At 44.6% G+C, this 56384-nt stretch overlaps 1 protein-coding gene across 1 annotated transcript; it reads right to left on the bottom strand.

Annotated features, from left to right (window-relative positions):
• Positions 1–7127: 7127 nt before the first annotated feature.
• LOC123489624 (growth arrest-specific protein 2-like) lies at positions 7128–26980 on the bottom strand (the record flags this gene model as incomplete). Its single annotated transcript, XM_045220053.1, has 2 exons — positions 26822–26980; positions 7128–7267 (listed from the first exon to the last, which is right to left on the bottom strand). Coding segments are annotated over exons 1-2 (285 nt in total), but the record flags the coding sequence as incomplete, so codon positions are not given.
• Between the last annotated feature and the right edge of the window lie 29404 nt (positions 26981–56384).

Here is a 56384-nt window from a genome sequence, read left to right as displayed (position 1 = left end):
TGTTGTTGTCCTGGGGCTTTGTGAGGTCTGTTTGTGTTTGTGAACAGAGCCCCAGAACCAACTTTGCTTAGGGACTCTTCTCCAAGTTCGTCTTTCCGTAGGTGATGGCTTTGTAATGGAAGGTTTGGGAATCGCTTCCTTTTAAGTGGTTATATAATTTAACGGGCTCTTTTCTGGATGTTGATAATTAGCGGGTATCGGCCTAATTCTGCTCTGCATGCATTATTTGGTGTTTGTCGTTTAGTACGCTGAGGATATCTTTGCAGAATTCTGCACGCAGAGTCTCAATTTGGTGTTTGTCCAATTGTTATGACGTGGGTTTTCCGAGCTAATTCCCTCAACAGTTGCCAACCATTGTGAGTGTCACTCATCTCCTAGCCAATAGGATCCACCTACATGGTATCGTGTGGCACCCTAGCCAGGCTATTCCATCACGTACTCTTGCACCCACCAGTGACATAAACAACACATGGCGTGTGTCCTTACCCTCTCTCCCACATACAGCTCATGAGTTTAAAGACATTAACAAATACTGTATAAAAAGACGTTATATCACCCATTTGTGAATTCATGGTTGTTGAGCGGACCCAAACCTCACAACCATAAAAGGGTAATAGGTTCTATAACTGATTCAAGTATTTTTAGCTAGATCCTAATTGGTATGTCGAATTTTATGTTCCTTTTGATGGCATAGAAGGCCCTTCTTGCCTTGTCTCTCAGATCGTTCACAGCTTTGTGGAAGTTACCTGTGGCGCTGATGTTTAGGCTGAGGTATGTATCGTTTTTTTGTGTGCTCTAGGGGAACGGTGTCTAGATGGAATTTTGTATTTGTGGTCCTGGCAATTGGACCTTTTTTGGAACACCATTATTTTTGTCTTACTGAGATTTACTGTCAGGGCCCAGGTCTGACAGAATCTGTGCAGAAGAGATCTAGGTGCTGCTGTAGGCCCTCCTGGTTGGGGACTGATACCAGATCATCAGCAAACAGTAGACATTTGACTTCAGATTCTAGTAGGGTGGGGGCCGGGTGCTGCGAATGTTCTAGTGCCCTTGCCAATTCGAATTTATATATATGTTGAAGAGGGTGGGGCCTGTTTCTACCCCACGGCCCCTGTGGAAAGAAATCTGTGTGTTTTTTGCCAATTTTAACCCACACACTTGTGGTTTGTGTACATGGATTTTATAATGTCGTATGTTTTCCCCCAACACCACTTTCCATCAATTTGTATAGCAGACCCTCATGCCAAATTGAGTCAAAAGCTTTTAGGAAATCAACAAAGCCTGAGAAGACTTTGCATTTGTATTGGTTTGTTTGTTTCTCAATTAGGGGTGTGCAGGATGAATAACGTGGTCTGTCGTCGGTAATTTGGTAAAAGCCAATTTGACATTTGCTCAGTACATTGTTTTCACTGAGGAAATGAACTAGTCTGCTGTTAATGATAATGCAGGGATTTTCCCAAGGTTGCTGTTGACGCATATCCCACAGTAGTTTTGGGGTCAAATTTGTCTCCACTCTTGTGAATTGGGGTGATCAGTCCTTGGTTCCAAATATTCAGGAAAGATGCCAGAACTACAAGGATGATGTTAAAGAGTTTAATAAGTATAGCCAATTGGAATTTGTGGTCTGTATATTTTATCATTTCATTGAGGATACCATCAACACTACAGGCCTTTTTGGGTTGGAGGGTTTGTATTTTGTCCTGTAGTTCATTCAATGTAATTGGAGAATCCAGTGGGTTCTGGTAGCCTTTAATAATTGATTCTAAGATTTGCATTTGATCATGTATATTTTTTTGCTGTTTGTTCTCTGTTATAGGGCCAGAAAGATTGGAGAAGTGGTTTACCCATACATCTCTGTTTTGGATAGATAGCTCTTCGTGTTGTTGTTTGTTTAGTGTTTTCCAATTTTCCCAGAAGTGGTTAGAGTCTATGGATTCTTCAATTACATTGAGCTGATTTCTGACATGCTGTTCCTTCTTTTTCCGTAGTGTATTTCTGTATTGTTTAGTGATTCACCATAGTGAAGGCGTAGGCTCAGGTTTTCTGGGTCTCTATGTATTTGGTTGGATAGGTTTCTCAATTTATTTCTTAGGGTTTTTGCATTCTTCATCAAACCATTTGTCATTGTTGTTACTTTTCTTCGGTTTACTGTTCGAGATTTTTAGATTTGATACGGAAGCTGAGAGGTCAAATATACTGTTTAGGGTTTCTACTGCCAAGTTTACACCACTATTACAGTGGAACGTTTTGTCCAGGAAGTTCTCTAAAAGGGATTGAATTTGTTGTTGCCTAATTGTTTTTGGTAGGTTTTCTGACACTACTTTTCCTTCCAATCTAGCATTTCTTAATATTATTCCAGTTCCTTTGGCTTTGATGCCTCATGATTGAGTTTTGCTCTCTTCAAGTAGATTGTGATTTTGCTGTGGTCTGATTGGGGTGTCAGTGGGCTGACTGTGAACGCTCTGAGAGTCTCTGGGTTGCTTCTTGAGCCACTCCTTTGTTGCCTTGGCCGTGTGTTTTGGGTCATTTTCATGCTGGAATACCCATCCCGACCCATTTTCAATGCCCTGGCTGAGGAAGGAGGTTCTCACCCAAGATTTGACGGTACATGGCCCCGTCCATCGTCCCTTTGATGCGGTGAAGTTGTCCTGTCCCCTTAGCAGAAAAACACCACCAAAGCATAATGTTCCACCTCCATGTTTGCCGGTGGGGATGGTGTTCTTGGGGTCATAGGCAGCATTCCTCCTTCCCTCCAAACACGGCGAAGTTGAGTTGATGGCAAGAGCTCGATTTTGGTCTCATCTGACCACAACCCTTTCACCCAGTTCTCCTCTGAATCATTGCAGATGTTCATTGGCAAACTTCAGGCGGGCCTGTATATGTGCTTTCTGTATATGTGACTGTAAACAGCTCTGAGAGAATCTGGTTTGAGGTCAGTGATAAAGTAGTCTACAGTACTACTGCCAAGAGATGAGTTATAGGTGTACCTACCATAGGGGTCCCCTCGAAGCCTACCATTGACTATGTACATATCCAGTGTGCGACAGAGCTGCAGGAGTTGTGACCCGTTTTTGTTGGTTGTGTTGTCATAGTGGTGCCTAGGGGGGCATATGGGGGGGATGCTGTCACCTCCAGGTAGGTGTTTGTCCTCCTGTGTGCTGAGGGTGTCAGGTTCTTGTCCAGTTCTGGCAGTTCTCTCCACCCCCTTCTCTCTCTCCTCTCCCACCCCTTCTCTTTCCCTCTCTCCACCCCTTCTCTTTCCCTCTCTCACCCCCTTCTCCTCCCTCTCTCCACCCCCTTCTCTTCCCTCTCTTTCCACCCCTTCTCTCTCCCTCTCTCCACCCCCTTCTCTTCCCTCTCTCCCCCCCCTTCTCTTTCCCTCTCTCACACCCCCTCTCTTTCCCTCTCTCCACCCCTTCTCTTTCCCTCTCTCCACCCCCCCTTCTCTTCCCTCTCTCCGCCCCCTTCTCTTTCCCTCTCTCCACCCCCTTCTCCTCCCTCTCTCCACCCCCTTCTCTTTCCCTCTCTCCACCCCTTCTCTTTCCCTCTCTCCACCCCCTTCTCTTCCCTCTCTCCGCCCCCTTCTCTTTCCCTCTCTCCACCCCCTTCTCTCTCCCTCTCTCCACCCCCCTTCTCTTCCCTCTCTCCCTCCCCCTTCTCTCTCCCCTTTTCTCCCACCCCCTTCTCTCTCCCCTCTCTCCACCCCTTCTCTCTCCCTCTCTCCCCCCCCTTCTCTCTCCCTCTCTCCACCCCCTTCTCTCTCCCTCTCTCCCTCTCTCCACCCCCTTCTCTCTCCCTCTCTCCACCCCCCTTTCTCCTCTCCCTCTCTCCACCCCTTCTCTCTCCCTCTCTCCACCCCCTTCTCTCTCCCTCTCTCCACCCCCTTCTCTCTCCCTCTCTCCTCCCTTCTCTTTCCCTCTCTCCACCCCCTTCTCTTTCCCTCTCTCCCCCCCTTCTCTCCCTCTGCCCCCTTCTCTCCCTCTCTCACCCCCCTTCACTCTCCCTCTCCTCTCACCCCCTTCTCTCTCCCTCTCTCCACCCCCCCTTCTCTCTCCCTCTCTCCACCCCCTTCTCTCTCCCTCTCTCCACCCCACTCTCTCTCCCTCTCTCCCTCCCCCAGTGTTATAATGATGTGCAAATAGTTAAAGTACATAAATAAACATAAATATAGGTAGTATTTACAATGGTGTTTGTTCTTCACTGGTTTCCCTTTTCTTGTGGCAACAGGTCACAAATCTTGCTGCTGTGATGGCACACTATGGCATTTCACCCAATAGATATGGGAGTTTATCCAAATTGGATTTGTTTTCAAATTCTTTGTGGATCTGTGTAATCTGAGGGAAATATGTATCTCTAATATGGTCATACATTTGGCAGGAAGTTAGGAGGTGCAGCTCAGTTTCCACCTCAGTTTGTGGGCAGTGTGCACATAGCCTCTCTCTCTCTCCCTCCTCTGTCTCTCCCTCCCTCTCTCTCTCTCTCTCGCTCCTAGATCAATAGACTCCTCTATATTCAGAAGGGGCCTCCCTACAGCCATTGACCTGAAGTATTTCCACACATCTGTGCTGCTAGCTGCTCTTCTCACACCAGCATCAGGATACCCATCATTATCAGCTCTGTAATGCCTCAGACCTCTGTTCAAATACTATTTTAAATCATTCGAATACTTTGCGCGTTTGCTTTAGTCTGCCTGGAGTGCCGGATGGGCAACCTCTATTCTATTGGTTCCATTGCACCAGGCAAGCTCAATCAAGCCCAGATAAATGATTCCAAATGATTTCAAATACTATTTGAACCCAGGTCTGAGCAGCAACTCGCTTGAGAAGATCAAGAAGCAAAACAAAGAGCCCATTGAAGTAAAATGATCACAATGTAATGCTCGGGACCTGTGTTATAACTCAACAGCAATAGCCCTCAGACAGTGAAAGCATTACAAGTCATTACCACACATATATCTCTCAACAAATAGTTTCATATTTAAAATGGTCTTGTCATTGACTTTTAAGCTGTATGCCCTCAAGACTCCACCACATCTACAGCTAGTTAGTGACGCATTAAAACGTTACTTTACAGGGAAACTTTAGAGTTGGGGCTCACGGCCGAAACAAGCTAAACGCTATTTAAAAACGAACAACGTAAACTTCGCGCTTGGTGTATTTCCCGTCAAGGATTCTAACAAAGTTAACCCGTTTCTGTCATAATATAAAAAAGCACGGTCAGAGTTTTACAAGCTATACGGTACCTTCCCATACAGTTTAACAAGCTATACGGTACCTTCCCATACAGTTTAACAAGCTATACGGTACCTTCCCATACAGTTTAACAAGCTATACGGTACCTTCCCATACAGTTTTACAAGCTATACGGTACCTTCCCATACAGTTTAACAAGCTATACGGTACCTTCCCCATACAGTTTAACAAGCTATACGGTACCTTCCCATACAGTTTAACAAGCTATACGGTACCTTCCCATACAGTTTAACAAGCTATACGGTACCTTCCCATACAGTTTAACAAGCTATACGGTACCTTCCCATACAGTTTAACAAGCTATACGGTACCTTCCCATACAGTTTTACAGCTACAATGGTACCTTCCCATGCAGTTTAACAAGCTATACGGTACCTTCCCATACTGTTTAACAAGCTATACGGTACCTTCCCATACTGTTTAACAAGCTATACGGTACCTTCCCATACAGTTTAACAAGCTATACGGTACCTTCCCATGCAGTTTAACAAGCTATACGGTACCTTCCCATACAGTTTAACAAGCTATACGGTACCTTCCCATGCAGTTTAACAAGCTATACGGTACCTTCCCATACAGTTTAACAAGCTATACGGTACCTTCCCATGCAGTTTAACAAGCTATACGGTACCTTCCCATACACTCCAACTTCCCGCATGTGACCTCTACTCAGATATGAGGCCCCAGAATGGGGACAGCTTGTACCAATAGCTATGTAGAGCCATGGCTTGATATACCAAAGATCTAGCAGAGACAGACTTACTCAAAATACCCTTAAAAGAGACATTTTTGCGAAGACTCACTAAACACTAAAACTGTCCTATGGGGTCATGAAGTATCAGTTGCTGGAGGACTACTGGTCTCTTATGTGAAGGTTAGCGAAGTGACTTTCATCTGGCATAAGAACTGATTGCAGTTCAGCTATCAATACTGATACTCCAGTTTGTTTAACATGTGAAATAAAAAAATATTTAAAATGGTCAAATAATCTCTCTAGCCACAGACTAATATTATGTCTAAGTTTCAGATTCCTGTGTGATCATAGATTGGCTAAACGTGAACACTATCCTGGTGTATTCTAGAAACTTCACCTCCAAAGCAATATTCCTGATTGTTAATCTGAAGATCTGCGAGGGGTGTTCAACCACCAAATTACGTGTTCGGGTTGGATTCTTTTGGCATTCTTAATACTCTGAGTCTAAGTATTCTATTTTAAGAATTATATTCTAAGTCAGAATTCCCAAGGTGGCGGTTAGTCCATGAGTTCTTGCAGTGGTATAGAAGCACTGAATTCAAGGTTCAACAAAAACAACAAATTCCCCAAACTATACCAGAAGGTATTTGTTAGCAATTTTTACTGTTTTTTTAAATAATGATTAGCACTGCATGGGGCAACCTAGCCTTCAACAAAATCAGTCTGGTTTCCACCACTATGATTCTTAGCCTGGTCCCAGATCTGTTTGTGCTGTCTTGCCACTTTTTATGGTCATTGGCATGCCAACCAACCAACCAACCAACCAACCAACCACAGGAGTTGGCTATATGGCACAAACAGATCAGGGCTCGTATTCAAAAAAGCGTCTCAGGGTACTGAGTACTGATCTAGGATAAGGTTCCCCTTGTCCATATAATGCTATTCATTATGATTTAAAAGGCAAAAACTGATAATCCTACATCAGCACTTTTACTGTGAGACACTTTTTTGAACACAGAACCTAGATCAGACCAGATCCCTGCCTTTGTATTTGCTCGCTACAGTGTAGGTTTCCCCAAAAGCCTTGCCGTTTCCGGGACCAGGCAAGGACCAGCCACCTCGGCATTGGTTCTGGTTTACTATTCGGGCCAGCATGATAGTGTGAAAAGGTTTCTCGGTACCTTTCCATTGCCAAGAGGAAGTTCTCCACGGTTCTGTGTCTGATTCTGCTTGAACTTCTCCTGTAGCGTCTCAGCCAGCTGGCACAGCAGGAAGCCATTGTCCAAACGCTCCATGAAGCTCTCTGCTGTGATCTCCAGACCTGGGGGGGAGAGGAGATGGAAGAAGAACCGTTAAAACAGTGTGTGTATATATATATATATATATATATATATATATTAAGGTTGGACCATAACTCTAGTCTTATAACAATGTGTATACATACACTACCGTTCAAAAGTTTGGGGTCACTTAGAAATGTCCTTGTTTTCGAAAGAAAAGCAATTTTTTTGTCCATTAAAATAACATCAAATTGATCAGAAATACAGTGTAGACATTGTTAATGTTGTAAATGGCTATTGTAGCTGGAAACGGCTGATTTTTAATGGAATATCTACATAGGCGTACAGAGGCCCATTATCAGCAACCATCAGTCCTGTGTTCCAATGGCACGTTGGGTTTGCTAATCCAAGTTTAGCATTTTATAAGGCTAATTGATCATTAGAAAACCTTTTTGCAATTATGTTAGCACAGCTGAAAACTGTTGTGCTGATTAAAGAAGCAATAAAACTGGCCTTCTTGAGACTAGTTGAGTATCTGGAGCATCAGCAATTGTGGGTTGATTACAGGCTCAAAATGGCCAGAAACAAATCACTTTCTTCTGAAACTCGTCAGTGTCTTCTTGTTCTGAGAAATGAAGGCTATTCCATACGATAAATTGCCAAGAAACTGAAGATCTCGTACAATGCTGTGTACTACTCCCTTCACAGAACAGCGCAAACTGTCTCTAACCAAAATAGAAAGAGGAGTGGGAGGCCCCGGTGCACAACTGAGCAAGAGGACAAATACATTACAGTGTCTAGTTTGAGAAACAGGCGCCTCACAGGTCCTCAACTGGCAGCTTCATTAAATAGTACCCGCAAAACACCAGTCTCAACGTCAACAGTGAAGAGGCGACTCCGGGATGCTGACCTTCTAGGCAGAGTTGCAAAGAAAAAGCCAAATCTCAGACTGCCCATCTTAATCTTTTATTTTTATTGGCCAGTCTGAGATATGGCTTTTTCTTTGCAACTAACAAAGATGTTAGCATTAACAAACATTAAGATCAGGTGTGACCAATTAGTGAGCGTGGCCATCACACCTGAACACACTGAACAAGATAGAGGATATAGAGAGTTTTGTTGACGCTGAGAACGGAACGTATATGTTTTTAAATAACATTCTTAGAACGTTCTCTTATCATTACAAACCTTTTCTTGTGGTTTTTATGGAATGTTTTCTTCGCGTTCTGAGAACGGAATGTATGTCTTTAAATAACATTCTTAGAACATTCTCTGAAAATGTTTATTTTATTTATGTAACCTTTATTTGATCAGGGATTCATACTGAGACCAAGGTCTCTTTTACAGATGAGCCCTGAATTACATAAATAACAGAAAATACACACATCAAAATAAAAATACAAAATGCAAGCAGAAAGAAAAACACAGTCATAAAAAACAAACTCATTCATCAAAAAAAAAGTCCTCAATCAGCTTTCTGAATTGGCCTAGAGGCACCAAAACATTTGTTCCACAAATAAGGTGCAAAAAAAACTAAAAGCTGATTTACTCAGTAGAGACCAAAGGAATTTCCAGAGGTACAGTGGGGGAAAAAAGTATTTAGTCAGCCACCAATTGTGCAAGTTCTCCCACTTAAAAAGATGAGAGAGGCCTGTAATTTTCATCATAGGTACACGTCAACTATGACAGACAAATTTAGATTTTTTTCTCCAGAAAATCACATTGTAGGATTTTATGAATTTATTTGCAAATTATGGTGGAAAATAAGTATTTGTCACCTACAAACAAGCAAGATTTCTGGCTCTCACAGACCTGTAACTTCTTCTTTAAGAGGCTCCTCTGTCCTCCACTCGTTACCTGTATTAATGGCACCTGTTTGAACTTGTTATCAGTATAAAAGACACCTGTCCACAACCTCAAACAGTCACACTCCAAACTCCACTATGGCCACGACCAAAGAGCTGTCAAAGGACACCAGAAACAAAATTGTAGACCTGCACCAGGCTGGGAAGACTGGGAAGACTGAGGTCAGGGTCATAGTGCTGTAGGGTCAGGGTCATAGGTCAGGGTCATAGTGCTGTAGGGTCAGGGTCATAGTGCTGTAGGGTCAGGGTCATAGGTCAGGGTCATAGTGCTGTAGGGTCAGGGTCATAGTGCTGTAGGGTCAGGGTCATAGTGCTGTAGGGTCAGGGTCCGGGTCATAGTGCTGTAGGGTCAGGGTCATAGTGCTGTAGGGTCAGGGTCATAGTGCTGTAGGGTCAGGGTCATAGTGCTGTAGGGTCAGGGTCATAGTGCTGTAGGGTCAGGGTCATAGTGCTGTAGGGTCAGGGTCATAGGTCAGGGTCATAGTGCTGTAGGGTCAGGGTCCGTTTATTAGAGGGCTGAGGAGAAAAATAGAACAGAATCTGAATCACTGTTGATCAGGGGATTGACACAGGAAGCAATACAACCACCCTCAGTAGTTAATACACTCCTGTGATAGTGGAGCCCAACACTTCAGAGAAAGCATGCAGGATGGGCAGCCATTACAGTGGGAAGCCCCTCCCTCTCCATGGAACCTGAAACAGAAAAACTTTAGAGATCAGTATAGAACAAAAACCTTTCCACAAACTAGGCCAGTCTCAAGAGTCAAGTCACTTGTAATATTCTATATAATATTATACAGTGGGGAAAAAAATTATTTAGTCAGCCACCAATTGTGCAAGTTCTCCCACTTAAAAAAGATGAGAGGCCTGTAATTTTCATCATAGGTACACGTCAACTATGACAGACAAAATGAGAAAAAAAAATCCAGAAAATCACATTGTAGGATTTTTAATGAATTTATTTGCAAATTATGGTGGAAAATAAGTATTTGGTCACCTACAAACAAGCAAGATTTCTGGCTCTCACAGACCTGTAACTTCTTCTTTAAGAGGCTCCTCTGTCCTCCACTCGTTACCTGTATTAATGGCACCTGTTTGAACTTGTTATCAGTATAAAAGACACTTGTCCACAACCTCAAACAGTCACACTCCAAACTCCACTATGGCCAAGACCAAAGAGCTGTCAAAGGACACCAGAAACAAAGTTGTAGACCTGCACCAGGCTGGGAAGACTGAATCTGCAATAGGTAAGCAGCTTGGTTTGAAGAAATCAACTGTGGGAGCAATTATTAGGAAATGGAAGACATACAAGACCACTGATAATCTCCCTCGATCTGGGGCTCCACGCAAGATCTCACCCCGTGGGGTCAAAATGATCACAAGAACGGTGAGCAAAAATCCCAGAACCACACGGGGGACCCTAGTGAATGACCTGCAGAGAGCTGGGACCAAAGTCTACCATCAGTAACACACTACGCCGCCAGGGACTCCAAATCCTGCAGTGCCAGACGTGTCCCCCTGCTTAAGCCAGTACATGTGCATTTGGATGATCCAGAAGAGGATTGGGAGAATGTCATATAGTCAGATGAAACCAAAATATAACTTTTTGGTAAAAACTCAACTCGTCGTGTTTGGAGGACAAAGAATGCTGAGTTGCATCCAAAGAACACCATACCTACTGTGAAGCATGGGAGTGGAAACATCATGCTTTGGGGCTGTTTTTCTGCAAAGGGACCAGGACGACTGATCCGTGTAAAGGAAAGAATGAATGGGGCCATGTATCGTGAGATTTTGAGTGAAAACCTCCTTCCATCAGCAAGGGCATTGAAGATGAAACGTGGCTGGGTCTTTCAGCATGGCAATGATCCCAAACACACCGCCCGGCAACGAAGTAGTGGCTTCGTAAGAAGCATTTCAAGGTCCTAGAGTGGCCTAGCCAGTCTCCAGATCTCAACCCCATAGAAAATCTTTGGAGGGAGTTGAAAGTCCGTGTTGCCCAGCGACAGCCCCAAAACATCACTGCTCTAGAGGAGATCTGCATGGAGGAATGGGCCAAAATACCAGCAACAGTGTGTGAAAACCTTGTGAAGACTTACAGAAAACGTTTGACCTGTGTCATTGCCAACAAAGGGTATATAACAAAGTATTGAGAAACTTTTGTTATTGACCATATACTTGTTTTCCACCATAATTTGCAGATAAATTCATTAAAGATCCTACAATGTGATTTTTTGGAGAAAAAAAATCTCATTTTGTCTGTCATAGTTGACGTGTACCTATGATGAAAATTACAGGCCTCTCTCATCTTTTTAAGTGGGGGAACTTGCACAATTGGTGGCTGACTAAATACTTTTTTTCCCCACTGTATGGTAACTCATATGTCTAAAGTTTAGTAATGATGTTACGTACAGCGGGACTTTTTGTAAAATGAAAATATAGCAATTTATCGACCTACGTGACATCAAGGAGGGCCAACCGACTTCCTGGTAGAGAACGCAGCGACGAGTGCTAAAACCGTAATAAAGCGCGGTGCGATATGATAAACTGCATCTAACGGCTTTAATGAAATAACAGATGCGTTCATATAGGTGATGTCGCCATAGTCTCGGACCGATAGGATGTCGACTGAATAATCTGCTTACTACTAGGCAGGATTTATTTCCATAGAAGAAGCCCATTTTTATTCTCAGCTTCTTAACTAACTCGTCAATATGTATTTTTTTAAAAGACAGCTTTTCATCTATCCAGACGTCCAGATATTTGTAAGCAGGGACACGATCAATACGGACACCGTCCAAAGTACACATGCTTAAATCATCAGCCTCGACCGGGAGACCCAGGTGACGGCGCACAATTGGCCCAGCGTCGTCCAGGGTAGGGGAGGGAACGGCCGGCAGAGGGATGTAGCTCAGTTGGTAGAGCACGGCGTTTGCAAAGCCAGGGGTTGTGGGTTCGATTCCCACAGGGGAGCCAGTATGAAAAAAAAATATTTAAAAAAATAATGTATGCACTCACTAACTGTAAGTTGCTCTGGATAAGAGCGTCTGCTAAAATGACGTAAATGTAAATGTTTGTGCTGTAGAGAACAACATATACTTAGTTTTACCTGTATTCAATATTAATTTCAGGTCAAGAAAGTGTTTCTGTAATACAATGACTGTAGTTCAGATAGAGCCTGGTCAACCATGGTGGGCAATAGCATACACAACAAATATATTAAAAAAGGGTTTCTTGTGGTTTTTATGGAAAGTTTTCGTAAAGGCCCAGTGCAGTCAAACGTTTTATATATATTTCCACACTATGAGGTTGGAATAATACTGTGAAAATGATGATAATGCCCTGAAACTTCAGCCTGTTTTGGTGGGATGGAGTTTTGTCCTGCCTGGTGACATGACCTGGCATCCGTTTTCTGCAAACACAGAGCTACTTCTCTTCCCTCCTCACCGGCCTTACGACTGCGCCATTGACCTCCAGCCAGGAGCCCCTCTCCCCCAGCAGTCGCCTGTACAATCTCTCCGCCCGGAGACGGAGGCTATGGAGAACTACATTCGGGACTCCTTGGCGGCAGGTTTATTCGTCCTTCCTCGTCACCTGTAGGAACGGGATTATTTTTTGTTGGGAAGAAGGATAAGACCCTCAGACCCTGTATTGATTTCCGTGGACTTAACAACATCACCATTAAGAACAAATATTCTCTGCCTTTAATTAATTCTGCTTTTCCCCTCCTTCATGGTGCAACTATCTTTACCAAACTGGATCTACGAAATGCGTATCACCTGGTGCGCATTCGTAAAGGTGATGAATGGAAGACTGCCTTCAACACACCCTTGGGACATTTTGAGTATCTGGTTATGCCTTTTGGGTTGTCCAATGCCCCTGCTGTTTTTCAGGCACTAGTCAATGATGTCCTTCGGGACATGTTGAATCGGGTTTGTTTTTGTCTATCTGGATGATATCCTGATTTTCTCAGAGTCCTCCCAGGAACATGAACTGCATGTGCGCCAGGTGTTGCAAAGGTTGTTGGAGAACAAACTGTTTGTGAAGATGGAGAAATGTGAATTTCATGTGTCTGAGACCTCTTTTTTGGGTTACATAATAGCTCAGGGGAGTTGCGGATGGACCCAGCTAAGATCTCTGCTGTCACTGACTGGCCAGCCCCCTCCACCCGCAAACAACTTCAACGATTCCTGGGGTTTGCGAACTTCTACAGGAGGTTCATCAAGGACTACAGCCGCATTGCGGCGCCACTCACCGCTCTCACCTCCATCTCACTACCGTTCGCTTGAAATGAAGGGGCCGAATCAGCGTTCGAAGAACTGAAACATCGCTTTGCCTCGGCTCCCATTCTGATGCAGCCGGACCCCGACCGCCAGTTTGTCGTGGAGGTGGATGCATCCGACACTGGGGTAGGTGCGGTGTTGTCTGCAACGTTCTCCTGAAGATAACAAACTGCATCCCTGTGCTTTTCTTTCACAGAAACTTTCTCAGGCAGAGAGAGGAATTATGATGTTGGCAATCGTGAACTGCTCGCCGTTAAGCTGGCTCTCGAGGAGTGGCGGCATTGGTTGGGAGGGCGGAACAACCCTTCATCATTTGGACGGATCATAAAAATCTGGCATACATCCAGTCAGCGAGCAGCTCAACCCCCGTCAAGCCAGGTGGGCACTATTTGTTGGGAGATTCAATTTTTCTCTGTCTTACCGTCCTGGGTAACGCAACGTCAAGCCTGACGCCCTGTCTCGTGTTCATTCGGCTGTTGATACTGGTAGTAACCCTGACCCACATGTGACATCAAGGGATTGTTAGACAGGCTCAACATCATCAAGCTGACCCTGGGAGGGTCCTCCTAACCGGTTGTTTGTCCCTGAGTCTAGCTCGCTCCCAGGTACTTCAGTGGGCTCACTCGTCTCCCCTTACCTGTCACCCTGGAGTTACGCGGACCCTTGACTTTGTGCGACGGAAGTTCTGGTGGCCCAGGATGGAGCGGACACTCGAGCCTTCATTGCTGCTTGTACGGTATGTGCCACGAAGTAAGAACTCCACCCAGGCCAGCGCTGGTCATCTCGACCTCTGCCAATACCCAGCCGGCCCTGGTCGCACATTGCTATGGATTTTGTCACTGGACTTCCCCCTCGTCTGCAAAGACTGTCATTCTTACTGTGATTGATCGTTTTTCTAAGTTCGCTCATTTTTTGGCCCTACCTAAACTGCCCACTGCCAGAGAGACGGCTGATATTTTCGGTTGAACATGTGTTCCGCTCTCATGGTCTACCCACTGATATTGTCTCTGACAGGGGTCCCCAGTTTGTCTCCCAGGTATGGAAAGCTTTCTGTAAAGCTTTGGGCATCACATCCAGCCTGTCCTCTGGATATCACCCCCAGACCAACGGGCAAGCCGAGAGAGCCGAACCAGGAGATGGAGACCGCTCTCCGGCTGTGTCACAGGGTCTAACCCTGGGTCATGGAGCTCCATGCTCCCCTGGGTGGAATATGCTCATAACACCTTGACTAACGCTTCCTCTGGTTTGTCTCCCTTTCTGTGTGCTCTGGGTTATCAACCTCCCTGTTCCCTTCTCAAGAGAGGGAACTGACGGTACCTCGGTGCAGTCCCACATGCGCCGCTGCTTCAAGGTCTGGAGGAAGGCCAGGGTAGCTCTGTCCCGAGCCGTCGTACATGCAGAGGCAAGCCAACCGTCACCGGTCCCAGGCTCCCGGGGTTTACTCTCCTGGTCAAGAGGGTATGGCTTAAGTCACGTGATCTTCCATTGAAAGTGGAGTCTAAGAAGATGGCGCCGCGTTTTATAGGACCGTTCAAGATACTGTCTATTGTTAACCCCTGCGCGGTTGAAGCTACAGCTTCCCTGCCTCCCTACGGGTTCATTCCACTTTTCATGTTTCCCAGATTAACCTGTCGGTTAGCCCTCTGTGCCCGCCCTCTCGTCCCCCTCCTCCGCCCAGAATCGTGGGTGGGGGTCCTGTCTACACTGTCCGGCGACTTCTGGATGTTCGCCGCCGGGGTCGTGGTTTCCAGTACCTGGTGGATTGGGAGGGTTATGGTCATGAGGAACGTTCCTGGGTGCCCAGGAGCTTCATTGTGGATCCTGCTCTGGTCCGTGAATTTCATAGGTTACATCCCGATAAACCCTGTCGGCCGCCAGGTGGCGTCCGTAGAGGGGTACTGTTAGGCCTACTGCTGCTAGGTAGCTCTCTCTCTGCTCTTCCCCTCCCCCTCTGTCTGTCCTTGATTGCAGGAGTGAAGTCTGGTATGCGGGAGTCAGGGTTCCAGCTGCAGCTCATTCACCATAATCACCTCAGCCTTAAAGACCCGGTCAAACTTGCCACTCATCGTCAGATCATAGTCAAGACGACCATATTATTGGAACCTGACTCCTGCCTCCCTTCACTCCTGCCACCACCATCCTGCTTTCCACTACGGACCTCCCTTTTGGACTCACCACGGACACTAGGACATTACGGTACCACACCTGCTCTGAACCTGGATCTGTTACCCTCCCTGTAAACCTGGACTTGCTCTTCCCCTATTATTGGAAACCTGGACAAATTGAACTTTGTAAATAAACCTGTTAAACCTTCTCTGGCTCGGTGTAGTTGTCTGCATTTGGGTTCAAATCCAGTTAAATCATGACAATCACCCTATCAGTTAATAGACATTTTTAGTCATTTAGCAGACGCTCTTATCCAGAGCGACTTACAGTTAGTGAGTGCATACATTAAAAAATATTTAATTTTTTTTCACACTGGTCCCCCGTGGGAATCGAACCCACAACCCTGGCGTTGCAAACGCCATGCTCTACCAACTGAGCTACACGGGACTAGACCAATAAGAAATAAGAAAGCGAGTTCCAAACCTCTCTGCCAATTAAGAAATTGCTAAGAAGTTATTTTTGTTAATTTTGATTGAAAACAATCACAATAAGGTACTTAATTGTTACCCAGAAATGATTTGATATTGAGATAAAAACAGCTGCATTGGGTCTTTAACGTTCTCGGAACAATTTGAGAACATGTGTAGAACTATGAGGTAACCTGTAGGAAACGTTATGCTGAAGTTATGCTGAAGTACAGAAATTCCCACAGAAGAATGTTGTTTCTAAATGGCCTCTGAACTGTTTGAGAACATTCCCAATATCAAAAATGGTCTGTTAATGTAATGAAATACCAAGAAAATAATGTTTTTTTGTCAAGTATGAAAATGTATTTACTCACTAACAGTAAGTCGCTCTGGATAAGAGCGTCTGCTAAATGACTGAAATGTAAAATGTAAATGTAAGTACCTTAAATGCGCTGAGAATGTTCCAAAGCCAAGCAACTATCCTGCACCATTCCCAGAAAGTTGTGGGAAGGTTGTATACAAAATAAACACAGGACAACCACACTCTCACCGAGCTCTAAGAAACATATGGTTCTGAGAACGTTATGCGCTAGCTGGGATCGTTCACCATGACTTCACATGAAACGAAAAGTCAGTCAGATAAAACAGATAATCATGCTACCACAAAAAGCCACTATGATGAGACTGTGTCTACAAATGACTAAAATCCTTAAGCCAGGGAGATAATTAAGTGTCCAAGTATGCCATGTTGGTGAAGGTTCTGCCTATCAGATAATGGTGAAGAAATGTAGGATGACAGTAGCCTACAGTTCCTAAAGCAAGTGTGACTGAAAACACACTGAAAGCCCACAGAGCTAGCATGCCGCGTAACATGACAAGGTCAGACTGATAGTTAGGCCATATGAACAGCCCACAGAGCTAGCATGCCACGTAACATGACACAGTCAGACTGATAGTTAGGCAATATGAACAGCCCACAGAGCTAGCATGCCACGTAACATGACACAGTCAGACTGATGTTAGGCCAATATGAACAGCCCACAGAGCTAGCATGCTGCGTAACATGACACAGTCAGACTGATAGTTAGGTCATATGAACAGCCCACAGAGCTAGCATGCCACGTAACATGACACAGTCAGACTGATAGTTAGGCCATATGAACAGCCCACAGAGCTAGCATGCTGCGTAACATGACACAGTCAGACTGATAGTTAGGTCATATGAACAGCCCACAGAGCTAGCATGCCGCGTAACATGACACAGTCAGACTGATAGTTAGGCCATATGAACAGCCCACAGAGCTAGCATGCTGCGTAACATGACACAGTCAGACTGATAGTTAGGTCATATGAACAGCCCACAGAGCTAGCATGCTGCGTAACATGACACAGTCAGACTGATAGTTAGGCCATATGAACAGCCCACAGAGCCAGCATGCTCGTAACATACAGTCAGATGATAGTTAGGCCATATGAACAGCCCACAGAGCTAGCATGCTGCATAACATGACACAGTCAGACTGATTCAGGCCAAGGGCCCTCTGATTCTGCACAGTGATGCTTCAGCTCCCACACACACTCTCCAGAGGTCACACACGCACGCACGCTCGCACGCACGCACACACACACACACACACACACACACAGTGATCAACATGTGGTATTTCTAGTTGACTGGCATCCAGACGACCATTCTTTCTCAGTTAGATCATTCCGACAGCAATAGGAGGTGGCAGGGGGGTGTCTAACTGTGGAAAAGAAACCAGGGGGATTTCTGTCTTCATCTCTTTTCTTTTGGTAGAGGGAGGCGGAGGGGGCTGGAGGAGAAGGAGGGGGTTTAGGGTTAAGGTTTGGTAGAGGGAGGAGGAGGGGGCTGGAGGAGAAGGAGAGGGGTTCAGGGGTTTTAATGAGTTCCAAATGTTGTAATTGATCCCAGAGGATGGATGGGGAGAGAGAGAGAGAGAGAGAGAGAGAGAGAGAGAGAGAGAGAGAGAGAGAGAGAGAGAGAGAGAACTTGGGAAATACCCTTTATTCCTGCCTTATTCTCATGCAGACCAGAGAAGGGAGGGGACGATAACACTTTATAATAACTATTCTTTATAAACCATAAAAATCATTATGAAATAAATACACTTTTAACAAATTATTTATAAATGTTTCTAAAAGATTAGTACATTATTAGTAACTACTATTAGTTAAACGTTCACAAATCAATATATTTACTAATAATGTACTAATCATTTACTAACATTTATAAATCATTTTGTTAATATTTAGTTAATTACTTACTAATGACATATACCTGGCTTATAAAGCATGCTTATTATAAAGTGTTATAATCCTCCCTCTCTCTCATCAGAGAACTGCTAAGTCCAAAGCAAATCTGACATGTTCATATATTACATGCCCTTTTCAAACATATCTACAGTTATATAGACAAAGGACTGAAACAAGAAGGAACAAGAAGAAAGGAAATGCACATGAAAAAGAAAGGAAATTCACATGAAAAATAAAGGAAATTCACATGAAAAAGAAAGGAAATTCACATGAAAAAGAAAGGAAATTCACATGAAAAATAAAGGAAATTCACATGAAAAATAAAGGAAATTCACACGAAAAAGAAAGGAAATTCACACGAGCACAACAATGCCTACTCCACTCATGCTCTACCAAGGTTTTCCAGCACACAGCTTTAGCTTACTTTGACCTATGTTGGCCTATTGTACTTCAATCAACGTGTAGGAGTGCTTAGGATTCAAACCTTCTCAAACAACCTAATTCATACTTTTCAGAGGAGGTGCTTCCACAATAATGTGATTTGCACTACATACAAGTTAAAGTATTGGATTCTTCACCCCACCACACTAAGACATTATCCCAATCCCACTACCTTTTAAAACTTTTCTTTTTCTTCCCTTATTACATGACAGCAAGCTTTGCTTGTTATACTTTCAAGACCATCAGGCTTGATTGAGTGAACTGTGGTCCTCTGTAGCTCAGCTGGTAGAGCACAGCGCTTGTAACGCCAAGGTAGTGGGTTCGATCCCGGGACCACCCCATACACAAAAATGTATGCACGCATGACTGTAAGTCGCTTTGGATAAAAGTGTCTGCTAAATGGCATATTATTATTATTATTATTAACTGTTTTGTCGTGTAGTAATGTGGCGCCTGCCTGTATTTCCTTAAACCTTTATTTTAGCAATACACATATATTTCAGAACATCTTTTTTTTGGTCAGTAGGTGCCCAACATAACAACAGGTGGTGGTGTGTTGGATACAGTCACTCATATGGATATAATATAATGGGGGGGGCCAGCTTATGGTGTCATACAAATACAATGCACCCCCCAACGTTAAAAATATTATACCATGACCCTCCCCTTGTACTGTAAAATATATTCAACACCCCCCTCATAGAATTAACTCAACATAAATAACAACAGCTGTAGCCACCCTGTGTTTATAAATGTGGATATCTACTTTTCTTTTGTGGCCCAGTCGATACCATGCAGGGCTACGAGCCCAGAAGGTTGATGATTCCATCGACCACCACAGAGGAGTTCAGTCTCCTTGCCTGTTTCATTACTTCACAGTCAGAGCCAGTTGCAGGCAGTGGTCAGCTAGGGGGGGGGGAAATCTGATTTTCAACATTTTGATGCCATATTAATAATGATATAAAATATATGCAACACATTTTCCACCAACAGGTTTCTGTGTCAACGCACCACACAACCAATAAACAAAACATACCGACATGGTTTGCGTTTTCAACACCATAGTAAATAGACTATGTCGATCTGGACAAACAGGAAATACAATCCCACCCCACCATGTAGTCTTACCCAGTATCGAAGGTTTGGCTTGACAACCTCTGAATGTCATTAAACTGTTTGGTGTTTTGTAACAGATGTCTCTTTCCATTCATCAAATTGCCTCTGCACAGTTTGGATTGATTGATCTTATTTTTCAGTAATAAAATACATATACACAAATAATAATAAAAAAGTGACCGGGATTGCAAAATAAAGTCAGGGATTTATTTCCATTGTGGTCCCTACATTTGCTGCAGTAATATAAGGACTGAATGCATGTCTAATTTATAAGGACTGAATGCATGTCTAATTTATAAGGACTGAATGCATGTCTAATTTATAAGGACTGAATGCATGTCTAATTTACACATCTCCATCTGGCTTTCAGGGGTCACCTTATATATTTTTTTAAATCATAGCTACATCTATGGGCTGTTATGTTTTTCTGTTTGCTTAATGTTCGGGTATATATCATAGGCTATGTATTGGATACCGCACAATCATTTGGTCTTATTTGGGCTTGGTCTCACAAAATGTATTTAATGTAGGGGCTCATAAAATGTATTTAATGTATGGCTCAGGTAGCATCAGACTTGAATTTTCAAATTTTCAAATTTCTTATCGTTTTTTAGTCTACTTTCCTTGTGTTGGCCTATAGGCTTAGGTGTCCACTGTATGATATTAATATACAAAATTAAATAATATACAGTACCAGTCAAAAGTTTGGACACACCTACTCATTCAAGTTTTTTTTAAACTATTTTCTACATTGTAGAATAATAGTGAAGACATCAAAACCATGAAATAACACATATGGAATCATGTAGTAACCAAAAAAATATATTTTATATTTGAGATTCTTTAAAGTGGCCACCCTTTGCCTTGATGACAGCTTTGCGCACTCTTGGCATTCTCTCAACCAGCTTCACCTGGAATGCTTTTCCAACAGTCTTGAAGGAGTTCCCACATATGCTGAGCACTTGTTGGCTGCATTTCCTTCACTCTGCGGTCCGACTCATCCCAAACCATCTCTCAATTGGGTTGAGGTCCGGTGATTGTGGAGGCCAGGTCATCTGATGCAGCACTCCTTGGTCAAACAGCCCTTACACAGCCTGGAGGTGTGTTTTGGGTCATTGTCCTGTTGAAAAACAAATGATAGTCCCACTAAGCCCAAACCAGATGGGATGGCGTATCGCTGCAGAATGCTGTGGTAGCCATACTGGTTTAAGTGTGCGTTGAATTCTAAATAAATCACAGACAGTGTCACCAGCAAGCACTACAATGTAGAAAATAGTAAAAAATAAAGAAAAGCCATGGAATGAGTAGGTGTGTACAAACTTTTCACTGGTACTGTATATATATATATATATATATATATATATATATATATAATAAATGTATTAAACAAAAACGTATTTACATAAGTATTCAGACCCTTTGCTATGAGACTCGAAGTTGAGCTCAGGTGCGTCCTGTTTCCATTGATCATCCTTGAGATGTTTCTACAACTTGATTGCAGTCCACCTTTGGTAAATTCAATTGATTGGACATGATTTGGAAAGGCACACATATGTCTATATAAGGTCCCACAGTTGACAGTGCATATCAGAGCAAAAACCAAGCCATGAGGTCAAAGGAATTGTCCGTAGAGCTCAGAGACAGGATTGTGTCGAGGCACAGATCTGGGGAACCAAAACATTTCTGCAGCTTTGAAGGTCCCCAAGAACACAGTGGCCTCCATCATTCTTAAATGGAAGAAGTTTGGAACCACCAAGACTCTTCCTGGAGCTGGCCGCCCGGCCAAACTGAGAAATCGGGGGAGAAGGGCCTTGGTCAGGGAGGTGACCAAGAACCCGATGGTCACTCTGACAGAGCTCCAGAGTTCCTCTGTGGAGATGGGAGAACCTTCCAGAAGAAACAACCATCTCTACAGCACTCCACCAATCAGGCCTTTATGGTAGAGTGGCCAGACGGAAGCCACTCCTCAGTAAAAGGCTTATGACAGCCTGTTTGGTGTTTGCCAAAAGGCACCTAAAGGACTCTCAGACCATGAGAAACAAGATTCTCTGGTCTGATGAAACCAAGATTGAACTCTTTGGCCTGAATGCCAAGCGTCACGTCTGGAGGAAACCAGGCACCGCTCATCACCTGGCCAATACCATCCCTACGGTGAAGCATGGTGGTGGTGTAGCGAATGTGCCCACTCTGGTATATACTCATGTGCACTCTAACCAACAGATTACAGATACAGCGCAGGTATAGTCTACTACAGGATGAGAAGATTATGGACAAAAGTGCAAGACTATTTTTATTTGTCAAATGGCATCCAGCCGTCGATCATCATGTCACCAGAATAAGACCCTTGATAGTTATTGAAAGGAGCATCAAGGATATAATAATAATAATAATATGCCATTTAGCAGACGCTTTTATCCAAAGCGACTTACAGTCATGCGTGCATACATTTTTACGTATGGGTGGTCCCGGGGATCGAACCCACTACCTTGGCGTTACAAGCGCCATGCTCTACCAGCTGAGCTACAGAGGACCACACCGTGCACTTTCACCACCCTGTGAAGTTCATCATAATCTATTTAATCTGTTAGCATAATAAACTGCATGGTTTTCCATGATGTGGTGACATGTTTTATCTGACATGACGGCTTCTTTACTCACATAGAAAGGTTGGATGGAAACCTGGTTCAAGTCAAGCCGTTTTGAAGATGCTGGAATTATATTTTGGATGAACGTGCGCAGGCCTATAGGAGACTTTTGAAGTAGCCAAATCAGATTAAAATATTGTGACTGGTTGTGTTTCTGCCACATATAAAAAGGTAATACATTTTTAAAGTTAAATGATACATATTTAGGCTATGTTGGTGATGCAATGCTGTGTATAGCACTCCGTGACATCTGCTGATGTAAAAAGAGCTTAATAAATACATTTGATTGATTGATTGATTGATATTGAAGCGCTAGGTTCTAGGTGCGCGAGGAATAGCCGCTCTGATTGGAGAGGAGGAGGCAGAGCGTGTGTTAAGCTTTCCTGAATAACTGGGCCTGCCGGGAGCAGATATAGCTACATTATTACAGGACGATTTTTGGAGAATGACGACCTGCAACAGACAGCGCATTCAGCATCAGAAGTAAAAACACAGCCAGACTGGCCTGCTGCTGTGCCCTCCTAAACCGTATTAACTGTAGAGAGTAAACCCACTACTGATCCAAATCTAATGAAACATTCAAATCACAGGGCATTTGCAGTGTTATTTGAAATCACATTTTCACTGCAGCCTGGAGTAGGCTAGAATGCTGTACTCACTTGAAAACAATAATGCAAGTATTCATTGCTTTGTGGTGTTGTAAGCCAGTATAGGTAGGATAATTGTATTGTCCCTACACAAGATCAGTAGGGGAGATTTTTGAACTGTGTGTCTCATGTCTTCAAATCAAATCAATTCAAATAAAATTGAAATGCTTACAAGTGAAATGCTTACAAGCCCTTAACCAACAATGCAGTTTTAAGAAAGAATACACCCCCAAATAAAAAATTCACAAAATACAATATAAAATAATACGAAATAAAAGTAACACATTTATTTTACCTTTATTTAACTAGGCAAGTCAGTTAAGAACAAATTCTTATTTACAATGACGGCCTACACCGGCCGCCCTATGGGACTCCCAATCACGGCCGGTTGTGATACAGCCTGGAATCGAACCAGGGGGTCTGTAGTGACACCTCAAGCACTGAGATGCAGTGCCTTAGACCGCTGCGCCACTCGGGAGCCCAAATAATTAAAGAGCAGCAGTAAAAATAACAGTAGGAGGCTATATACAGGGGGTACCGTGCCACGAGTCAATGTGCGGGGGGCACCGGTTAGTCGAGGTAATTGAGGTAATATGTACATGTATGTAGAGTTATTAAAGTGACTATGCATAGATAATAAACAGAGAGTAGCAGCAGCGTAAAATATAACACAGCATAACACAGCAATAGAAGTAAAGTCCTAATACACAATAATGACAAATGGCAACAGAAATAATGTCGTTTATTTAATATTAACAGCTGATTTTCCAGAGGGAAGCGAAAAACCAGAAACCCATTTAACCCAATATGGAGTAAACTGGAGATTAAAATCCTACAATGGGATTTTCTGGATTTTTTTTCCTCAATTTGTCTGTCATAGTTGACGTTTACCTATGATGAAAATTACAGGCCTCTCTCATCTTTTTAAGTGGGAGAACTTGCACAATTGGTGGCTGACTAAATACTTTTTTTCCCCACTGTAGCTAACCAAGTTAACAAGCATGGCGTTTTCTTTTGACTGTGAAAAAGGTTGTGCAAGCAAGCAATGATGTTGGTGTTAACCTGTGCACTCGCACCCCCTGGCTACTTTTTACTTGGATGTCGACTTCAGGTTTTCGGAATACATTGAAAGTACCTTGACACTGTGTTAATCAAATTTGGATTATAATGACAAGAAGAAAAATGTAATTGACAGAGGAGGGAGCGTACTGAATCAATGCATAAGGTAAGAGCTGTAACGTTAGCTAGCTACATTGCTAAGCGAGCCAGATTGACTAGTGTGTGGAGTAATGTTAGCTAACATCAATGATAGATGAGCAATGCCCATTCCATGTATTATACATTGTGGCAGTTTCCCAAAGTTTGGTGTTGACTATGAATTTTACTTAGCTAGCTAGCTGTGCTTTGTGGAAGAATGTTGGATAGCTATATTGTCAACATTGAGTTGAGCCGGTGCATGATTCATCCATACAGCTAACATTTTTATTTCATTTAATTTATTTCACCTTTATTTAACCAGGTAAGCCAGTTGAGAACTAGTTCTCATTTACAACTGCGACCTGGCCAAGATAAAGCAAAGCAGTGTGATAAAAACAACAACACAGAGTTACATATGGGGTAAAACAAAACATAAAGTCAAAAATACAAACAGAACATATATATACAGTGTGTGCGAATGTAGTAAGTTATGGAGGAAAGGCAATAAATAGGCCATAGTGCAAAATAGTTACAATTTTGTATTAACACTGGAATGATAGATGTGCAAAAGATGATGTGCAATTAGGGATACTGGGGTGCAAATTAGCAAAATAAATAACAATATAGGGATGAGGTAGTTGGGCGGGCTAATTTCAGATGGGCTGTGTACAGGTGCAGTGATCGGTAAGGTGCTCTGACAACTGATGCTTAAAGTTAGTGAGGGAGATAAGAGTCTCCAGCTTCAGAGATTTTTGCAGTTCGTTCCAGTCATTGGCAGCAGAGAACTGGAAGGAATGGCGGCCAAAAGAGGTGTTGGCTTTGGGGATGACTAGTGAGATATACCTGCTGGAGCGCAGACTACGGGTGAGTGTTGCTATGGTGACCAATGAGCTAAGATAATTCCAGCCTCATTTACGATTGATTGGTAATGACCTTCAGATCAACAGGAAAATGCAAGTCCCTTGAGAATCCATACAAATGAAAGGAAATAGTGAATAATGGCTGAAGGTGAATAGGCTATAAAAGTATCTGCACACTAACTAACTAAAAGCAAACAACAGGCCTCCGGAGTTCATCACCTGGGTTTAAGGTGTACACAATGGGAAGTAACACAGTTAGATGATTGTTTGTTCAATGTGCCCATGGATGAACAGGATATGCTTTGGACGGCTTTGCAAATCAGACAGCAAACATCAAATTGCTTCCTGAACTAGGCTCAGTCACAGTCACAACCCCATGACTGAAACAGCCCGCAGACCAACTAACTGGTTTGGCTTGTGTTTTTTTCAATTTTTCCCAAAAACATGTTTACAAACATGTTTACATTTACTTACTTAGCACAACACACATCATTATTAGAGACCATGCCTCATTAACCCAGCCTGGACCACAAAGAGACCATGCCTCATTAACCCAGCCTGGACCACAAAGAGACCATGCCTCGGTAACCCAGCCTGGACCCCAAAGAGACCATGCCTCGGTAACCCAGCCTGGACCCCAAAGAGTCCATGCCTCGGTAACCCAGCCTGGACCCCAAAGAGACCATGCCTCGGTAACCCAGCCTGGACCCCAAAGAGACCATGCCTCGGTAACCCAGCCTGGACCCCAAAGAGACCATCCATGCCTCGGTAACCCAGCCTGGACCCCAAAGAGACCATCCATGCCTCGGTAACCCAGCCTGGACCCCAAAGAGACCATCCATGCCTCGGTAACCCAGCCTGGACCCCAAAGAGACCATCCATGCCTCGGTAACCCAGCCTGGTCCCCAAAGAGACCATCCATGCCTCGGTAACCCAGCCTGGACCCCAAAGAGACCATCCATGCCTCGGTAACCCAGCCTGGTCCCCAAAAGAGACCATCCATGCCTCGGTAACCCAGCCTGGACCCCAAAGAGACCATCCATGCCTCGGTAACCCAGCCTGGACCCCAAAGAGACCATCCATGCCTCGGTAACCCAGCCTGGACCCCAAAGAGACCATCCATGCCTCGGTAACCCAGCCTGGACCCCAAAGAGACCATCCATGCCTCGGTAACCCAGCCTGGACCCCCAAAGAGACCATCCATGCCTCGGTAACCCAGCCTGGACCCCAAAGAGACCATCCATGCCTCGGTAACCCAGCCTGGACCACAAAAGAGCAAAGCGGAAGCACAGTGGGAAGGAAAAACTCCCTGGAGTGAATGAAACCTTCAGAGGAACCAGACTCAGAACAATGCTTTTTATACATCTGCTACACTGAGAGATGTACACAGATCATTTGTTGATGACAGCCAGCCACATCAAGGCCACTCCAGAGCAGTCAATAATATAATAATAATAATCTGCCATTTAGCAGATGCTTTTATCCAAAGTGACTTACAACAGCGAGTGCATACGTGTTGGTATGGGTGTCCCCAGCGGGAATCGAACCCACAATCCTTACCCAGCATGCTGGTCAGCCACTGGGCCAATGTCCTCCTTCATGGTCAGTAGACCCATAGACATACATACTGTATATTCACATATGTATTAATCTATATATTAATGTATATATTCTATACATCATATAGAGCTTACCCAGCATGCTGGTTAGCCACAGGGCCAGGTCTTCCTTCATTGGCAGAAGGCTGGCTTCGTGGCGGCTGGCCAGCCATTGGCTGTACTGCTGCATGTCCGTCAGGCCTGGGCCAATTGGCTGCTTGGGACTCAGGGAGCTGCACATGGTGGGTCTCTCCCGTCACCTTGAGGGAGGAGAGGGTCAGACAGTCACAACAAACACACACGCAGACATGCACCTGCTCTCCATTTCAATCTGTCTGTATTCACTTTAACCAACCCCTCTTTCCTTCTATCCATCCTTCCACTCCACTTAGACTACCGGTCAATAGTTTAAGAACACCTACTCATTCAAGGGTTTTTCTTAATTGTTTTACTATTTTTTACATTGTAGAATAATAGTGAAGACATCAAAACCATGACAACACATATGGAATCATGTAGTAACCAATAAAGTGTTAATACAAATCAAAATATATTTTATATTTGAGATTCTTCAAATAGCCACCCTTTGCCTTGATGACAGCATTGCACACGCTTGACATTCTCTCAACCAGCATCACCTGGAATGCTTTTCCAACAGTCTTGAAGGAGCTCCCACATATGTTTAGCACTTGTTGGCTGCTTTTCCTGCCGTCCGACTCATCCCAAACCATCTCAATTGGGTTGAGGTCGGGGGATTGTGGAGGCCAGGTCATCTGATGCAGCACTCCATCACTCTCCTTGGTGAAATAGCCCTTACATAGCCTGGAGGTGTGTTGGGTCATTGTCCTGTTGAAAAACAAATGATAGTCCCACTAAGCCCAAACCAGATGGGATGGTGTTTCGCTGCAGAATGCTGTGGTAGCCATGCTGGTTAAGTGTGCCTTGAATTCTAAATAAATCACAGACAGTGTCACCAGCAAAGCACCCCCACACCATAACACCTCCTCCTCCGTGCTTTATGGTAGGAAATACATATGCGTTTCACAAAGACACGGCGGTTGGAACCAAAAATCTCAAATTTGTACTCCAGACCAAATGACACATTTCCACCGGTCTAATGTCCATTGCTCGTGTTTCTTGGCCCAAGCAAGTCTCTTCTTCTTATTAGTGTCCTTTATTAGGGGTTTCTTTGCAGCAATTTGACCATGAAGGCCTGATTCACACAGTCTCCTCTGAATGTTGAGATGTGTCTGTTACTTGAACTCTGTGAAGCATTTACTTGGGTTGCAATTTCTGAGGCTGGTAACTCTAATGAACTTATCCTCTTCAGCAGTGGTAACTCTGGGTCTTTCATTCCTGTGGTGGTCCTCATGAGAGCCAGTTTCATCATAGCGCTTGATGGTTTTTGCGACTGCACTTGAAGAAACGTTCTAAATTCTTTAAATTTTCCGTATGGACTGACCTTCAAGTCTTAAAGTAATGATGGACTGTCGTTTCTCTTTGCTTATTTGAGCTGTTCTTGCCATAATATGGACTTGGTCTTTTACCAAATAGGGCTATCTTCTGTATACCCCCTGATTGGCTCAAACGCATTAAGAAGGAAAGAAATTCCACAAATGAACTTTTAAGAAGGCACACCTGTTAATTGAAATGCATTCCAGGTGACTACATCATGAAGCTGGTTGAGAGAATGCCAAGAGTGTGCAAAGCTGTCATCAAATCAAAGGGTGGCTATTTGAAAAATCTCAAATCTCAAATATATTTCGATTTGTTTAACACATTTTTGGTTACTACATGATTCCATATGTGGTATTTCATAGTTTTGATGTCTTCACTATTATTCTACAATGTAAAAATAAAGAAAACCCCTTGAATGAGTAGGTGTTCTAAATATTTTGACCGGTAGTGTATATCCCTCCATTCTCCTCTATTGGTCATTTCATCCCTCCATTCTCCTTTACTGGTCATTTCATCCCTCCATTCTCCTCTACTGGTCATTTCATCCCTCCATTCTCCTCTACTGGTCATTTCATCCCTCCATTCTCCTTTACTGGTCATTTCATCCCTCCATTCTCTACTGGTCATTTCATCCCTCCATTCTCCTCTACTGGTCATTTCATCCCTCCATTCTCCTCTACTGGTCATTTCATCCCCTCCATTCTCCTCTACTGGTCATTTCATCCCTCCATTCTCCTTTACTGGTAATTTCATCCCTCCATTCTCCTTTACTGGTCATTTCATCCCTCCATTCTCTATTGGTCATTTCATCCCTCCATTCTCCTTTACTGGTCATTTCATCCCTCATTCTCTATTGGTCATTTCATCCCTCCATTCTCCTCTACTGGTCATTTCATCCCTCCATTCTCTATTGGTCATTTCATCCCTCCATTCTCCTTTACTGGTCATTTCATCCCTCCATTCTCCTTTACTGGTCATTTCATCCCTCCATTCTCCTTTACTGGTCATTTCATCCCTCCTTTCTCCTCTACTGGTCATTTCATCCCTCCATTCCACCTCCTTCACTCCCTCTCTCATCATTATTTCCTCCAGTTACTCACTCTTCACCCACACTGTCCTTCTAAACCCACACTGTCCTTCTAAACCAGCTCTCTTCACCCACACTGTCCTTCCAAAGCCAGCTCTCTTCACCCACACTGTCCTTCTAAACCCAGCTCTCTCCACAAACACTGTCCTTCTAAACCCACACTGTCCTTCTAAAGCCAGCTCTCTTCACCCACACTGTCCTTCTAAACCCAGCTCTCTCCACAAACACTGTCCTTCTAAACCCACACTGTCCTTCTAAAGCCAGCTCTCTTCACCCACACTCTCCTACTAAACCCAGCTCTCTTCACCCACACTGTCCCATTGACCCTCAGATCTCACACCATCCTACTACACCCAGCTCTCATTCCACACAGACAGCCCCAGTTCCCTGACCTGCCAAAACCACCCTATAAACGTGTATTTGTGAGATTCTTAATTTGATGTGCTGAGAGGTTCACTGACAGGAGTAAGACTTTTGATGTGAATTTTCAAAGAGTGTGAACTGTGATATCAGATGAGATGGAAGAGTGTAAGGAGAGAGTTCATTGGAAGAGGAAGTGTGAACTAACGTAGTCTATTAGCTGGAACGGTATCTTGGTGGCGTCTTAAGTCTCCCGAGTGGTAGCAGTGGTCTAAGGCACTGCATCGCAGTGCTAGCTGTGCCACTAGAGATCCTGGTTCGAATCCAGGCTCTGTCGCATGTGGCCGCACCGAGACCCATAGGCGCGACACTGGTCTAGGGTAGGGGAGGAACGGCCGGCAGGGATGTAGCTCAGTTGGTAGAGCATGGCGTTTGCAACGCCCAGGGTTGTGGGTTCGATTCCCACGGGGCCAGTATGAAAAATAAAAAAATAATGTATGCACTAACTGTAAGTCGCTCTGGATAAGAGCGTCTGCTAAATGACCGAAATGTAATGTAAAATGTGGCGTAGAGAACATTTTGCAGTTTCTAAGTTAATTTCCATAAATTCTACCCAGTTTGGCATGGAGCTAAGAGACAATTTTGCAGTTTAAAACTAATTTCCCGCAATTCTATGCATTTCTGCTCAAACATTATAACGGAATCAAAGGGCATGTGCCATGAATGCCCGGTTTGGGGAATCTTAGATTCTCCCAGACTGTCTAGCTTTTATTGGATTGTTAGTTCTCAAAGATGGTATTATTTAAAAATAGATAGAAAGCATGCAGACAAAGGTATTGAACTATCTAGTTTTGGTCATTTAAGTTGACACTGAAACAGTTTTTCCATCCCAACAATTATCACTTAGACTGCCCGCCTAAGGATTTTCTATGCAGAAAAAATCCTGTAATTATCTCCAATGACTGTCATTTCCTCCATATTAAAGGGATAGTTAGAGATTTTGGCAATGAAGTCATTTATCTACTTCCTCAGAGTCGGATGAACATGACTTCCAGTCATTGCGCTAACACTAGTTAGCATTGGCTTGTGAAACGACCTCTAACTTCCTTCATACTGGACGCAGAGACATAAGAACGGTATCTAAGATTGTATTCTGTTGCAGCTAGCGATATTCATAAAAAAAGAAAAGAAAATTCAGATTAAAAAAAAAGAAAATCCCACCCCAAAAACGGCCTGATATTTCTCCGCTGTGGTTTTCACTTTACAGTGAATCTACTGTTCTGGCTGTACTGGTCTAGGATCAGTTTCAGATCACAATGGATTCGATTATATTAAACAGGAGGACATGATCCTAGATGCTTTGTGAATATTGGCCCTTGTCTTGTCCCTGGTGTGGTTTACAGAGGTTCTAATGACACAGAACATTCTCAGTAACCCTGACAGACCAGTTCCTATTCCGTTCACGATATCCCACCTAGAACAGTAGTCTGTTTCACATAGCAGCCAACACAGGGACAGTAGGACTTCTATCTACTGTAGCAGAGAAGCAGAGAAGAAAGGACAGGCTAGATGAGGATAACGGCGTTATCTAGCGACAGTGAAACCTGAAACAGCAGCTCTCCAGTGGTCAGTTTAGTCCCACTCTTTTTCATTGTTACCCCACCACCACCTAACCCAACACTATCCCAACCCAGAGACCCCCACACCACAACCCAACCCCAACACTATCCCAGCCCAGAGACCCCCCACCACCACCCAACCCCAACACTATCCCAACCCAGAGCCCCCCCCACCACAACCCAACCCCCAACACTATCCCAGCCCAGAGACCCCCCCCACCACAACCCAACCCCACCATCACACTTCCCATAAACCCTCCTCACCCCAACACCACCACCCCAGTCCACTCTACCCCTACTGTAGAATATCCCTGCCTAACACCATATCACACCCCACTACCCCTGCTGAGCCCACCATTACCCCAGATCAAAGCCCCACACACCACCCTGTCCCACCAACACCACTTCCAATAAACCCTCCTCACATTGCCACTGAAAGTGTTGCCGTTGGGGCTGATTGAGAGACAGACAGACAGACAGACAGACAGACAGACAGACCAACAGACCAACAGACCAACTGGGAGCCAGATGTATAAGCTGTAAGGCCTGACAAATGGACTGAAGGAAAACATCAACAGCCATTTCCGTACAGAGTTTATTTTCTCAGAGTGGAGATTGGGGTATGGCAGGTTTTATTCCTTCAGCGTGTGACCCACCGTGTCACGGACATGGTGTGAAGATTATAATAACAACACACAAAGAATCTATTCTGAGGCAGACCTGGTGTCACGAGTTGCTAAGCCAGAACCCAGAAGCAGACCAGGACAAGGTAAGTTGAAACGAAGGTGAGTGTTTATTTACAAGTTCAAGAGTGATGCTGAATAATCCAGGGAACAGAGCGGGCGGCGTTGATTAGTTGTTGGGGGTGCAGTGAGTTGATCCCATCCTGGAGTCGGCAGCCGCCACCACCAGGCAGAGGTTGGATGAAGGTTCCGGACGGGTGACTGCAGATGGAACAAAGCGGGGTAAGTAAGCAACAAACCAACAAGGTGCAAAAACAACAAAACTAACGCTAGGCTCTAAGACTGATACTCTGGTAAACCTACTGTTCATGGCACCCGATCCGAGCAGGAATGGATGTTAGGCCAGAGCCTAAGAAGGGTGATGATCAGGACCAGGTGTGCAGATTGCTGATGGGATGCAGGTGCGGAAATCAAGAGAGCTCCCCGAGGCGTTCCCGAACCCTCGGGAAACTGGAGATCACGAACAGAAAAACTAGTCACCAGACAGGACCCGACTCAGACTGCCGGGATCGTTACAGTACCCCCTCCGACCAACGCCACCGGGCGGACTCCCCGGAGCGCCAGGATGGAGGCGGTAGAAGTCACTGATGAGGTCAGCATCTAGGACCTGTCGCCGCGAATCCAACTCCTCTCCTCAGGACCATACCCCCTCCCAGTCCACGAGAGTACTGGAAACCCCGGCCCCGCCGTCTGGAATCCATGATGCGGCGCACCGTGTAGGCAGGACCACCTCCGATCATCCGAGGAGGAGGAGGAGGGAGGCGGAGGAGGCAGCAGAGGACTGAGGGAAAACAGGCTTGAGGCAGGAGACATGAAAGGGTGGGATGGACTCTGGCGTCCTCGGGAGTTTGAGTCGAACTGCCACGGATTGATCACCTTCTCCACCACAAACGGACCAATGAACTTGGTAACAACTTCCTAGACTCAGTCCGTAACGGAAGATCCCGTGTGGCCAACCAGACCCTATCTCCGATGGAATAGGTGGGAGCGGGGATCCGGCGACGATTCGCCTGGAGCTGATACCGGTCCGAAACTCTAAGGAGTGCCTTTCTGGCCCGATGCCAGGTCCGGTGGCAGCACGAATATGGGCCTGAACAGAAGGCACTGAGAGCTCCTTCTCCTGAGAAGGGAACAGGGGAGGTTGGTAGCCATACAGGCACTGGAAGGGAGACATCCCAGTGGCAGATGTAGGGAGAGTATTGTGGGCATACTCAACCCAAGGCAACTGAGAGACCCAGGAGGTGGGGTTGGAAGAGACCAGGCAGCTGTAGCGTGATTCCATCTTCTGGTTGGCTCTCTCCCGCCTGACCATTGGATTGGGGGTGAAAACCAGATGTGAGACTGACTGTAGCTCCAATGGCCAAACAGAAGGACTTCCAGACAGCAGAGGTAAACTGAGGGCCACGGTCGGAAACGATATCACTGGGCAAACCGTGGACCCTGAAAACCTCCCTAACCAGGATCTCGGGACGTCTCCGAGGCAGAGGAAGCTTGGCAATTGGCACAAAGTGGGCGAACTTGCTGAATCTGTCCACGATAGTCAGAACGGCCGTGTTCCCCTCAGAAGCGGGCAGCCCAGTGACGAAGTCCAGGGCCAGATGCGACCATGGTCGCCGGGGAATAGGAAGGGGGTGAAGTAGTCCAGAGCTGGGCCGATTGGTACTCTTATTCTGCGCACACACTGGACAGGCAGCAACAAAACCCCGAGTATCCTCGGCCATGGCAGGCCACCAAAAACGTCTGCGAAGAAACGCCATTGTCCAAGCCACGCCAGGGTGACAAGCCATCTTGCTGGCGTGGGACCATTTGAGGACAGCAGGACGAACCGACTCAGGCACAAACAACCGACCGGGTGGACCGTTACCGGGACCGGGCTGAGTCCGAAGGGCCGCCAGCACCTCCTCCTCAATCTTCCACATAACTGCTCCCACGACGCAGTTCCGGGGAGAATTGTCTCGGTCTTGGACCCACTCTCCCCTCCGTCTTGGAGAACATCCGAGGACAAGGCGTCCGCCTTTGCCGTTCTTAGATCCAGGTCGGAACGTCAGGGAAAACTTGAATCGTCCGAAAAACAACGCCCCACCTGGCCTGACGGGAGTTGAGGCGTTTAGCCGATTGCACGTAAGCAAGATTCTTGTGGTCAGTCCAGACAATAAACGGTTGCTCCGCCCCCCTCCAACCAGTGGCGCCACTCCTCCAAGGCAAGTTTCACCGCGAGAAGCTCCCGGTTACCCACACGTAATTCCTCTCCGCAGGCGAAAGGCGACGAGTAGTAGGCGCAGGGATGGAGTTTACTGTCCGTGGAGCATCGCTGCGACAGGATGGCGCCAACTCCCACATCAGACGCGTCCACTTCAACGGCGAACTGACGGGCCGTGTCGGTTGAGAGAGAATCGGTGCGTTGGTAGAATCGCCTCTTCAAATCCAGAAAGCGTCGATCCGCCTCCGGATTCCACTTGAAGGTCCTGATACTGGAAGTCAAGGCAGTTAACGGAGCGGCCACACGGCTGTAATCCCGGATGAATCTGCGGTAGAAATTGCAAACCCCAAAAAATCTCTGGAGCTGCAATCTCGTGCCGGGCTGGGCCCATTCCAGAACCGCTCTAACCTTCTCCTGGTCCATCCTAATCTCTCCCCTGGAGATGATGTACCCGAGAAAGGATGTCGTGTGGCGTGACTCGCACTTCTCGGCCTTCACGAACAGGCGATTCTCCAACAATCGCTGCAGAACCTGCCGGACATGCTGGACGTGGTCGGAAGGTTCCTTCGAGAAAGATCAGAATGTCATCCAGGTAAACAAACACAAAGAGACCGATCATATCTCTCAGGACGTCGTTTCACCATACTCTGGAATACCGCTGGAGCATTGGTCAGTCCAAACGGCATCACCTGATACTCGAAGCGACCCATCGGTGTATTGAAACCCGTCAACCACTCGTCCCCTCTCTGATCCGGACCATGTGATACGCATTGCGTAGGTCTAGCTTAGTGAACACCGTAGCACCCTGTAAGTCGAAGGCAGAACTCATCAAGGGCAGGGGGATACTTGTTCTTGACCGTGATGTCATTCAACCCCCGATAATCAATACAGGTCGAAGAGAGCCATCCCTTCTTACCCACAAAGAAGAATCCTGCCCCCCAGGGGTGATGACTGAGGGACGAACGAGACCAGCAGCTAGGGACTCCTTGATGTAGGTCTCCAAAGCCTCACGTTCAGGTCGGGAGATACTGTATAACCTTCCCCTTGGGGTAGACAGCTCCAGGGAACAGGTTGATGGCACAATCATAATGGTCGGTGGGGAGGGAGTGACAGAGCCTTCTGCTTACTGAAAACTTCCCCCAAATCGGTGATATGTCTCGGGAACCAGGGACAAATCTGGGGGGTTTAGCCTCAATCACCTGACTGGGAACCGAATGGGGGCAGGCAGTCTTGAGACAGTTAGCATGACAATCAAGGCTCCAACTCGTTACCTTGCCCGTCACCCAATCGAACGTGGGATTGTGCTCCTTCAGCCAGGGGTATCCAGGACCAGAGGAACATGGGAAGACGGCAGAATGAAGAATGAAATCATCTCAGAATGATTCCCGACAACCGCATCTTAACCGGTTCAGTCCTCATCGCGTGATACGTGCCAGACTACTGCCGTTCAGAGTGGTCGCTTCAATGGCTTCCGGCAATTGCTCCTTGGAAAGCCCCAGCTGTTCCACCAACTCGGCATCAAGAAAGCTTCCATCGGCACCTGAATCGATAAAGCGTTAATCGCTAAGCTCTGATTCCTGTTCACAAGGGTAGCCGGAAACGGGGTCTGACAGAGGTACTGAGAGGTTGAAACTGGCTCGCTAAAAAGTCCTCCCAACTTTGCATGAGCCGGGCAGTTTGACGACCGCCGGGAACAAGTGGAGATGTAATGTCCCGAGCTACCACAGTAGAGGCAGCAGTTGGTCTTACGTCTATGTTGACGCTCCTCCTTGGTTATCCGTGCCGCCCCACTTGCATGGGTTCAGAATCGGGAGAGGACCTCTCCACTAATCCTTTGTGGTGGAGAATGATCGACGTGTTCTGGTCCACCACCCGACCCGACTGGGAACTGAAAAGCTGATCGATTGGTACGGACCCCATTGCTTCTCCCTCCCTTCGCTCTCGGACTCGATTATCCACCCGAATAGACAAGGCTACCAAGCTGTCCAGGTCACTAGGCTCCGGATAGGAGATCAACTCATCCTTGAGCTGCTCCGACAGACCCTGGTAAAGGCCGCTTGCAGAGACTCCTGCGTTCCACCCACTCTCCACAGCCAACGTCTTGAACTCGATCACGAAGTCGGCCCACGCTAAGTAGTTCCTTGGTGAAGCGAAAACAGGCGCCTAGCTGCGTCCCTCCCTCGGACGGAATGGTCGAAGAGCTTCTCATCTCGGCCGTGAACCCCTGGTATGAAGCCATGCAGGGGTCTTGTCGTTCCCCAAACGGCTGAAGCCCACTCCAGCGCTCGACCACGCAGCAACGCAATCACAAAGGCTATCCTAGCCTTGTCTGTGGCATATAGAGTAGGGCTGTAGATCGAACACTAATCCACACTGCATAAGGAAGGACGGCATCTTCCCAGCTCCCCCTCATATTTATCCGGCGTCGGAACCTTGGGCTCACGGAAGGACACAGCTCCAGAAGCGGCAGGCGAGATGGGTGAAACCGGTAGTGGATCCTCCACCGGAAACTTGCGTTGGTTCTGGACCTCCGTCAGACCGGTAGAAAGGTTCCGAACTGACAACGCGATCTCCTGTAGTACCGTGCTATGATGGCCCAACATCTTCTCCTGATGGGTAATGGCATGGCGAACAGAGTCCAGGTCCGCTGGGTTCATTACTGGCCGGATCGTTCTGTCACGAGTTGCTAAGCCAGAACCCAGAAGCAGACCAGGACAAGGTAAGTTGAAACGAAGGTGAGTGTTTATTTACAAGTTCAAGAGTGATGCTGAATAATCCAGGGAACAGAGCGGGCGGCGTTGATTAGTTGTTGGGGGTGCAGTGGTTGATCCCATCCCTGAGTCGGCAGCCGCCGACCACCAGGCAGAGGTTGGATGAAGGTTCGGACGGGTGACTGCAGATGGAACAAAACGGGGTAAGTAAGCAACAAACCAACAAGGTGCAAAAACAACAAAACTAACGCTAGGCTCTAAGACTGATACTCTGGTAAACCTACTGTTCATGGCTAACGATCCGGCAGGGAATGGATGTTAGGCCAGAGCCTAAGAAGGGTGATGATCAGGACCAGGTGTGCAGATTGCTGATGGGATGCAGGTGCGGAAATCAAGAGAGCTCCCCGGAGCGTTCCCGAACCCTCGGGAAACTGGAGATCACGAACAGAAAAACTAGTCACCAGACAGGACCCGACTCAGACTGCCGGGATCGTTACACCTGGGTTCAATTCAGCATTTCCTTGAGCCGGCCTGGACTGCTAGATAGACAGCGTTTGCAAATTTGGGGCATTGGTTTTACAATGTGGACATTCGTCCCGGGCAGGCTCAATTGACCCCTTCGCTTAGCACAGGATAGTGACATCACAAGGATGCTGTCGACTGTTCCCTCTACTACATAGGTTAAAGACATGCTCCACACATGACCTAAACACTGACAGACTTCTTGACTTTTCCCAATGATACAGCCCCATTAAGACATGCTCCACACATGACCTAAACACAGACAGACTTCTTGACTTTTCCCAATGATACAGCCCATTAGAGTGATTCATGATACAGCCCATTAGAATGGCTCATGATACAGCCCATTAGAATGACTTATGATACAGCCCATTAGAATGGCTCAGTGATACAGCCCATTAGAATGGCTCATGATACAGCCCATTAGAATGGCTCATGATACAGCCCATTAGAATGGCTCATGATACAGCCCATTAGAATGGCTCATGATACAGCCCATTAGAATGGCTCATGATACAGCCCATTAGAATGGCTCATGATACAGCCCATTATTTGTATTTGTATTTATTATGGATCCCCATTAGCTGCTGTTAAGGCAGTAGCTACTCTTCCTGGGGTCCAGCAAAATTAAGGCAGTTATACATTTTAAAAACATTACAATACATTCATAACAGATTTCACAACATATTAAGTGTGTGCCCTCAGGCCTCTAGTCTACTACCACATATCTATAACACAAAATCCATGTGTACATGTGCGTAACGTGTACACTGGGAGTCGGGAAGCAAGTACAGAATAACGCCTCACCAAAGGGGAGCATCAGGGAATTTTGTTTTTTTATTTTTGTTGGGTCCGGGTGTCGCTGCCGTAGCAACCGGTGATGCCTCAGCTGTCTCGTCAGGATTCTAAGCCTCAGCTGTCTTGTCAGGATTCTATGCCTCAGCTGGCTCTTCAGGATTCCATGCCTCAGCTGGCTTGACAGGTTTTCAAGCCTCGGTTGGCTCATCAAGCGTCCGTTGCCGAAGCTACCGAGGATGCCTCAGCCGGCTCGTCGGGCTCCCATGCCTCAGCCGGCTCGTCGGGCTCCCATGCTTCAGCCAGCTCGTCAGGCTCCCATGCTTCAGCCGGCTTGTCAGGTTCTCGCACCTCAGCCGGCTCGTCAGGTTCTCGCGCTTCAGCCGGCTCGTCAAGATCCCATGCATCAGCCGGCTCGTCAGGTTCCCGCGCCTCAGCCGGCTCATCATGTTCCCGCGCCTCAGCCGGCTCGTCAGGGTCCCGCGCCTCAGCCGGCTCGCCAGGTTCCCGCGCCTCAGCAGAAGCGACCGGCTCCCGGGTCTCAAGAGAAGCGACTTATCTGCCCCTGGTCCTCGGGACCGTCCCTCTGGTCGGCGTCGTCCTGCGGCTGGAGTCACACCTCAGGGAGGGGGTACTGTCACGTCTACTCCCGCCCCTCCTCTCTGGCGCTCGTTGTCGCCAGTTCACTCACCATTACGCAAACCTGCCACCATTGTTACGCGCACCTGCTCTTCATGAGACTCACCTGGACTCCATCCCCTTCTTGATTACCTCCCCTATTATTAATGTCACTCCCTTTGGTTCCTTCCCCAGGCGTTATTAACTCTGTTCCTGTGTTTCATGTTTGGACGCTACTCGTGTTTCTTGTTTTGTTCCATTTTTCATTTATTATTAAATTCACTTCCTGTACTTGCTTCCCGACTCCAAGCTTACAGGTCACAATGTGTGTATAGTGCGTATGTTATCGTGTGTTTGCATGCATGTGTTTGTGTTGCTTCACAGTCCCCGCTGTTCCATAAGGTGTATTTTTATCTGTTTTTTAAGTCTAATTTTACTGCTGGCATCAGTTACTTGATGTGGAATAGAGTTCCATGTAGTCATGGCTCTATGTAGTACTGTGCGCCTCCCATAGTCTGTTCTTGATTTGGGGACTGTGAAGAGACCTCTGGTGGCATGTCTTGTGGGGTATGCATGGGTGTCCGAGCTGTGTGCCAGTAGTTCAAACAGACAGCTCGGTGCATTCCACATGTCAATACCTCTTACTATATTGTGATCACTACATCCGATGGATTTGGATACTGCTTTCAAACACATTTCTGCAACATTAGTAAAGATATGATCAATACATGTTGATGATTTCATTCCTGTACTGTTTGTAACTACCCTGGTAGGTGGATTGATAACCTGAACAAGGTTGCAGGCACTAGTTACAGTTTGAAGCTTTCTCTTGAGTGGGCAGCCTGATGAAAGCCAGTCAGTATTTAAATCACCCAGAAAGTATACTAGCATACTAACATATTAGCACATGTTATTCAGATACTGACTGTTAGCACTTCGTGGTCTATAGCAGCTTCCCACCAGAATGGGCTTTAGGTGAGGCAGGTGAACCTGTAGCCATATTACTTCAACAGTAAACAAATCAAAATATATCTTATATTTGAGATTCTTCAAAGCAGACACCCTTTGCCTTGATGACAGCTTTGCACACTCTTGGCATTCTCTCAACCAGCTTCACCTGGAATGCTTTTCCAACAGTCTTGAAGGAGTTCCCACATATTCTGAGCAGTTGTTGGCTGCTTTTCCTTCACTCTGCGGTCCAACTCATCCCAAACCATCTCAATTGGGTTAAGGTCGGGGGATTGTGGAGGCCAGGTCATCTGATGCAGCACTCCATCACTCTCCTTCTTGGTCAAATAGCCCTTACACAGCCTGGAGGTGTGTTGGGTCATTGTCCTGTTGAAAAACAAATGATAGTCCCACTAAGCGCAAACCAGATGGGATGGCATATCGCTGCAGAATGCTGTGGTAGCCATGCTGGTTAAGTGTGCCTTGAATTCTAAATAAATCACAGACAGTGTCACCAGCAAAGCACCCCCACACCATAACACCTCCTCCTCCGTGCTTTATGGAAATACACATGCAGAGATCATCCGTTCACCCACACCGCGTCTCACAAAGACACGGCGGTTGGAACCAAAAATCTCCAATTTGGACAAATTGACACATTTCCACCGGTCTAATGTCCATTGCTCGTGTTTCTTGGCCCCAAGCAGGTCTCTTCTTATTATTGGTGTCCTTTAGTAGTGGTTTATTTGCAGCAATTCGACCATGAAGGCCTGATTCACACAGTCTCCTCTGAACAGTTGATATTGAGATGTTTCTGTTACTTGAACTCTGTGAAGCATTTATTTGGGCTGCAATTTCTGAGGCTGGTAACTCTACACGAACTTATCCTCTGCTGCAGAGGTAACTTCGTGAGAGCCAGTTTCATCATAGCGCTTGATGGTTTTTGCGACTGCACTTGAAGAAACGTTGAAATGAAATGTTCCGTATTGACTGACCTTCATGTCTTAAAGTAATGATGGACTGTCGTTTCCCTTTGCTTATTTGAGCTGTTCTTGCCATAATATGGACTTGGTCTATTACCAAATAGGGCTATCTTCTGTATACACCCCCTACCTTGTGACAACACAACTGATTGGCCCAAACGCATTAAGAAGGAAAGGAATTCCACAAATGAACTTTTAAGAAGGCACACCTGTTAATTGAAATGCATTCCAGGTGACTATCTCATGAAGCTGGTTGAGAGAATGCCAAGAGTGTGCAAAGCTGTCATCAAGGGTGGCTATTTGAAGAATCTCAAATCTCAAATATATTTTGATTTGTTTAACACTTTTTGGTTACTACATGATTCCATATGTGGTATTTCATAGTTTTGATATCTTCAATATTATTCCTACAATGTAGAAAATAGTAAAAATAGAAAAACCCTTGAATGAGTAAGTGTTCTAAAACTTTCTGACCGGTAGTGTATGTCTATGGGTCATGTATAAAAATGGGCAGGCCATTATTTTGTCGACCATGTCTATGCCCCCAATAGGATGATAATGCCCCCATCCACATGGCATGAGCGGTCACTGAATGGTTTGATGAGCATGAATATGATGTCAACCATATTCCATGGCCGTCTCAGTCACCAGATCTCAACCCAATTGAACACTTATGGGAGATTCTGGAGTGGCGCCTGAGACAGCGTTTTCCATCACCGTCAACAAAACACCAAATTATGGAATTTCTCGTGGAACAATGGTGTCGCATCCCTCCAATAGAGTTCTAGACACTTGTAGAATCTATGCCGAGAAGCATTGAAGCCGTTCTGGCTCGTGGTGGCCCAACGCCCTGTTAAGAAACTTTATGTTGGTGTTTCCTTTACGTTGGCAGTTACCTGTATGTGTAAAAATGTTGTTGTTATTCAAAGTAAACATATGTGAAAATGTAGTTAAGTTATTCAAAAAAAACATATGTGAAAATGTAGTTAAGTTATTCAAAAAAAACATATGTGAAAATGTAGTTAAGTTATTTAAAAAAACATATGTGAAAATGTAGTTAAGTTATTCAAAAAAAACATATGTGAAAATGTAGTTAAGTTACTCAAAGTAAACATATGTGAAAATGTAGTCAAGTTACTCAAAGTAAAGAATGTGTTCCCAGTAGTGACCCTGGATAGCATTACAACATAGCATCATAACCCAGTTGGCTCCAGATGGGACCAGGACAGACAGGGTTGCATAGGGAATCATTGAATGCTGCTGAGTCACTCAATTAGGAAGAAAACACAAGCTACTGTCTCTCTCCCTCACTGCCCTTCACTAGCTACTGTCTCTCTCCCTCACTGCCCTTCACTAGCTACTATCTCTCTCCCTCACTGCCCTTCACTAGCTACTATCTCTCTCCCTCACTGCCCTTCACTAGCTACTATCTCTCTCCCTCACTGCCCTTCACTAGCTACTGTCTCTCTCCCTCACTGCCCTTCACTAGCTACTGTCTCTCTCCCTCACTGCCCTTCACTAGCTACTATCTCTCTCCCTCACTGCCTTTCACTAGCTACTATCTCTCTCCCTCACTGCCTTTCACTAGCTACTATCTCTCTCCCTCACTGCCCTTCACTAGCTACTGTCTCTCTCCCTCACTGCCCTTCATTGTGCTGTGGCCTGACCTATCTCTCAACTGTTTGTATTTATTAGGCAAGGCAGCAGCTACTAGTAGTTTCAAACAGACAGCTCCAGTGTATTCAGTTTGTCAACACTTCTTACAAAAATAAGTAGTGATGAAGTCAATCTCTCCTCCACTTTGAGCCACGAGAGATTGTCATGCATATCATTAATGTTAGCTCTCCGCGTACTTTTAAGGGCCAGCCGTGCTCCCCTGTTCTGAGCCAATTGTAATTTTCCTAAGTCCCTCTTTGTGGCACCTGACCACACGACTGAACAGTAGTCCAGGTGCGACAAAACTAGGGCCTGTAGGACCTGCCTTGTTGATAGTGTTGTTAAGAAGGCAGAGGAGCGCTTTATTATGGACAGACTTCTCCCCATCTTAGCTACTGTTGTATCAACATGTTTTGACCATGACAGTTTACAATCCTGGGTTACTCCAAGATTTAGTTGAGGTTTAGGGTTTAGTGAATGATTTGTCCCAAATACAATGCTTTTAGTTTTTGAAATATTTAGGACTAACTTATTCCTTGCCACCCATTCTGAAACTAACTGCAGCTCTTTGTTAAGTGTTGCAGTCATTTCAGTTGCTGTAGTAGCTGACTTGTATAGTGTTGAGTCATCCGCATTCATAGACACAAAGGCTTTACTCAAATCCAGTGGCATGTCGTTAGTAAAGACTGAAAAAATGTAAGGGGCCTAGACAGCTGACCTGGAGAATTCCTGATTCCATTAAAGAACACCCTCTGTGTTCTGTTAGACAGGTAACTCTTTATCCACATTATAGCAGGGGGTGTAAAGCCATAACACATACGTTTTTCCAGCAACAGACTACGATCGATAATGTCAAAAGCTGCACTGAAGTCTAACAAAACAGCCCCCACAATCTTTTTATCATACATTTCTCTCAGCCAATCAAATCAAATCAAATAGTATATTTTGCAGATGTTATTGCGGGTGGAGCGAAATGCTTGTGTTACTAGCTCCAACAGTGCAGTAATATCTAACAATTCACAACAATACACACACATCTAAATGTAAAATAATGGAATTAAGAAATATATAAATATTAGATTGAGCAATGTTTGAGTGGCATTGACTAAAATTCTAAAATACAGCAGAATAGAATACTGTATATACATATGAGATGAGTAAAGCAGTATGTAAACATTATTAAAATGACTAGTGTTCCATTATTAAAGTGGCCAGTGATTCCAAGTCTATGTATGTAGGGCAGCAGCCTCTAAGGTGCAGGGTTGCGTAACTGGGTGAAAGCCGGCTAGTGATGGCTATTTAACAGTCTGATGGCCTTGAGATAGAAGCAGTTTTTCAGTCTCTTGGTCCCAGCTTTGATTTACCTGTACTGACTTCGCTTTCTGGATGATAGCGGGGTGAACAGGCCGTGGCTCGGGTGGTTGATGTCCTTGATTCTTTTTTTGGCCTTCCTGTGACATCGGGTGCTGTAGGTGTCCTGAAGGGCAGGTAGTTTGCCCCCGGTGATGCGTTGGGCAGACCGCACCACCCACTGGAGAGCCCTGCGGTTGCGGGCGGTGTAGTTACCGTACCAGGCGGTGATACAGCCCGACAGGATGCTCTCAATTGTGCAGCTGTAAACATTTGTAAGGGTTTTAGGGGCCAAGCCAAATTTCTTCAGCCTCCTGAGGTTGAAGAGGCGCTGTTGCTCCTTTGTTTTGTTGACGTTGAGTGAGAGGTTATTTTCCTGGCACCTCTCCCAGGGCTTTACCTCCTCACTGTAGGTTGTCTTGTCATTGTTGGTAATCGGGCCAACTACTTTTGTGTCGTCTGCAAACTTGATGATTGAGTTGGAGGCGTGCGTGGCCACGCAGTCATGGGTGAACAGGGAGTACTCACACTTGTGAGGCCGCTGTGTTGAGGATCAGCGAAGTGGAGGTGTTGTTTCCTACATTCACCACCTGGGGGCGGCCTGTCAGGAAGTCCAGGACCCAGTTGCACAGGGCGGGGTTCAGACCTAGGGCCCCAAGCTTAATGATGAGCTTGGAGGGTACTATGGTGTTGAATGCTGAGCTATTGTCAATGAACATCATTCTTACATAGGTATTCCTCTTGTCCAGATGGGATAGGGTAGTGTGCAGTGCGATGGCGATGGGGATTGCATCGTCGGTGGATCTATTGGGGCGGTAAGCAAATTGAAGTGGGTCTAGGGTGACAGGTAAGGTAGACGTGATATGATCCTTAACTAGCCTCTCAAAGCACTTCATGATGATAGAAGTGAGTGCTACGGGCGATAGTCATTTAGTTCAGTTACCTTTGCTTTTTTGGTACAGGAACAATGGTGGACATCTTGAAGCAAGTGGGGACAGCAGACTGGGATAGGGAGAGATTGAATATGTCCAGTAAACACTCCAGCCAGCTGGTCTCGCATGCTCTGAGGACCGGGCTAGGGATGCCCGTCTGGGCCGGCAGCCTTTCGAGGGTTAACACGCTTAAATGTCTTACTCACGTCGGCCACGGAGAAGGAGAGAGCCCACAGTCCTTGGTAGCGGGCGTGTCGGTGGCACTGTGTTATTCTCAAAGCGGGCGAAGAAGGTGTTTGCCAAGACGCGTTGGTGTCCGCTGACGCGTGGTTTTCCCTTTCATCACAGTCCGTGATTGTCTGTAGACCCTGCCACATACGTTCTCGTGTCTGAGCCATTGAATTGCGACTCACTTAGTCTCTTTACTGACGTTTTGCCTGTTTGATTCCCTTACGCAGGGAATAACTACATTGTTTGTATTCCGCCATATTCCCAGTCACCTTGCCGTGGTTAAATGCTGTGGTTCGCGCTTTCCGTTTTGCGCTAATGCCATCTATCCACGGTTTCTGTTTTGGGTAGGTTTTAATAGTCACGGTGGGTACAACATCTCCTATGCACTTCCTGATGAACTCAGTCACCGTATCTGTGTATTCGTCAATATTATTCTTGGAGGCTACCCAGAACATATCCCAGTCCGTGTGATCAAAACAATCTTGAAGCATGGATTCCAATTGGTCAGACCAGTGTTGAATATACCTTAGCACGGGTACTTCCTGTTTGAGTTTCTGCCTCCAGGCCTGAGGGCACACACTTTCTAGTAGGCTTAAATTGAAGATATGGCAAATAGGAGAGGCAATATTGTCTGCTATCATCCTCTATCTAAAAAATCCAGAAAATCACATTGTAGGATTTTGAATGAATTTATTTGCAAATTATGGTGGAAAATAAGTATTTGGTCAATAACAAAAGTTTCTCAATACTTTGTTATATACCCTTTGTTGGCAATGACACAGGTCAAACATATTCTGTAAGTCTTCACAAGGTTTTCACACACTGTTGCTGGTATTTTGGCCCATTCCTCCATGCAGATCTCCTCTAGAGCAGTGATGTTTTGGGGCTGTCGTTGGGCAACACAGACTTTCAACTCCCTCCAAAGATTTTCTATGGGGTTTAGATCTGGAGACTGGCTAGGCCACTCCAGGACCTTGAAATGCTTCTTACGAAGCCACTCCTTCGTTCCCGAGCGGTGTGTTTGGGATCATTGTCATGCTGAAAGACTCCAGCCACGTTTCATCTTCAATGCCCTTGCTGATGGAAGGGAGGTTTTCACTCAAAATCTCACGATACATGGCCCCATTCATTCTTTCCTTTACACGGATCAGTCGTCCTGGTCCCTTTGCAGAAAAAACAGCCCCAAAGCATGATGTTTCCACCCCCATGCTTCACAGTAGGTATGGTGTTCTTTGGATGCAACTCAGCATTCTTTGTCCTCCAAACACGACGAGTTTAGTTTTTACCAAAAAAGTTCTATTTTGGTTTCATCTGACCATATGACATTCTCCCAATCCTCTTCTGGATCATCCAAATGCACTCTAACAAACTTCAGACGGGCCTGGACATGTACTGGCTTAAGCAGGGGGACACGTCTGGCACTGCAGGATTTGAGTCCCTGGCGGCGTAGTGTGTTACTGATGGTAGGCTTTGTTACTTTGGTCCCAGCTCTCTGCAGGTCATTCACTAGGTCCCCCGTGTGGTTCTGGGATTTTTGCTCACCGGTTCTTGTGATCATTTTGACCCCACGGGTGAGATCTTGCGTGGAGCCCCAGATCGAGGGAGATTATCAGTGGTTTTGTATGTCTTCCATTTCCCCTAATAATTGCTCCCACAGTTGATTTCTTCAAACCAAGCTGCTTACCTATTGCAGATTCAGTCTTCCCAGCCTGGTGCAGGTCTACAATTTTGTTTCTGGTGTCCTTTGACAGCTCTTTGGTCTTGGCCATAGTGGAGTTTGGAGTGTGACTGTTTGAGGTTGTGGACAGGTGTCTTTTATACTGATAACAAGTTCAAACAGGTGCCATTAATACAGGTAACGAGTGGAGGCAGAGGAGCCTCTTAAAGAAGAAGTTACAGGTCTGTGAGAGCCAGAAATCTTGCCTTGTTTGTAGGTGACCAAATACTTATTTTCCACCATAATTTGCAAATAAATTCATAAAAAATCCTACAATGTGATTTTCTGGATTTTTTTTCTCAATTTGTCTGTGATAGTTGACGTGTACCTATGATGAAAATTACAGGCCTCTCTCATCTTTTTAAGTGGGAGAACTTGCTACAATTGGTGGCTGACTAAATACTTTTTTCCCCCACTGTATACTATATTAGGCCCAGCCTTTGGAACTTTTGGTTTTCCTAGATATGGCTACTATATTGTAATCACTACATCCAATGGATTTGGATATTGCTTTAAAAGCACATTTCTGCAGCATTAGTAAAGATGTGATCAATAAGCATGTTGATGATTTCATTCCTGTGCTGTTTGCAACTACCCTGGTAGGTTGACTGATAACCTGAACCAGGTTGCAGGCACTGGTTATAGCTTGAAGCTTTTTCTTCAGTGGGCAGCTTGATGAAAGCCAGTCAATATTGAAATCACCCAGAAAATATACCTCTCTGTTGATATCTCATACATTATCAAGCATTTCACACGTTATCCAGATACTGACTGTTAGCACTTGGTGGTCTATAGCAGCTTCCCACCAGAATGGGCTTTAGGTGAGGCAGATTAACCTGTAGCCATATTCCTTCAACAGTATTTAATATGAGATCCTCTCTAAGCTTTACAGGAATGTGGTTAGGAATACAGACCGCAACACCTCCACCGTTGGCATTTCTGTATTTTCTGCAGATGTTATTACCATGTATTGCTACCACTGTATCATGAAAGGAATTATCTAAGTGAGTTTCAGAGATTAATGTATTAATGTAATCTGTTACTAGCAAGTTATTGACTTCATGAACCTTGTATTTTAGGTTACATATGTTAATATGAGCTATTTTCAGCACTTTTCTGGGATGCTTGATTGTTTTTATTGCTTTACTAAGCTTATCCGCGAAGTAGACATGCCCATGTTATTTATATTTGAGCTGATAGTGCAGGGTGAGCTGCACACAGTGGACTTCCTACTAGGGCACACCGTCTCAGTGCTAACAGTATTACTCTGGTTCATAGGCTCATGATTACTGTATACAATAGCTGTAGGATCAGCCGAGGCATTCAGGACAGTTAGGGGGACATAAAGTAAGGTACTTACATTGTGTCTGCCAACGCCCCTGGGATAATGTACATTTGCTGCAGCGTTATGACATCTCAGTGACACAATGGTAAGGATTAACTCAGCTGGTCTTGGGTCACTGATAAATCATTGTCAACGCAGCCTTGAAATGGGTGGACAGGAGCCAACATTATTTGGATGGACTCCGTCATTGTCTCTAACCTAACCTCTCTCTAATCTCTCTGTCTCTAACCTCTCTGTCTAATCTCTCTGTCTCTAACCTAACCTCTCTCTAATATCTCTGTCTCTAACCCTCTCTGTCTAATCTCTCTGTCTCTAACCTAACCTCTCTCTAATCTCTCTCTGTCTCTAACCTCTCTGTCTAATCTCTCTGTCTCTAACCTAACCTCTCTCTAATATCTCTCTCTCTCAAACTCTCTGTCTCTCTAACCTCTCTAATCTCTGTCTCTCTAACCTCTCTCTCATCTGTCTGTCTCTCTAACCTCTCTCTCTAACCTCTCTCTCTAACCTCTCTCTATAGCCTCTCTCTATATAACCTCTCTCTCTATAACCTCTCTCTCCTATAACCTCTCTCTCCTTTCTGTCTCTTTAACCGCTCTCTCCAATCTCTCTCCAATCTCTCTAACCTCTGTCTCTAATCTCTCTCTCTCTCTACATTTAAGTCATTTAGCAGACGCTCTTATCCAGAGCGAATTACAGGAGCAAGTAGGGTTAAGTGCCCCTTTGCTCAAGGGCACATCGACAGATTTTCACCTAGTTGGCTCGGGATTAGAACCAGCGACCTTTCGGTTACTGGCACAACGCTCTTAACCACTAAGCTACCTGCCTCCTCTAACCTCTTGCTCTCGCTCTCTAATCTGTGTCTTTCTAACTTCTCTCTCTCAATCTCTCTGTCTCTCTAACCTCTCTCTCTCTCTCTCTCTCTCTCTCTCTCTAGCCTCTCTCTAATCTCTGTGTCTTTCTAATTTCTCTATATAATCTCTCTGTCTCTCTAACCTCTCTCTAATATTTCTCTATGTAGCCTCTCTAATCTCTCTAATCGCTCTGTTTTAACCTCTCTCTCTAATCTATCTGTCTCTCTAAACTCTCTCTCTAATCTATGTCTCTCTCCACCTCTCTCTCTCAACCATTCTAATCTCTCTGTTTCTCTAACCTCTCTCTTATCTCTCTGTCTCTCTAACCTCTCTCTCTAACCTCCCTCTCTAATCTATGTCTCTCTAACAGTTATCTCTAACCTCTCTATCTGTAATCTTGCTCTCTAATCTCTCTAACCTCTCTCTAATTTCGCTAACCACTCTCTCTAACCTCCGTCTCTATAACCTCTCTCTCCAATCTCTCTAACCTCTCTCTAATCTCTCTAACCTCTCTCTTAACCGCTGTCTCTAATCTCTGTCTCTCTAACCTCTCTGCCCTCTCACTCTAACCTCTCTTTAATCTCTCTCTCTCTTAATCTCTGTCTCTCTAATCCCTCTCTCTAATCTCTCTCTCTAATCTAGCGGTCTCTCTAACCTCTCTCTCTCTCTAATCTCTCTAAACTCTCTCTCTACCTCTCAACCTTCACTGCCCTTCAGCCTCCCTCAGTCCCACTGCCACGCTGTCTCTAACCTCCTCATAGTCCTCCACAAGCCACTCCGGCTGGCTGTTGTCTACCAACCCTCACTGCCCTCTCCTCTCACCTCTCACCTCTCACCTCTCACCTCCACAACAGTAAACTGATCTGCAAACAGCTCGGGTCAACAACATTCAGGAGGTATTCCAACCTGGACTCAGGGGTAGACGTTAACATAGTAAACGTACAACCGGGGACACTCCAATTAGTATGATATGTTACGTTTCGTATGGTGTGCATTACTTTGTTGCAAAGTAGATAAAAAGTAGTAAGTAGTCGCAAAAATATAATTAATTAATTACTAATAACTAATTCATTAATTAGCAAAAATGGTCCATGATGAGTTTCAAATCACGCAACCTTTGGGTTGATAGATGATGTTTGTTTTTGCCTTAAGTAACCCTCTTTCTTATGTAACCGTACCAAATGTAACACTACCTATGTTACGTTTGGTCAATGAGACCAGGCTGGGTATTCTGCTGTAGACAAACACTGACTCACAGGCTACTGGATATTATCATGAAGCATTACCGTATCAAAATGTCATCATAACGTTATAATGTAATGTAGTACTGCACAGTGTTCTGACACATCTTGCGAAATAGATAGACCACCGTTGGCTGTATAGAAAAATCATGAAAAATGTGAAATATGTTTCTGCACATTCCAAGAATGTTATTCATTTTATGATATCCTTATAAAAAAAACAAAACTGCATCTTATTGAGTGAAAGGTATACAGTTCTCTGCAATGAAGTGGCATACAGCATCAGCCATAGACATTGCATCATGGTACAAGTTAGGCATCTTACATTGATACAGATTATAAAGGATTATTGGGAAATCAAATGGCATGCTGTTTCTAAGCGTTCTGGGTGTCTCTGTCCTGGGCTGGTCCCAGACAATAAATGGACGTCAGGGTATCAGTGTAGGTGGCTGAGGCCTTGGATAATACCATAATATTTATTGAGTCTATGGAAAATACCATTATATTTATATTTTTATAATACACATTCCATATGACTGAATAAACTCATTATATTATTCCTTTAAAAATAATATGTTGTATAAACTATGACAAAACATTTGGTTTTGTTTTCAATCGATAAAAGGAATACATATATTAGGCATACAGCACCAGTCAAAAGGTTGGACACACCTACTGATTCAAGGGTTTTTCTTTATTTTGACTATTTCCTTCATTGTAGAATAATAGTGAAGACATCAAAACTATGAAATAACACATATGGAATCATGAAGTAACCAAAGAAAGTGTTAAACAAATCAAAATATAATTTAAATTTGAGATTCTTCAAATAGCCACCCTTTGCCTTGATGACAGCTTTGCACACTTGGCATTCCCTCAACCAGCTTCACCTGGAATGCTTTTCCAACAGTCTTGACGGAGTTCCCACATATGCTGAGTACTTGTTGGCTGCTTTTCCTTCACTCTGCCGTCCGACTCATCCCAAACCATCTCAATTGGGTTGAGGTCGGGGGATTGTGGAGGCCAGGTCATCTGATGCAGCACTCCATCACTCTCCTTCTTGGTCAAATAGCCCTTACACAGCCTGGAGGTGTGTTGGGTCATTGTCCTGTTGAAAAACAAATGATAGTCCCACTAAACCCAAACCAGATGGGATGGCATATCGCTGTAGAATGCTGTGGTAGCCATGCTGGTTAAGTGTGCCTTGAATTCTAAATAAATCACAGACAGTGTCACCAGCAAAGCACCCCCACTCCATAACACCTCCTCCTCCATCGGAAATCATCCGATCACCCACACCGCGTCTCACAAAGACACGGTGGTTGGAACCAAAAAATCTCCAATTTGGACTCTAGACCAAATGACACATTTCCACCTGTCTAATGTCCATTGCTCGTGTTTCTTGGCCCAAGCAGGTCTCTTCTTCTTATTGGTGTCCTTTAGTAGTGGTTTCTTTGCAGCAATCCGACTATGAAGGCCTGATTCACACCATCCCCTCTGAACAGTTGATGTTGAGATGTGTCTGTGACTTGAACTCAGTGAAGCATTTATTTGGGCTGCAATTTCTGAGGCTGGTAACTCTAATGAACTTATCCTCTGCAGCAGAGGTAACTCTGGGTCTTCCATTCCTGTGGCGGTCCTCATGAGAGCCAGTTTCATCATAGCGCTTGATGGTTTTTGCGACTGTACTTGAAGAAACTTTCAAAGTTCATGAAATGTTCCGTATAGACTGACTTTCATGTCTTAAAGTAATGATGGACTGTCGTTTCTCTTTGCTTATTTGAGTTGTTCTTGACATAATATGGACTTGGTCTTTTACCAAATAGGGGCTATCTTCTGTATACCCCCTACCTTGTCACAACACAACTGATTGGCTCAAACGCATTAAGAAGGAAAGAAATTCCACAAATGAACTTTTAAGAAGGCCCACCTGTTAATTAAAATGCATTCCAGGTGACTACCTCATGAAGCTGGTTGAGAGAATGCCAAGAGTGTGCAAACTTTTGATTTGTTTAGTACTTTTTGTGGTTACAACATGATTCCATATGTGGTATTTCATAGTTTTAATGTCTTCACTATTATTCTACAATGTAAAAAAAGTTGTCAAAATAAAAGAAAAACCCTTGAATGAGTAGGCGTGTTCAAACTTTTGACTGGTAGTGTATGTAAATAAATAAATACATGACAGCTCAATGACAGCTCAATGACAGCTCAATTGGTAGAGCACGGCGCTTGTAACACCAGGGTAGTGGGTTCGATCCCCGGGACCACCCATACGTAAAAAATGTATGCGCACGTGACTGTAAGTCGCTTTGGATAAAAGCGTCTGCTAAACGCCATATTATTATTATTATTAACTTATTTTAACAGCTACAGTGCCTTTATGATTGAAGTATGCCCACTACAGTAGCCAAAAGGAGCTTCTGAAAACGGTTTGTGAGGTTCTGAAAATGGTTTTAAACTGTGTTTGTCTCTTTTAATGTCAGTGCATGTGTTAATGTCATTATGCATTTTTTCATTTTTACAACTGTAGTAACATTTCAAAGCTGTCTCCTCATTTACAGTTTCTATTCCTGCTACTCATAAAAGGAACCAAACCACAACAGTTTGACATCTAGTTCAGCCAATTTAAAATGGCATTGAAACACAGGCACGCACACACACATACACACACACCCCGCACGCACGCACCACACTTAAAAATAAGAAATGTCTGACATTTTGCGAAAACTGACAGTTAGATGAGAAAACAACATTGCTATTCTTGCATGATAAAAAAATAATGCATTTGAAGTTATTCATATGAACTTCATTAAAAGTTGGGCAGCGTTGAGTTATAGGTTCTTCTGCAAACTCAAGTCGACTGACTACTACTCCATCACCCGGCGGCTTGTTGGCCAGAGAGAAATGTTATCGGTCTCGTTTAAATAAGAAGAGAAGGATTCTAGTCAACTTCTCTAGAAGTATCTTTTAATAAATCACCTTATATTGCATATTGTTTTCCTGTCCACTTCCCTTAAGCTATATAGAAGAAGAATGCCACTGAGCATAAACTACTGTGTGAAACCATGCTTACTCAATACTATTATCACTTTTTTCCTCAACTTTGAAGTTTAATAAATAATACAAATCACAATCGATGCATTGTTAAAAAGTGAGTTATCATCATGCATTCTTATTTATTCTAAATATTATTAATAATATTTTACAAAGTTTGCAACAAATACAATAATATATTTGGGGAAGAATCTATAATGCATGTATAAAATCATCCCAAAAGGTGATTCTAACATCAATCAGAGCACCAATCAACTGTCCCATGTTTCTTTCCTCACCCTCTTCCATACTCTTCTATCCACCTTACCGTTCTATCTCAGTCGTCTCTTTGCTCCTCAGTGCGTTCTATATTCCTTCTTTTCTCCTTACCTACCTACGTCTGTCGCCAACACGTGGGTAATCGCAATCATCTCTGTCTCTAACTGTACCCAGTCGCTGCTGTCCCGGATAAAACGTTTATGATCAGTCATGCTGACTGGGTGGAATTTATGCTCGATTCTTCTTCCCCTCTCTCTCCTCACTCCTCTCTCCCTCCAACTCTTCGTGCCAACTGCAAATTACTAATCTTAAGTGGGAAGTGCATTAATTGCTTACATATGTTAGTTTTATTTATTGCAATTGCTCAGTGAATTCACTGAAAGTTACACAATACAGTGACTAGATTTAGATTTGACTAGATTTAGATTTGAATAGATTTGTTATTCTAAAATCTACACCTATTCATAATAAATACAAAATGTTAAAGTAAAACTCACATGGGAAAACAATTTTATTCTTGAAGGACAATACATGTGTTCCTATTCTATCTATATCAGGCAGGTTCTACGATTTACAGAACTTTTATTTTGAATTTATTAGCTTTTATTTTGAAGTACTTGCCGTTCCCCCATACCATTCACTCCACAACACCACCTTGTAGGGTTCCACTAATTACCACAGCCACAAAGTCTGCTATATATCTAAAAAAATTCATAAAACTAAAAATTTGCTTTTTGTTGGGCATTAAGGTTAGCAGTGTGGTTAATTAATTTAGTGTAAGAGATAAATTGTAGAAATAGTAGGGGCTTATACTTTGTGGCTGTGGTAACTATGTAACACCCAACTTGTGGGGGAAAGAAGAGAAAGAGGTTTTAAAACACAAAACGTTTCATAACAAACTTTAACATCATTTCAAACAACTTTTAACATTTCCAAAAGACAAAAATGTAACACCCCGCGCCAACCTCCTGCAATATTCTGAAGCAGATGCGCACATGAGGCTGTTCTAAAAAAAATATGACAACCCCCTACTCCCTTGTCTGCCAAAACTGGGGCCACCCAGGACAGCCCTCCAATGACTCAGTCAACACCTCTCACACAAGGTTCACTTCACACCCAGCCATCATAGAATTTAAAAACAACTACCAACCCTTATACTAACAATTTTTCAAATACACTAGATATCACGTTCTCTGACCTGTCGCAGGTGCTCCACTTGCTGCTCGTTGGGGTAACAAAAATAAATTGAAGATCCACCCGATCATTGCACTGAGCTCATTGAAATTAAAATCAGCCACTGTATAAGTCTTGAGTGCCATTCATTTGAAACCGGTTACATCATTTCCCTGGTCCTGATGCTACGTATGTGCATACTCGGAGAGAGATATTGATATCCTACACTCCCTAAGACTGTGGGTCCAAGGTGAACCTACAAGATTATTACTCCACTTACAACCTGGGGTGATTTACTTCTCTGGGGTCATTCTGCTACTCTCCTCTAAAAAAACAACACAAAACACACACACAACACAACATTACTCTAGCATATGTGTTCCATTTCCCATTGTTCTTTTGATACCTCTCCCAACTTAGTCTATTGGGTTCCTTAATAAAAATGACTCACAGTTGGAGTAATGACATGATAAAGGAGAGTGGGTTCAAATGTATGCCTCTAGCGGGGGTGTCTTTCAAACACTGGCTGGCCATTATACAGCAGGTCACTACCAGGGGGCTTGTCTGTCACCGAAGGGCGTTGAGAGGCTGAGCTACCCCAAAGGTTGTGGATGGGACTTTGATGTTAGAGGCTAAGCTTTATGACTGTCCCCCCTTTCTCAGCTTCAATACTCTTTTAAAGTGTGACATGTCAGCTGGCATCACATGGCGCAGAGTCAGTTAGTGTTACGAGCGTTGTGCCAGTAACCGAAAGGTGGCTGGTTCTAATCCCAGCCGACTAGGTGAAAAATCTGTCGAGTGTGCACTTGAGCAAGACCTTATATTCCTGTAGAGAGTCGCTCTGATCGTCTTCTAACTGACCAATTTATTTATTTTTAATTTATTGTCAGTGTTGTTCCAAAATACCTTTGACCTTCTTATGGTAGATACCATTGAATTAAATTAATTTGTGGGAGGATACAGTTGATTATTTTTGCCAGTTATTCTGATATTCATATCATTTTTATCATAATTAAAATTACTTTATTTCTTTACACAGAGTGTCTGCGTTTTGATTTCAGGGCTTCAATATACTTTTACATCTCATTGTTTTCTTTTGGACAAACTGAACACCCAACCTGGTCCCAGATCTGTCATTCATTCCAACATCTAGGACCAGGCCACTGAATTCGCCCAACCTGGTCCCAGATCTATCAGGTTCATATCTAACATCTAGACCAGTTACTGAACACCCAACCTGGTCCCAGATCTGTCAGTTCTTATCCAACATCTCGACCAGGTTACTGGGCTCCCCAACCTGGTCCCAGATCTGTCAGTTCCCTTATCTAGGACATCTAGGACCAGGCTACTGAACACCCAACCTGTCCCAGATCTGTCAAGTTCCTATCTAGGACATCTAGGACTCACTACTAACACCCAATGGTCCCAGATCTGTCGGTTCCTATCCAGGACATCTAGGACCAGTACTGAGCACCCAACCTGGTCCCAGATCTATCAGTTCATATCCTAGGACATCTAGGACCAGGTCTTCTAACACCCAACCTGTCCCAGATCTGTCAGTTCCTATCTAGACATCTAACCCTACTAACCCCACCTGGTCCCAGATCTTCAGTTCCTTATCTAGACATCTAGACCTTCTAACACCATGTTCCCAGATCTGTCAGTTCATATCTAGACATCTAGGATCAGGTTACTGAACTCCCAACCTGATCCCAGATCTGTCATTCCTATCTAGCATCTAACCACTATTAACACCCAACTGGTCCCAGAATCTGTCCAGTTCCCTATCTAACATCTGGGACCA

The sequence above is a fragment of the Coregonus clupeaformis genome, unplaced genomic scaffold, assembly GCF_020615455.1.
Source record: "Coregonus clupeaformis isolate EN_2021a unplaced genomic scaffold, ASM2061545v1 scaf3079, whole genome shotgun sequence".
NCBI classification, from domain to species: domain Eukaryota; kingdom Metazoa; phylum Chordata; class Actinopteri; order Salmoniformes; family Salmonidae; genus Coregonus; species Coregonus clupeaformis.
The sequence above is the reverse complement of the archived record's forward strand: the minus strand, read 5'-3'. Positions and strand labels throughout refer to the sequence as shown.